The sequence below is a fragment of the Polyodon spathula genome, chromosome 18, assembly GCF_017654505.1.
Source record: "Polyodon spathula isolate WHYD16114869_AA chromosome 18, ASM1765450v1, whole genome shotgun sequence".
NCBI classification, from domain to species: Eukaryota; Metazoa; Chordata; class Actinopteri; order Acipenseriformes; family Polyodontidae; genus Polyodon; species Polyodon spathula.
In genome coordinates, this window is record NC_054551.1 from 32,950,366 (window position 1) to 33,022,454 (window position 72,089).

The 72,089-nt window shown below is 37.8% G+C and overlaps 4 protein-coding genes across 16 annotated transcripts in view; 1 reads left to right on the forward strand and 3 right to left on the reverse strand.

Annotated features, from left to right (window-relative positions):
• The window catches only part of LOC121330734 (relaxin-3-like), a 1,030-nt gene extending 110 nt beyond the window's left edge, over positions 1 to 920 (forward strand). Inside the window, exons 1-2 of the mRNA XM_041277456.1 lie at positions 1 to 62; positions 691 to 920. The exon at positions 1 to 62 is cut by the window's left edge and continues 110 nt beyond it. Of these exons, the coding sequence (XP_041133390.1) occupies positions 1 to 62; positions 691 to 920 (292 nt within the window). The remainder of the gene's footprint in view (positions 63 to 690) is intronic.
• A 1,299-nt stretch (positions 921 to 2,219) lies between these two features.
• LOC121331212 (dynein light chain Tctex-type 5-B-like) lies at positions 2,220 to 7,624 on the reverse strand. The gene is made up of 5 exons (XM_041278443.1): positions 7,573 to 7,624; positions 6,513 to 6,633; positions 4,163 to 4,254; positions 3,626 to 3,750; positions 2,220 to 3,050 (listed from the first exon to the last, which is right to left on the reverse strand). The coding sequence occupies exons 2-5, from the start codon at positions 6,623 to 6,625 to the stop codon at positions 2,847 to 2,849; spliced, it is 534 nt and encodes a 177-aa protein (XP_041134377.1). The 5' UTR covers positions 6,626 to 6,633; positions 7,573 to 7,624; the 3' UTR covers positions 2,220 to 2,846.
• A 5,338-nt stretch (positions 7,625 to 12,962) lies between these two features.
• sgip1a (SH3GL interacting endocytic adaptor 1a) lies at positions 12,963 to 56,629 on the reverse strand. Of its 11 annotated transcripts, none has more exons than XM_041217652.1 (25): positions 56,474 to 56,628; positions 49,810 to 49,854; positions 34,220 to 34,283; positions 33,643 to 33,667; positions 33,482 to 33,538; positions 32,876 to 32,930; positions 32,232 to 32,413; positions 29,923 to 29,934; positions 27,926 to 27,937; positions 26,777 to 26,801; positions 26,254 to 26,317; positions 25,754 to 25,830; positions 25,548 to 25,637; positions 24,956 to 25,030; positions 24,112 to 24,753; positions 23,830 to 23,954; positions 22,652 to 22,778; positions 19,919 to 19,978; positions 18,146 to 18,257; positions 16,794 to 16,949; positions 15,453 to 15,585; positions 15,041 to 15,243; positions 14,137 to 14,198; positions 13,718 to 13,882; positions 12,965 to 13,315 (listed from the first exon to the last, which is right to left on the reverse strand). In XM_041217652.1, exons 1-25 carry the CDS (start codon positions 56,514 to 56,516, stop codon positions 13,293 to 13,295), a joined length of 2,634 nt encoding a protein of 877 aa, XP_041073586.1. In that variant the 5' UTR covers positions 56,517 to 56,628; the 3' UTR covers positions 12,965 to 13,292. The 11 variants fall into 11 exon arrangements, with proteins under 11 accessions (XP_041073583.1, XP_041073591.1, XP_041073592.1 ...); XM_041217648.1 differs by having other exon boundaries at positions 22,625 to 22,778; XM_041217655.1 differs by lacking the exon at positions 56,474 to 56,628 and adding an exon at positions 50,219 to 50,237 and having other exon boundaries at positions 22,625 to 22,778.
• A 12,423-nt stretch (positions 56,630 to 69,052) lies between these two features.
• LOC121330864 (cAMP-specific 3',5'-cyclic phosphodiesterase 4B-like) overlaps positions 69,053 to 72,089 on the reverse strand; it is an 86,544-nt gene continuing 83,507 nt past the window's right edge. For all 3 annotated transcript variants that reach the window (XM_041277741.1, XM_041277742.1, XM_041277740.1), the window contains 4 exons: positions 71,746 to 71,900; positions 71,497 to 71,619; positions 71,029 to 71,211; positions 69,053 to 70,695 (listed from right to left, as the gene is read on the reverse strand). In XM_041277741.1, coding sequence (XP_041133675.1) covers positions 70,327 to 70,695; positions 71,029 to 71,211; positions 71,497 to 71,619; positions 71,746 to 71,900 — 830 coding nt within the window. In that variant the 3' untranslated portion in view covers positions 69,053 to 70,326. The remainder of the gene's footprint in view (positions 70,696 to 71,028; positions 71,212 to 71,496; positions 71,620 to 71,745; positions 71,901 to 72,089) is intronic.

Consider the following 72,089-nt stretch of genomic DNA (forward strand, 5'->3'; position numbering starts at 1 on the left):
TGTTATCTACACCTGTGGAGGCTCTAGGTGGAGAAGACTTCTGGATGAACAAGAGTTGACAGGTAAGGCTTTTTTTTTCAGACTTTACATTTGTAGTATTCCAACTACCCGTCCATGTTGGATATCTGGCGAGACTTAGAGCTACATTTCTGCCAAGAGAGGTTCACATTAACTGTGTCCACAATGCTGAATTGGAGAACTTTTTATTAACAGATGAAGAGGTTGTAATCAAAATGTGAATGTTCTTTTTTTCACCCAGTAAAAAATATAATAGAAAAAGACCTTCTGCTTTATCGAATCAATAGCTTTATGTGTTCAAAATGAAGATATTGAAATAAGGTTTATAATTGTACAGATATACATTAAGTACATCATTAACAGGAGTATAGGAAAGCAGACAATTTAAATACATTATAAACATAAAACTGAACTTGGTTAACAGGTGAAAATGTTTGCAGTGAACTATTTCATGAACTGTGTTTTATGTTGAAACAATTTACGTGTTTTTATGGCTAGTACGTTTCCATGTATGATTACATGTAAAATGAACAAACCTAGCTTGAAACAAACTATTTATATAGATGATCCCCATGAATGATAACCATCTATTAATTAATTTGCTGCAGCCTTACGAACAACAACAAAAAACAATGGGGAAGAAATTGTTTGTTCTTTTTTTGAATTGTCCAGGTGTGGGCAGTGAGGCTCTGCTTCCATCTGCAAATAGAATCCCGGAGTGCAGTGACCCTCAGGCTTATAACACCCAGAGGCAGGGAACAGACAGCGAGGAACCCCTGAACTACAGAACACGGGCTGAGGGGGAGCTTTCCCCCAGAGCCAGGAGGGACTTGAACCAGCTTCTCACCACAGCCTGCTGCCAATGGGGCTGCAACAAGAAAGACTTGAGCTCTCTCTGCTAAGCCAGGATTACTGTATCACAGCAACCCCAGCTGCAGTGATTTACCCACTTCATACCACAAAAATACAATGAAATTAAGTGAGTGAAAATTCTGAATTACACATTTTAATGCGACGGTAATAACATTTGCCACCTCTTAGTTCATCAAAGTAGACCTCAATGTCATCTCAACTCTGGAACATTTCCATTTTGATGAATCCATAAACAATACTGTATATCTTTCATCTATAATTTCACACTCATAGCAAAGGGAAAATGTAAGACATGCTTGAGCTGAATAATGTGTGATTAATATTAATATTAAAGAAATCCTAATAGCTGCACACGACAAAAAAAAACCACACAAAACATTTCTAATATAATTAGTGCATCTGACTCCCATGGTAAACAATCATAACGTATCATAGATGTGTGACATTTTTTACCTAAGATGTATAAAAAAAAGTGACATTTTCATGATTGTTGTAAAAAGAGCTATCAAACCTGCCACAAAAACTGTATTTCTATTGTGAATGACTAATAAATATGATTGCATGTCCTTCATATGTGCATCTTACTTAGAATACATTATTCTTACCAAATGATATATTGTTGCTAGTTCCTATCACAGACTGACTCCAGACAATGGCTGCAGTTGTTCTCATTAGATCTCTCTTTTTAGTTATATGTAGTCACATGCCATGATGTGAAGGCTGTACATTACATGAACTCCTACAGAAATAAACTGATGTACTAAGGGTGTCTAATTTGGGACTAGCTATATTACCTTAGCTCAGGCAAGGCAGTTCACAATCACTTCTATTCAGTAATAGCAATGTCTCCATATTTGCTAACACTTTTTGAAAATTGCGCATAAAATGAAACTGTCTGATATTGCATATACTGTAGAAAACAAAAACATTAAACCAGTAAATATGGCACTGCCCTTGTCTTTAACCTTTAGACGATGTCTTGAGTGCATGTTAGCAAGTGAGAGCTGATTGGTCCATGCCAATCAGTACTTCGAGCTGATTGGTCCATAAAATAAATGATCCAGAAAAAGAACATTTAACGCTCCAAAAAATAACCCGTTACAAAACACAAGTAAAGTAACATGCCGTGAAATATTTGATAGTGACACACCTGAAATGTTTGTTGTATGCGTTTTACAATTGGCAGGGAAAAAAATAAAATACCTGCAATAGATTTACTTCAGTTGTTGTATCCTGCTGTATGTTTCAGAACTACATCCAAAGTTTAGCTACAGATCGTGGCTGCCTTTCAAGATTAAACAGACATAACACAACACACACATCGAAATTATGCTTTATTGTAAAAATATTCATTTTACATTTGGTCCAGTTTTTAAAATGCTGCACTCTCAGATTTTGCCCTGTATGTTCCCATCGGGGAAAACTCCAGGGAAAGTGCCCCCTCCATATTAAATGTAGTAGATGGGCAATTATCTCAGAGTGGAAAATGGGGTCCCTTATGTTTTCGTGATTTTTTTTATGAATGCTTAATTACAAAGGTTATAATAATGCTGAACTAGCAAAGCATTGTTGTTAGCACTTAAAATAATAATCAGGTTATTTTTCTATGGAAATGTTAACAACATGATTCCTCAGCATTGCCGACTAATAAATATGTGAACAATGACCTATTACATAATTATAACTGTATGCAAGCAATAAAGTGTAATTGCATTTCGTGACAGGATCACCTTTCATGCCTTTAATGAGCCTTTAAGCACTTGATGATTCTCTTCAAACGAACAAACGACCAAAGATTTTCATTGACTTGTCTTTTTGTATGATAACTGTGGGGCCAGTTTGTTTAATTACATCATTTCTAATAGGATATAAATGACCGTTTCTAATAAGATATATACAATATACACACAATGTTATTTGCTGTATCTTCTACAATAAGCAGTGCCGGCTGGCTGTTACTCAAAGTAAGCTGCGTAGACATTTGCAACAGCAAACAAAGATGTGTTCTTGAAGGTGTAGGATGAAAATGTGTCATTGGTAGGGTCCCAAAGGCACCTGCTTCCAATACGCATGTTCTGTTCATTCAGCTGCCCGATATTGATCAGAACAATTATTTTATACCGAGGAATCATTAAATCTTTCACCCTGGCTTTTATAACCTAAAAAAAAAAAAAAAAAAAAAAAAAACAAAAGAGTAGTATATATGAAACTGATCTGGTCTTACATCTAGAACCCTGTAGTTAAGGTGCAAGAGATTTGACACTATGCAAAGAAGCATACAGATAAGACAGATAATTCCCACCTGTCATGTTAAATTATACGGCACTGATGGCAAACCAACATTTTTAAATGCATCCCTTTAAAAATAGAATACTAATCCATTTACCACAGATTTCATAGCTAATAAATGCATGAGCTGAGTACTTTGTTCTTCTGCATTGTGCTACCTATACATCTCAAAAGGCTTGAGCTAGTTTTAATGAACTTGTGATTAATTGTTGACAGCATGCTACAGATGGGACCCAAGGCTCATATCAAAATAATACAGCTCCCCATTGACAAAGTGATAGAAGTGCACTTAAACATGAAGGAACACTGAAGTAAGGATGCAGAAATATGAATCATGGGAATCATGGGGAGGAGTAGCATGTAATTGCACACATGTGTTACTGGCTATGCTACTTTAGCTTCAAATGCGAAATGTATTTGATCACTCTGGTAAAGAAAAGCCTACCTCACATATAGTTTTTGTCATCTGCCTACACAGTTCTGCTTCATACTTCTCCTCTTGTAGATAACTGGTTAGCACGTCTTTTAAAATGTTGTTCACTGTGGCCACAGGGAAACGCTTTGCAGGACCTGTTTGAATATAGGAAAAAAGACACTGAGATGTGCGTTATGTATTTACAATATAATTACTGTGCAGTTACTCAAATCACAGTGCAACTACATTGTGGTGACAGACAGTGTTGCTATATTTTTTAAAGAAATAGTATCCTGGGAAATGTACCGCTATGTGTTACAATAACCGTTGTTGCATGTAGTAGTTTTATCAGTTTAGTGGAATCTGGATGCACTAGGTGGCGCTAATTCCCTATAGCCTTACATGACAGCTGCAAGTCAAGTGCTCGGGATGCAACAGAATGTAAGAGTATGCACAATAATTAAGATGCTAGGATCTACTGTTTCCTTGTTTGAATAATATATGCATGCCAGCCAGGTCTGGTAAACTTATAATTTCCACTTCAGTAATATCAGTGTTATTATATACCTAGTTGGTATGTGTTCTCCATTTGAACAGCAGGTCGAGGATTGTCATCTTGCTGGCCAGGCTCATCAATATAAGACACCGTACTCATGGAACTGAAAACATAGGATAGTGCAGTGAGAAGGGCACCAAAGGGATGTTACGTTCTGTTTAATTTCTAAATGATTGCAAACGTTTCAAATTTGAATACAGAGGGAATCTTTGTAAATGATCAGAAAAGTCAGCATGAGAATCCCTCCGTAGTGAATGCAGTAATAAGAGTGGACAGACGTGCAGTAATAAGAGTGGACAGACATGCAGTAATAAGAGTGGACAGACGTGCAGTAATAAGAGTGGACAGACGTGCAGTAATAAGAGTGGACAGACATGCAGTAATAAGAGAGGACAGACATGCAGTAATAAGAGTGGACAGACGTGCAGTAATAAGAGTGGACAGACGTGCAGTAATAAGAGTGGACAGACGTGCAGTAATAAGAGTGGACAGACGTGCAATAATAAGAATGGACAGACGTGCAATAATAAGAATGGACAGACATGCAGTAATAAGAGTGGACAGACTGCTTCTCTTTACCACACTGCCAAAGTTCTGACCATGCAACTTCACTTCTAGGCCTGCAATCTAACCCATTAAGTGCCATTATCCTCATTTTAGGACAGGCTACTTTGTAATTGTTTGGGAGCATTTTTAAACTCTACTGTTATGATAACTTACTCTGATTTTGTTAACCACAACAGTTAAGTCTAAATGTAATGTATCAAATTACAGAAATGCAGATTGTGTTCTGATTACAATTGGTACTCAATGGGTTATTTCTAAGACATTAACACTGTATCTTGAGAGCACATTGTTAGAAAATAAAGTATCTATCATTTGTAATAATAAAAAAGGGTTTTGTCCATGGTTAAACACTATTAGTCCAAAATTCCATTCGTAAAGTATTAATGGAATATTCAGTTTTCCAGTGGTGACAGAGACAAAGTGGTAGCAAAAAAGGGTAGACTGTACAATACAAAATGTGCAAACAATTTCATCTAGGATTTTAAACTTCAATTCAAATGAAATCATTTAGCATGAAGTATAACTAACAGATATTTGGTACATTAAACAGAATGGAGTACTGCTTACAGAACTGTATAACCAATCTGTTGCCATCTAGTGGAAAGAGGCTAGGCAACACATATACTGCAAGTAATATAAAGACTGAAAAGGACAGGCACAGTAAGCTTGTTGATTCAGTCTTTGGTTATAATGAAATAATAATCAATTGATCAATCAGTCATTAACTAACTATGCATCGATCATTGCTGTGAACATAATGTGCTCAAACGAGAACAGTATACACAGCTGGATGTGGGTGTGGCTCTGCTCTATAGAATGCAGAAGTCTCAGATGTCCTTAGAGTCAAGTGGAAGTTCCAAAGCTGAAGTAGCTTGGGCAAAGGTTTGAGATACCAGTGCTTGCAATCTGGCCACATGCCCATAGCAATGTGCAGGGCATCTGGACAACTTGCTACATCTCCCTTTAGACAGCTTCCAACTGTTCTGTGTTAATGCAACTGGAAAAACCTGTTATTTCTAACGGGATCTCTTTTGTCATTTATAAGGAAATAAGATTAGTAATAATTAGTGGTGGTGTGACACACAGGATTTTATCTTGCTTGAATATGGGTTACAAATCTAATATTTGAATGTTAGTAAAACACCTTTTTTTTTTTACAGGGCAACAATTACAATACAGTGTTGGTGAACATGAACATTGTCATTTTTATCTTTAAAAAAAATCTAGAATGGAATATATTTAAATATCTCCTCACAGTATTTGTCAATATGAACCATGCTGTTTAGCTACTTAAAGCACAATCACTCACAGCATATAATAATAAGCTCTGTAGATTCAAACTGTTTTGTTGTGATATCCCATGTCAGTAACTACTTCCTGTAATTAAGCCCCACTCAGCTATGTTGTTTCAGCCTTCACCTCCCCTATTATTAATGATTAAGTTAATATTCAGTTGCACAGGATCTAACAAGATAGCACAGCAATTACTGCCTGCCTCCCTCCATCCTGAGATAGATAACCCAATTAGGTCTTGTGGTCATATTGTTCAACTTCAATTAAACTGATGCGTTAAGCAGTAAGGTAATAAAGCGGGTGTGTGTTCTCATACAAACTAAACTAGCACAGAGTAGACATAATACAATATACCCATATATACTTTCATTGTTTAGCTAGTGCATTACAATGAATGGTGATGCAGAGCGTACACCACACACACACACACACACACACACACACACACACACACTGCATCTTGTTTGCTTGCTCTTTCAGATGAAACCCTGACAAACGTACTCTTTAGTTTTCCCAATTGTTTCCTTTGCTTTGACCTCATGGCTGCTGAGTGAGGAGACGCTGCCTCTCTTCTTCAACAGGCGAGCTGCCTTGTCCTTGGCCACGTCAGACATTGTTGAATCTGTTTCATCAAAATGAAGAGAAATGATCTGTCTATAGGGGCCAGACAAGAAAATTAGAACGCCTGCCATTTTCAGCACATGTTGTGCAGTGGTCTGCCGCTAACACAGAACAGATTCATTTTGCATGCAAACTATAATATGTACAGCATTGTGCATTGTGTAATACATCGGATCTACAGCTCCCTGTTGCTAGTCAGTTTCAGTCAGGACACGACAATAGATTAGACAGCCAGGCTGGCAGGTGTTTCCTTATGCAAGACATATGGCTGATGCTTTGAAAAACAATCTGTGCCCAGAAGGTCTTTCACTGGCTGAGGGCCAGTGGTCTGTAAGGGTGGTCATGGGTTTGAAACCAGTGAAACCATTGTTACTTTTATTTTTATTGTTACCACAAATAAGACAGTTTCCGTGTAGAAATGTTTATTTCCTTTGCATAGTAATTAACATGTCGTGTGTTAAGATTGAGATAACAGCGGGGTTGGGTCATTCAACTGTTTAAAAAACAAACAAATGTAAAGTTATTTTTTACCCTGACTTCTAATTAATGAACATAAGTATTAAAAATATAAAATCTGATACACACAAAATCAAGTTCCTCTTAGTGCAATTTAAGGTCATATTGGCACTACAGCACTGAGCACTTTAGCATATACTAAAACGGTTTTATAACAATGACCACGAACTGTCAACTAAAATGATTCCTTCACACTACTACAGAACAAACACACAATGCTGCTCTCATAAAACAAGCCCGCAACATTTTGTAATGTTACTCTCTATCAAAAACGCTACACTTGTTACCAGACAGCAAAACAAACTAAATGTTGCCGTTAAACCACACTGCATCCAACCATTGCTATTTTATTTAAATATAAATAGTAAACAAAATAGCCCTAATATTAATTAAAGAATTAATGATTTCAGATTAAAACTCTTACCTAACCCAGCAGCAAACAGGAAATCCACAGATGCATAAGCGTTCAACGGGTTGTCCTGACAACACTTGTTACTCAGCAGTCAATGGGAGGAGCTTCTGAGCTTCAGGCAATAAACGTTTTGCAGCTGTGTAGCTGGATGGGCAGAGAGGCCCACCAAGTCAGAGCAAGAGAGCACTTAGTTTAAAAGAAGTTGCTGGCCCATAAACAATTCTGAGGTTCAATATGAAAACCAAGTCAAAGCTCATTGCATGGATATATCCCATTGCCAGCTGTATAGTCAATGTATACTGCACTAGAAGCTTTTAAGGCACACTTTAGAGTCTCTGAGTTTGCATAACATTTTTTTTTTTAGTACCCCATTTATCACTACTTGTATATTTGGCATGTTTCATAAAGTCACCTCATATTTGACTTTATTTCTGCCCCCCGAAACAGGACACTTGCTGACTGCAGAAGGTGCATTATTCACAAACCTATCATGCACATTTCTGGACAAACAACTTTGCATACAAAAAATATACAGATTCAAATCAAGAATGTTAAATAAGGGCATTACTTTTTATTAATACAGTAGAACTAGCTTGCAACAGGGAGATGCAACTTATACATTACAGAAAGAAAGCACATCAGTTTGGACACTTTCACTCCACATTAATTCAGGCATGCGAGATTAAACGCTTGTGAAAACATGCAGCATGGATGTCTGGGGACCTATTATTTGGACGGAAGTAGCAGGAAGTTTGATGTCATCAGCAGGAAGTTTGATGTCATCAGGCCATCAGCAAATGCTTCAGAAAAAAAAAAAAATCAATTTATACTTTTAATCTCCTGAATAAACAAATATTTAAAAAACAAACCTTTCCATACAAGTGGAATCGCTTCTTACAGTGACAGTGAACCAGGTTTGAAGTTGTATTGTTGAATTAATTACACAACATTTGGAAGTGGCTCCACACTCTATTACTTGCACAATATCGTAAACAACTTTAGGTTTGTTTGTATTAAGTTCATTGTAACTTTGCAAGAGTATTATTCTTGTCATCTTTACAATTCAAGGATAAGTGGTCTCAATAATACCTGGTCTTTGTACTTCCTTGGCCAGTGTTGTATGGGATGTTTCTGAAGGACAAGCTTCAGATATAGACATACTTGTCTGTCTTCTATGTATTAGGCCTGTAGTACTGACAATGTCGAACTCTTAACTCATGAGTTAATAAAAGGTGCTTCCATCATGCATGATGCTTTACATTGTTGTTAGCTTATTTAAACACTTTCACGTTCCGTCAATACCGACTTCAAATAATAACAAATGACTGGGAACCTGAGAGCATCAAAAAAGGATATTATGGGATTGCAAGACTGAGAACTTTTCTCCAGTATAGTGGAATAATATTCCTCTGCATTCCCATAAAGAACAACAGCAAAATGACTTCCTGAGAAGTACTTCCTCCAAGCGAAATCAAAAACACACCCAAAACATAAACAAAGCACACTTTGATCATAATTGAGAGCAGAAACAAGCAGTTTCGTTTTTCTTCACTTTATTTTCAAGAAAACTGACATTGATTGACATCTTAAACAGTTATTACATTATGGTCATTGTGTTTATATAGTTTCAAAACTTTGTTCTTAAAAGGGAAATACATATTTTAAGTACATTTACAATAAAACATAATTGCATATTCAGTATTCTGTACAATGGATAACATGGAGACAGAGCTAAATTAAATAACATAACAAATAAATAACAAATTATATACAGATAGGGTTTGATATCCATACATGTTCAACTAATCTATAAGGCAAATAACATTACACAGTTTTTCTCTCATAGATCTTTAAATCACACATTCCCATTACCAGCAGCCAATGCACTTCAGAAACAAATAAATTGTAACTTTCTTCATAGTACAGTAGTTTACCAATAAGTCTATGAAACCAAGCAGAAACAGACGGCTTTACTAGGAGATAGAGAGGTGTCAGCAAATATAAGCTTACGCAATCGCAGTAGCAGGCTGCTGAAATCAACACTTACTGGGATCTATTTCATTAATTGAAATTTTAAATATTTCCTTTGTGGACCTGTGCTATGGAAATCTCTTAACAGTGAAAGCAGCATGTAAAGCATCAGGGAGAGCCCTATCTTAATGATTTGAAATCTCTTAGCAGTGAAAGCAAAATCCCTATTCTGATGTTGTGTCTGGTGTTTACCTGCAATCTTTCTGTGTAGCTCGAGGTTCTGTTGTTCCAATACTGAATTTATTGTTTTTCATCATTAACTGTCTTTAGCTGGCTTTGAGCTGGCCTAAAAATCCTAATGGTTGGCACTGAACAGTGTCATGTGACAAAGTGAACTTTAAACTCTGCTGACCCAATAACTCAACATATTTATCTAGATAGAGAGGGTAGGTGGGGCTCGAGTGAAAGACACGATTTCATCCTTGATACCATTTCAAGAGCTTTACCAAAAACATCTATGACTCCGAATAGCAAAGCACCTTCTAGGAAAGCCACCCCTTTCAGATGACCGGTTCTAAAGAACAGCAAAATAAAAGAAAATCCTAAACAGAGCATGTAGAGACGGCTCCCAAAGCGAAACTCACACGGCCGTCAGGCTTTCATAAACCAAATGCTAAGTGCACTCGGGCCATAGTCTATGTCGTTTAACTGCTTGGTTTGTGTTCATGTTAAGGGTTATTTCTCTATTTTTCAGCTACTGGTAAAATATGTTGTTGTTGCTAAGGAACCTGTTCCCGGTTAGAGACATTTTATTTTTTTTCCTCTGACATTGCGAATTGAAACCCGGCTGCCATGCAGGTAGCCTCTGCTGCAAAACAAAAAGAAAATCTCCATTCAACTGTTATCATAAGACCGCCTGGCATGGCCTGTACTGCTCAGTATTAAAGCTAAAGATATGTAATTGTACACATATAGCATGTGGCTCTGTGACATTAGCTTACAACTGTGAAAATTCAATCAAATCTTGCATTTATCCCTTTACAATGCCCTTCGTAGAGGAAAATTAACTGTAAGTTGATAACATACTGAATGTTTCATATAGACATAGGGAGAGAGAACCCAAAACATACCGGCACAGAAGATTATGGAGATTAAATTACTATCCCAGCTATTAGACCCAGACAGATTCACCTACTTTTTTTTTTTTAATCATGCAAAATATTTTGCTCCCAAAATACATTGTTTTAAGACAGGTGGGATGTTATTATAAAAATACAATGATGTAATGGTGCACCCGTCAGGAGATGCCTTTGCAGGATGCTCCGTAGAGATGTGCTGTAACTTCACAGGCCGATTCTCGAATAACTGTCAGCAGTCACTGGGGAATGTCATTTAGCTGTTCAGCACAATACCGAGTGTGTTCGCTGTTTATCATTTACCTAAACAAAATGCTAAAAATATATAAATGTCAAACAGTTTCACTTCATTTTGTTTCAATGTCACATTGCATTATGTAAACAACACCTTTGTCAAGGAGGAAACTAAAGTTTCTAAACACATATATCCTTTGCATTTCCAGTGCAAAAAGCATTCAAGTACTGTAACTGCTCCATAAGCAGGTACAATATAGGGCATTTTATACCTCAGGTTATTTAGAAGGAAGCCTACAAAATAACAAGAAGCAAACTAATACTCACAGTACAAGTCAAGACCCTAACCCTAATACTCACAGTACAAGTCAAGACCCTAACCCTAATACTCACAGTACAAGTCAAATGATCCCTTTTCTCCTTTGACCCTTAAATCACGGACACACTGATCTGAACTTTCCAGACAATACTTTTTGCAGTACAAATCAGTGGCTGAGTGCAAGCACATTGTATTGTAACTACAAAACCCAAACAATGCGATAGGATTGGCTGTGATGATGCCTTGTGAATCTGAAAACTTGAAAAGCTCCTGCCTCAAAGCTACGATGTTACCATTTGTTGCCAGCGTTCTTGGTCTCAGCCAGTGAGAGTATTTTTGGATTAAAACAGCACAGTACTTTTTAAACAAGTACTGTAGACTTGATCTAACAGATACAATTTTCTATTCAATTTTTCAATTTCAAAACTATTTGTTTTATACAGCGTTAAAAGAGCCCATTTTAGATCGCAAAAATAAAAGTTGTGAATGCTAGCACTGATTTTAATCTGAGTAAGTTTATGCTGTACATGTTAAATATTAGCAGTCAGAAAGGAATTCGGCAAAAACACACATCAACGCCAATAAAAAAGGAACTGTGATTGAAACTGCCACCAACAGTAACTGTTTTATATTACACGCCCACTGTTTAACATGATGCACCCAGTTAGATAGTTCATCTTTTTATTCCATATATACCTTCAATTATCTGCTGCACTTGAGTAAAAAAATGATATCTGAAATAAATTTAAAAAAAAAAGATACCTTAGCATTATACTGTACACAGGATACCCATCTATATACACAGATAACAAAAATAACTCTAATTCTAGGGCTTCTAAATAGTGGTACTATTCAAATTATAATCATAAACAGAATCATATATATATATATTCAACAAATCTGTATTGTCAATAAATAAATTTAGTGCTGGATGGTACTGTGAACTCTAACACTGCTGTCTGTGTCTCAACAATACAAGGAGACCCTTCAGGATATATAGTACTGATTTCAAATGACCTGTTTTTTTGGTTTGTTTTTACATTCTTACGGGAAAACATTTGAAACATTGCCACTACAAAACATACAGTTATCATTGAAGCCACCTTCGTACTGCACTATTCACATCATCAAATTAAAACGCTAAATGACTTTAAAAGAGACCATATGAATTTTCAGTTTCACATCTTGTTGGACATGTCATGATTGATTTAATCATAAATAAGTAACAATGTCCTAAATGTAGGCCTGTCTAACTAATTCTCAAGTAGAGGCGACCCCACTGGCTTCAGTGAGTCTGCTGCTTCATCACCAGGTACACTGGTGAACAGAGCTCAAGTTCTCAACACAGAAAAATGAGTTTATCTGAACTCTGACTGACCTCCAAACAGCCCTCTGTTATGTAACGTGGAGGGCAATGGAAATGCTCTTGCTAACAGAAAGAAAATGCACGACCCACCTTCAGCCCTCTGGTAATTACAGTAAAGTATATATTAACGTACATGTTGGTATTGGGATGGTGTCTGGAAAGTGGGTCTCAAATTAACAATAGTATACAGCAAAAATGTTTTGCAAATTCAGCTTAGTTTGGATGGTGGACTGGATAAGCACCAAGAAGATCATTCATGGTGATTCATTGGTTCTAATCATGCAGAAGAATAAGTATTAGGGTATATTATTATTTCCATGTATATATATATTATTTATATATATATATATATATATATATATATATATATATATATATATATATATATATATATATATATACACACACACACACACACACACACCAAGTCTAACCTAGATGGCAATACAGATGTAAAATGCTGCAACACAGATGTGAAATGAATCCATTTTACAAATACAATAATTACACTTTAAAACTGTTGACAATTCTATATATAAGTTCTAATACTGCTGGATTGGTCACCTTGCATTACTTGTAGAATATGAAGTGTTAAAAGTTGTTGCTGTTTTCTTCCTTATATTTTTCTTACTTTAACGATTAAAGTCCTTTATTATTTCATCCAATCCAACGAGTAGATTTTTTCTGCATTGCAGTTAGTCATTGTTTAGTTATCAGCCAGGTACTTTCCTGTAAAAAAGAATTAAGAAATGCCAATTATTTCATACACTGTTACAGCTTTATAATCACAATCATTCCAACAGCCCTGCAGTGCTCTTCCACCCCGTTGATAAAGAACTAGCCCTCTACTTCTTGAATCCACAGTACACTACTTACAGGAGTTACAGTGCAATTACTTAGCAAGTTTTACAGTAACATGATAACCCCCAAAAATGTGATTTACAATTACTTGGATTTTGGGTTTCCCTTTTTACTTTAGCAGACAGTAAGTCTTTATGCACAGCTGATTAAACAAATATTCAGGGATTCACCAGAGTGGTTACCATGGACCTTTAATACATGTCTTTATTCTAGGTTTGACTGTAAACATGCTGTAATTAATCTTCTTTATTGTATATTGGTATGACATACCTGCAGCAAATCTCTTTTTAATTAGCGAAAATCTGTAGCCTGGACCGACAAGCTCAATATCGCAGCCTGACAATGTACTTCCTTCGCTTGTGAATTGCACTGCCAATGGAGATGGCTTACTGGGGCCCTCGGATAACTGGAACCTTGCGAGCAGAGACCCCACTCCTAAAAGAGAATGGAGAGAGCAGACATTACAACAAACTCAAGAGGCTAACCATCTATAACCGCCTGGGCCAGATCTTCACAGCGTTTACTCTTTAATTACCTTCTATGACTGAAAGTAGTCAAGAATTAAATGTGATGTGAAGCAGCTGGAGTGTCTTACTTGGGTTTGTTTTGTGTTTTTTCTTCCATCTAACAAAAATTTGAAAAACATCTAGCATTAGAAATTATTTATCTGGTGCGCAGTTGAAACTTACCTCCATTTTCAGACTTCTGAGAGATGTCAGGGATCTTCCACAGAATCCTTTGTTCAGAGTTCCTTAAAAAGTCAACAGACAAATACATTAGCTTGCTGGGGCATGTTTTCTTTACTGCCCCATTGACAAACTTTTCTGCAAAGGAAGATAAAACTGTGAATGCTGCGAATTAAGTAACAGCTTTTACTAACCACCTTGGACCTCTGGTACTAGTCTTTCCAATATTAACCAGTCACATAAAATGGTGCAACCTTATTCAGGATTACACTAATTCCCTATAATCACCACACGATGGCACTGTCGTACACTTGTGCTGCTCTGCTATAATTCTCTAGCTTTCTATACCTATTCGAAAACATTTTTTAAAGAACTAAGAAAATGTGTTTCAGTCTCTGTAAAGTAAAATAAAAATAATTAAATTAAATTAAAAATAGAATGCAAGCTTCCTTTATATTGTTAATTATGAGAGTATACCACACTCAACCAGTATGAATTCCAGACAGTAAAACACACTTAAATACTGCCTCTGTAAAGAGACTTCAAACCACAGGTTCACAGCAAGAAAATGCATGAATGCCCTTAGACGTTTATCAAAGAGATGGGTTCACAGCTGTGCCTTTGTACTGTGATTAACCAGGTAGTTTAATGTGAACATATTGCTCAAACTTGAGGGTTTATTTCTATACAAAACAAAGATCCATCGATGAAATATTCCCTGCCTGAGGAGACAAATCTTAAATTGTCTCACTTGCATAACAACGTTGACCACAAGTGTGTAGAAGATTGCCTGGAAGACAACTCATACCGGACTTCCATGCAGTAACCCCATTTCACTCTTACAATGCCTCCTTTGTTGAAATGTACATTGCTCTTCCAACTCTGGGATTATTTGTAGTTTTCTTACCAGGCAGCAGGGGGCAGCACGGCCTGTAGTTTGGTCACCCCTCCATCTACTGGGACTAGAAACTGGACATTGTTCAGAGCGACAGGTGTTGTCATGGCGTCTGCGTTGTACTTGTAGTCTATTCGGAGGTCAGTGCTGGCAGGCTCACATCGCCAACTCACTGCCAGATTCAGGGGGGTGGACTGAATACTCTGTGCAGATACCTGGGAGACAATGAACCATGAGGAACACATCTTCATACACTGCATTACTATGATAATGCAAGTTTACTATTGTAAAAGCATAGAGAGCTGTAATAAAGCACTAAATATATATATATATATATATATATATATATATATATATATATATATATATATATATATATATATTAGTCCGACGATCCAGCTGGCTTTGATTGAAGTATCCATACCTGATATTTTAACATATCCACATTGTAATATGTTGCTTGTGGTTTCTGCTCGGCCACTTTCTTTAAATGTGTCATCAGGCTTGGCATGTTAACCCAGAATTCCTTTGAGTTGGCATCTGATTGTGTGGCATCACTGTGCAGAGAACAAACAAGACATGGATCACTGAGACTGGTAGAGCTTTGCTTTCATATTATACTGCAGTCTAGATTTTACTAAACATACTGTAACAAGCAGAACATTGGCATCGGCAAAAACAAACAGCTCTGCTTCAGCCGTGATACTGAATATTGTTAAGAAAAGCTGAAAGGGTCGGCTTAGTAATTAGATTACTTTGGTGTTTTTGAGACGAGACACACCTATGATAGAAACACATTTTATTGTGGCACAAAAAAGCCATTACAGAGCCATTTATTTTTGGCACATATGGTTCCATCTGTTTCTTCCACAGCTGGAAATTTTCAAACAAATGCTACTGTCTCACAGTGATACAGTATATCTGACTTAAAACATGATTTCAGATCTACAGTCATGAAACTGCAAAGCTCGAGAATCACCAGAATATACCCAGGGCTGGAATGTGTCAGTATTCTGATTCCAGAATCTCTAGCATATACCCAGGGCTGGAATGTGTCAGTATTCTGATTCCAGAATCTCTAGCATATACCCAGGGCTGGAATGTGTCAGGCCACTGCTTCCACAAGTACTAGCAGCGCCATTCATATTTGACTCATAGACTTACATGCAAGCAGGTGGAAGGGTAAAGAAAGAGACCCTATAGCTAAGCACTGTTACTATAAACAATCTGGACTACAGTTGATGCTCAATTTTCAGATAAATCTCAGATAACCAAACTATGGAAACAGCCATTCAGAAATATATTTCAATGTGTAATTGAACATGGTTGTTGGATGTACTGAAAATCACTCAGCCATCTAACACTGTAGATTGCATTCCCTAATTTCACTCACAAAGTTCAATGTGGAGATAACCTGGGCATCTATCACTTCCTATCCCCCAGCTTGTGTGGAAGCACTGAACCTATTCATTTTTTCTTACTCTAACATTCGTTGCCCTTTTTAACCCTTTCCAAACTGCAGAAGGATGTATAGTGGCCTCATCAAATTCCCACAAGATACTTCTTTTCTTCCCTTGTACGGGGGTACAATCCACTCCTGAAAGTGCAAACAAGCCTGGATGCATGAATGCCTTCAAGTAGATCTGCAGTCAATTTCCTTCTTACACCTGAACGTATTTATATGGATTAGCAGAGTCACAAACACACAGCTCATCTTTGTTAATACATTCAGCCATTCTGAGATGATAAAGGGCATGCTATTTACCAGCAGAGAAGCTGGGGGTTAGGCAGGACGTGCTCCAGCCTGCTGTAGTTTGTTATACTGAATCTTAGAACAGCTGGGGAGGTATTATTGGCAAAGTGCCTGGTGATTCCAGCTGGAAACGAAAGCACCATCTCTCCCGTAATCTTCACAACACACCTTGAAAACAAAAGGCAAACAGTGGTTAAAAACACAAGGAACAGAGCATCCAGTGTCACTGAAGAGGACCGGGGGGGTGGGGGTGGGGGGTCTGTCCCTGCCGTCTTTATGGCACTTTAGAGAAGCCAAATCAATGGGACAGGATGATTAACATGGAAACTGGGTCAATAAATTGCTCTGTCTTTTATCAACAATAGAACAATTCATGGATCCCTTTTGATTATTCCAGAGTCTAAATCCAGTTTTAAAAAACAGTGACCTAGATCTTAATTGGCTCCTTTTGAAAATCCTGTCACCAGTTTGGAATAAAAAATTTTAAAAAATAAAAAATAACTTTTACTTTAGACTGCATACAGTACTGCATGAAAAATATACAGCAAGGGGAATTTAAATATTTATAATTTGATTCCAGACATTCATATTGCTGTATATTCTATTATAACTCTTTAAGAGAGATTACTTTATAAGTTGAATTCTAAAAAAACATTTACAGCAGGCAAAAATATGACCTGTTATAAAAAAAGAAAATGCTTCTGCATTTTCCTATTATCTTATTATGGAGAACAGTTATTCGTCAATTAGTACTGAAGTCTACAAATACACGTGATATTGTAAGGAAAACAATTTGATGTCTGTAAATGAGTGCACACAATACCAGCTGCTATATTAGTATGTTTCCATTTATTGATTCCAATATTCAAAAGTTCCACACATAGTTCAAACACTATTGTTAGACACAACAATGTAGCACCTAGTTATAAACAGAAATTAGATAGTGATCATTCACCTCATTTTCTGGGAGCTAGGTCAGGTAAGGCGATGGTCTCTCATCAGAAGAGGATTCAGGTAGTTTGTCTCACTCGCACTCTCAAGTGACTGTCATATATACCCTACCTAACTGTGTGTGTGTGTGTGAAGCTTTGTGAACTCTGCTTACACTCAGTTTTCCTAACACTGTCAACTTCATGGTGTGAGTTACAATGTTTCAGACACAGAACATACATCTCTACCCAGGTTCAAATGTACCTGACTTTATCACTTCCTTGCCCCGAGTTGGAAAACATCCTCCCACCTTGCAGCTGATCTTCAGCAGTGTTCTCAAGTGTGCTCACAATATTTGTTTAACCTTCGTTAACCCCTACAAAACAACAAAAGTGAAAAGGCATGGCTATTCCAGTCATGCATGCAGTGCTTACTTGCTGGGATCAGCTCCTTTGAAGTATGCGTTTACAGTTTCTGTGAAAGCTGCAGCCACTGGAAGAGTGTCCTGTGCACCCATGGTCAGAGGACTGGGCCCTCTGGAAGAGCCTGCAACACATCACAAAGTCATCTAAATGAGAAGGGCCTGGAGTTGCAGAACATGCAACATACCCACTATTAACCAGGCAAACCACAGGCTCTGAACGCTTTTGCTTTTAAGATTTATTATAGATCATTAAGAATTCATTTAATTAAACTGTTTTCATTTTGAACCCACTTACTCATTCCATGTATTTCCATGAAAACGTAAATGGAGAACTCAAGAAAACATACAGTGCAATGGGGATGCTTCTTGATGGCATTCAGTTGTCTTTGCAGAAAGCGATATTCTCAAAACAGCAAGCTTGAGATTCCAAGACATATGGCTTTAAAAGGCATGGACAGAGATTCCAATTCTCAACAATGAGTGCGGCTTCTGCAAAACCTCTTCTTGAGATTTGGGTGGAAAATTAGGTAGTGGAAATTACGCATGTAAAACACTATCCAACTAATACTATTATTTTAGGAATATGTTTTTTTATACTACAGTCGTCTCCGGCTAAGGGAATACCCCTCGGGAAGCAAGCAAAGTGTTCTTATAGCCGAAGTGTTCTCTAAGATGGCGTTAGCCACCAGACGCAATATGAATCAATAAATAAATATGTATCACTTGTCATGACGGATGTGCATCAACATATGAAATGAACTGAATAAGTAAAAGAAAGACAAACATTAACAAACTGTTGAACTAAATGAATACAGCATCCCTACACACGTTAAAAAATGGAGCAGCAATATACAAAACATGCATATTATTTAACAGAATGGTGAAGCAACTCACCAGAACAGGAAACACCAAATTGCTCGGTGGCTTGTGTCTGATTCAGGTTTGTTTTCAAGAGCTCGAACAATTTCCAGTGCATTTCACCATTTGTTTACATGTAATTTTGTAGTGATGTGGTGCACTTGTGGAAATCAGAATAAAAAACGATTCAATGATAGGACGGTGGTTCTGGAAAGATTTAATAAACCAAATCAGTGTGCCTCAAGACACACTCACGATGAGAAGCAACTCACAAGTCGCTTTGAAAAGACTTAATACACCATTTGAATTTAAGTTTGATGATGATGCGTTATCAGGTTACACAACAGTACTGCATCCGTTGTGAATGAATCGCTATCAGTGCTAAGAAGGTGTTCTTTTAAGTGAAGTTCCTGTTCCTTTAGCCACAAGGGTGTTCCCTTAGGCGAAGTGTTCTCACGAGGTTTTCCTACACGTGGAGACGACTGTATCTCTATCTTACGACAAGGAGCTGTTAACTAACCCTTGAGGTACATTTGGACAACATGCTCACTAAACCATTTTAAACGATATTCCCCATTTGGGTCTGGTTTTATTCCTCCATAAATATTGACTTGAAAACACGTTAGCTCAAAGGACATTGTAAAGAGTGTGTTGTTAGTTTACTAATATAGGTTAACTAGAAGCTGTCCAAACCAGGGGGGGGGGGGGGGGGGGGGGGTCGAGCAGAATCTACACATGCAATTAATATGCAGAAATCATACAGAAATAAGCAGTGTGATGAAGAAAAAAAAAGGCAGATTGTCACTGCATGGAGGAGAATAGTTCTCAAGGACAGGAGGGAGACAGGAGGGAAAATGCAGAACATGAAGGGGTTAGGGCAGAAGAAATGAAACTCAAGGTGTGCGACACACTGTACATGACTTACCTTCAAAGGTTAAATAAAACTTTCCTCTGTCAAACCATACCAAGGAAGGCTGGTCATTCTCTGTGTGGACGGGAATTGAAGTGGGGTGGGAAGGGAAGGGAGAGAGAAGGACAATAGCGTGAGTCACACGGCAGGTCTAGCACACGTCACAGTGGGTGGGAACACAAGGCACTGCAAGCCATTAATGTGAAGGGGGGGGGGGGGGGGTGCTCTTTTTATTATTCCAAACTTTGACAAGGTGCTCGCAAATATCACTGAGAAAAAGGGCTCTCTTGTGCAGATATACAAAAAGCGAGGCCATGGCCGCATAAAAAGCATTTGTCTTGAAGCAGGAACTTAAGGGTGCTGAAGATAAAGACCATGGCTGTTGCATTTATTTGAAAGTATTATACGCATTCAAATGTTTCATGTTAATTTAGAGTGTATATAGATACAGATTTCAATATTACTCAAATGGGCTTTTTCTCTTCTTTTATCAATGGTAGAATAATTGAAACATTTTGAAATATAATAATATACTGAGTGTAGTACTATAGTGAGAATCAGGGTATCAGTTTTCTGTGGGTAACACTTTGTTTTAAGTTCAATTAAAGCATTTGTTCCTAGCAGCAGTACTTCAGAGAACCTGAAATCGATTGTGACCTTGAGTGAAGTCCAGCATATTCATATTTGTTTCACAAGTATTGTTAGACTATCATCTAATTTTTGCAATTCATTCATCTTAAAATAAAGTGTTGCCACAAGCTTATTAGCAATGCAGCTGTCTTGCACAAGACTTTGCTCCAACGTGTAACAATGGCAAGGGTGTCTGTGAGAGAGAGTTGGGGGCCAACAGGAAAGCAGCAGGGAGTACTGACTCACTGTTTGAAAAGGGACAGGAGAAATAGGAGAGGGAGGAGGACTGAGGAGGGGAGGATGATGGGAGGGAAGAGAGTAGACAACGAGGCAAAAATGAAACAAACCCCAGAGAGGAAAGGAAAGAGCTGTAGTAGCAGCAGGATAAACCGAGGACTCGATAGAGAATTGAGAGAAACACGAAGGCTGGTGCTGGAGAATGAGTTGCCTGATCAAATACAGATAGCGTGGGGTTTTATTGTATGTGAGGCGCCTACCAGACCTTCATTGTTTTGGCAAATTGTTCTTGTGTGTCTTCAAGGAAAGTTAAGAAGTTATGCAGTGATATATCATTTTAAAGGCTCAACTTCAAAGCTAACTAGTGTATTTTGTTTAACTCTTACTATGCTGTGAAATAAAAAAAAAAAAATATATATATATATATATATATATATAATATATATATATATATATATATATATATACACACACACACACACACAGAGTACTGTGCAAAAGTTTTAGGCAGGTGTGAAAAAATGCTGTAAAGTAAGAATGCTTTCAAAAATAGACATGTTAATAGTTTATATTTATCAATTAACTAAATGCAAAGTGAGTGAACAGAAGAAAAATCTACATCAAATCCATATATATATATATATATATATATATATATATATATATATATATATATATATATATATAATATTTCGCCTGACGTACAGTAAATGGTCTTATTTAAAAACAATTATATTGCAATTCATGTCTTGTTTTCATTTAGTCAGTACCCTAATACATTATCACAATAATTTTGAAGCATAAAAATTTAAAAGAAAGTGTATGCTTGTCTGAAACATGAATATGAAATGGTTATGTTTCTGTATTATTACTATAATTACATAGAGTATCAATTTAGCTGTAGCGTTTGGGTTGACTGGTGTGAAAATAGGGCATTATTGATGCAATTTTAGATTTGCAAAAACAAAAAAAATCTGTTTTATAAAATGGGAATTGTCATGCAAAGTGACACCTGCCATTCTCATCACTGACATTTTGATGCTTATACGATATATATTTTTATGAATGGTATATGCTCTTATATGCAGCATGCATACACATTACAGATGCCACAGATACATAACTCTGCAGGCATAATAGCTTGTGCTGTACATTTCAATACGCCTTTGACCCAGGAGGCTGATGTAATACCTGCAGGTGTATGACAATGCCTGTCAAATGTGGGCAGTTTGTCAACAAAAGCATCATCTTCTGACATCATTGACAAAAAGGTACATAAAAGAAAAGGAAGCAAGCATAAAAAAAAAAAAAATGTAAATCAAGAATAAATGACAGCAGGAACAAAACAAACAATGACACATCTTTACAATACACAGTTATATACAAAAACATATACAAAGCGAACGATGCAAAGAAATGAACTATGAATGGAATAGAAGATTAATTAAAATGGTATACAATTAAACAAGCAGTTTAGAAAGTTTAAAAAACCCATAGATGTAATTTCACTTAACTGATTTTTTAAATAAGCTGTGGTATGTAAATTAAAAATGGCCAAATAGATTCTCAGCCCAGCCAAATACATGCTAAGTGCATAGTATTACAACAAATACAAATTCGTTGAACATGCTAGTGAAGGCTTGACACTACGATGACAAAGTATTTTTATATCAAACTACAGCAACTCTTGTTTGGAATTGTGTATATATATTTTGAATGGGTTTTTTTTTTGTTTGTTTTGTTTTGTTTTTTTTAATATCATCAGTTCTGTTGATGTACAGAAAAATATTACTGTTAAAATGTCAGGCTGAGAAAACACCCGGCTTTTCCAGCTAACTGTGAAAGAACTCCGACCTGAAACGCAAACGGAGAGTTCTTTACCGACAGTGGGCGTTGTGGCCGCGCTCAGGGAGTTAGTCGATGAGATGGAGGACGTGCTTTCAGCCCGAGCCAGAGGCGCCACCGGGGGCGGGCTGAAGGAGTGGACGGGAGGGCTGAATGGCCGGGGCTGGAGGACAAAAAAAACAACACTCACTCACTGAGCACACGGCTCTACTTCACACAGTCTCCACTTCCTGTACGATGATCCCTTCACATCAGCAGTAGAGTTACCACCACTCAGGTACAATACACAGCAACTCCGAACGGAAGGGAGGTTAAAAGTGTTAGACATCCATTGATATTGTGCGTCTATTGCAGTAATGTTGTATCCTGATTTATCTAACTTGTGTTCAATCTATGGTACTGGTGGCATTTAGTGTCCTGCGAAGGCATACTGAATTTCCAGGACACCTTCCTCAAAAGTGGGACGATCCAGGGAAAACAGGGACAGGTGGCAACCCTAAAATTCACCAGGAACAAACCTTTCTCGTGTAAGGGTAGCCTTTTAATGCAGCAGTGTCCATCTGTGTGGCGATAGTGAGGTAAGTGTGCCAGAAAATGATTCAGAAAGATGTTGAGATCTAGACACAACAATTAAAAAAAAAACAAAATTGCCCTCAATGAGTCATCCTAGCGAGACTGGAGTGTGAAATTTGTTTATCAAACAGTCATATTGCATAGAATAAGTCAGCAATAAAGTAATAAACTTTATCCCTGGCTGAAAAAAAAACAAACAACAATGTAATAATATAAATGCAAAATGGGTGGAATTTTAAGAATTATTTTTATGCCACATGTTTTCTCCTTTTCGATAACAGCAGCTGCATTTTCTTGCATAGCACTAGACAGGTTTTTCAATAACCATCACAGTCAGCTGCAGTATCACAACAGCCATCTCTGCACTGCAAGATCTATGCCGATGTCAATGCAGCCAGTGGCCTTTCTTACTGGGATCTGTGGTTCTGTTGGCTTAATACCAGCTGCATCAGTTTTATGTGCATTTAATATGTGGCCACAAGGTGGCACTGTTTATAGTGCTTCCATTAACTGTTTAGCATATTAATCCTGTGCAAATCCACCATGGTTGTCTTTTGCTCAGCAGTCTCTAACTTTTTTTTACCTGGGATGTTAATGAAGTATTCTTTCTAGTTGAATTATATGAATGGCGCGACACGTACCACGTCTCCGGCACCGGGCTTCCCAGGAGGCAGTTTGGGTCGGGAGGGCGGCCGCGGAGGAGGAGGGGGCGGGGTTGGGCTGCTGCTAGCCAATGGGGTGGTAGGACGAGCAGGGGAAGAAGAACCTATAAACAAACAGCGGGAGATCAGAAGGAGAAAACCTGAATTTGACCGGCAACCTCCACAGGATTATGATTATTTGTATTATTTACATGTAAAATGGCACACAGCAGAATATGTGGTGGCAGCCCCCTATTAAAATAAACTGTATGGCACACATACCACTGCCAGTGCTCGTCCCCGAGCAGGGTCCCGGGGAGGACACCACCGTCCTGTAGGTGGGGGGCGGAGGCGGAGGGGGCGTGGCTCTCGGACCCTGCCCAAACTCTTTGGGAGATGCTGTTGATTCGACGGCATGGTCTTTTCCTGGAGGCAAGTCGGAACTCCTCTTCCCATTTAAGTTCAGGGGAGGAGGGATATTGCGTGTGGGCTCAGCGGGGGGAGAAGCTGCTTTGGTCTCAGATGGCATGGGTGGGATCAGGGGGACAGGCAGTGGGGACACAGGTTTGTCTTTGGGGTACACCACTGGAGGAGCTGGGGCAGGAGCAGGAGCAAGAGCAGAGGCAGAGGCTGGGGCTGGGATAGGGGCAGGGGTTGTAGGAGGAGCAGTGGCAGAAGCAGCAGCAGCAGCATCATTGTGTTCTGGGGACTCATCCGAAAAATGGACCCACTGGCTCTCTGTGCTCTCTGCCTGGGGTTTTGGGCATTCTACTGGTCCAAAGATGTTGTCCAAGTCGCTGATAGATGGCAGTTTGCGATCTCTGCCTGCTTTCACCGAAGGATCCTCGAGTGAATTTGAAGTCGGCTGCCATGTAACGACGTCAGTGTCAGGCTCAGTCTTGGGACTTTTTGAAACAGCTCCATCTTTATGTTACAGATGATTACAAAACAAAAAAATGTGTTATAGAGATCAAACACAATGTAATTCAAGAAAAGAGTATTTCACACAATTATAATAACACACAAACATCAATATACTGCACAATACACTGTACTGGTCGATTGACGCTACCAGCAGGGTCAAGGTTAAAGATAATGAACCTGAACGAATGTAACTTGTTCTTACCTGTGACATCTGTTGAAGGTGAACCGGTCTGAGGCGGTGTTGCTGGAACATTCTTAGGTGGAAGTGGAGGCGGAGCTAAAATGAAAAAATAGGACATTTCTTTCTTACAGATGAGATGAACTTTAGTGGAGGAGGTGAAAAGGAATAGCATGCCCCAATAATGACGGGTGGTGGAGAGTGAGCGTCTGTAAACGAAGGTACTAACCAACGCAGGAGGTTTTAAAATGAGCCAGGGATATAACTGTGATACAGCTTTATTTTAACAATTGGGGTCCTAAAACGTTCTGATGTGGACGCTTTTTCTTCAGTGTCTTATGCGTTTCTTGCATGTTAGCATGATGTGAGCACTGCATCTGCAATGCAGTTCCATTTCGCCGCAGCAAATAGCCAGGTTTTAAAGCTCTTCAGCTGCACATGAGGCCTTTAACATTTTATCAGTCCAGACTTCTTAATCAGTGCACAGAGATAATGAATATTCACATCTGTTAGAGAGGTTTGAGTGATCACATTACTCATGGCTGAAGACTAATGATATGAAACAGTTGACAGTTTCCCAGCTTTGGGAATGCGCATTCAAACAAATAAGACTTACTTCCAGTTGGAAATGGCCTTGATAATGGGGCCTCCTGATTTTGCTCACTTGGTCTAGGGACACCCCACACTTCAGACTCGTCTATTACAGCTACATTGAAAAGGAAGATAATACATATCTATAGCAATATTAATGGCCCCTCCAATTCAACACTAGTAACATTGCTGCATGCAGTTTTAGTTTCTTAAGCTTATTAAATGAAGTACCTTCAGTTTTCTGTGCCTCAAAGGCTGTTTCCAGAGGTGGGCCGAACAGAGCTGTATGATCCTCTAGTGCTTTCTTACTGTAAAGAGAAGGAATGATCCAAATGAGCCACGAGGCCAACATAACAGAAAACATTCAAACAGGAAAAACGAAAAACACACGCAAGAGATCTCACCATAGTTAAATTTGGGCCCTATTCACAACTCTGTAACTTATTAGTTAGGGACTTAGGGTCTGTTGTTTTTATATGTATCTATATATAAAATAAAGTTGAGTTTCATGAAACTGTTCTAGACAGTCTTTAACAACAGCTTAGAACGGTTTTATGAATATTGCATTTTATTAGACTATTCAACAAAACATCTTTCAAAATAAAGCTTTGTGAACAGTGCCCATAGCAACACGTTTAGTCTGAAGTGGTTATAGAGGTGCTGCAATGCTAATTTACACCGAGGTGTTAAAACAAGGTGCAGTGTAACTGAACAGTGCAGAGAGTACGCACCTGACTGGCTCTGCAATGGGGGTGGGTGTTGCTGTGGATCGCCTGGGTCGTGCTATTTCTTCCCCTAGGAGAAGATGAATCAGTGTAATATTGCTGGTACTGTATATAGACCAGTCTTACTACTATTATCCACCTAGCAGCACACACTGACTTAAAAATTAACATGATACAAACTCACAGCTAGATCCTGAAGTTATTCCTGAAGATATAATAAAATCTCAATAAACTGCTGTGGGCTTCCCAGCATGTTTAACACACCTGTACATCTAGACAAAATCATCTTAAAGGGTAACTGTATATGGTAACAGGTGCCTGCTAAATGTACTTTGGTGCATTAAGGTAATTTTTCTTGGGCTATGTATTGCCCACAAGGGTAATATATTATTCACAACCATTGTTATAGTAATGTGATCGCTACAGAGATATGTATTAGTAAAGCGATTGCTACATGTAAATAGTATCATATTTTACTTACAAAGTCAATATCAACTTCTACTGCTGTATATCAGATCACAAAACTTACTTGACAAGTGTCTTTTTATCAGGCCCTGTAAATTGAAAAAAAGGCATCTTAAAAAAAAAAAAAAAAATAGTGTACATTTTTTTTCATTAGAGCAAAAGCTTAATAAATCTGTCCCATTCATTATTCGGGTACAGCCAATAGCATATCATTTTTATCACAGCTGTCAAAGCAGTGCTACAAATCAAGAAGGAATTTCAATATACTGTAAAATATTGAGTTAGAAAAAGTCTGTGTACCCAAGGCATTCCACCCACACTGCAGGCAGATTTGAGCTGGGTGTTCAGATTGGCATTTATTAGTAATTACTTCATCCAGCACCACTGGCTTAGCTATGAACAAAATTATGTTTATTAGCTTGTGCTGTGGCTGCTAAATCATTTTCCTGAAGTAAAATATACAGTATATCAACAATAGCTGTTCCACAAAGAAAGGTGGGTCTACCATACCATACCACACCATACTGTACCAATTAAGTCTATATAGCACCCTTCCCAGGGCAGCTTGCAAAAATATAACAAACTAAAAATCAGCTTTAATCTGCTTGCTGGTATAAGGCTAAATATGTTTTAAGTTTATATTTTAAAATACCTGTATGGATTTACTCAGCATTCCTAATATTATAGCAAACGTGCGTTTAAAAAATTAGACAAAGGTTTTGTAGAAATGTCTCCATTTCTTAATAAAACAAATTACTTGCTGGGAAGCTCCTTTTTTTAATCCAAGTTCCTTTTACTTCATTTATTGTACAATGATAATTGTGTTAACTTGTAAACTTCATGGGTGTAATGATGAAACTGCAGTTCATACAATAAAGCGTAGTGTACAGCAGTATATTATTATACAGTGAAACCTCTATTTTCCAATCTAACTGGGACCAATTTGAATAAATTACAATACAACCTCATACATTGAAGTATACAGTATACTCTAGCCTACTGTAATCACTCGAGGTGGAGGGCTGATTAGTACGCTGTCTCCGTGAAAACAGGGCAGATAAGAATTACACTCAACAGGTTAATAAGAGGGGGCAGTTTGAGGAACAGAGGCGTTCGTAGAATTGACTTTGTATAATCAAGGTTTCACTGTAAATGATGTAATGGCACTGAAAGCACCGAGTTGTCTTTTATGATCAAAATCTTGACAACTTACTGGGCTATGCTTCTGTGACCAGCAAAAGGGAAGAGAGAAGAGACACCTGATCAGAGAGTGACAAGTCAGTAACAACGAACAGCTGCAACAATGGAGGGTCCCAGGGTAAATACAGGCCATTTAATTACTAAACAAAAACTAAAATCAGACTGTACTAAAAGACACATGTTACCGCACACATGTTTGTTCACTTAAACACGTTTGTTACAGAAAATTCTCTGTTTAATTGCGTTACTGTCAAGGGTGGCATGTTAGAATTGCACTTCCTGTAACTTTTCACCTGAGCAGTTTCTTCAGGGTCAAAGTGGCAGACTGACAGCATTCTTTAACCTAGAATGGTCCCAGATGTCATTTTGTACAATGAAGACAGATGTTTGAAATAATGCATAGTACATTGAAATGCATGAAACTATTTCATTAGCCATAGCCCCATTAAAGTAGAATGCTATTTAACAGTACTTATATTTTGTGTATTATCTCACCAGTTATGCTGAACAAAATTAATTTAGTTTAAAAGTTACTTATAAAGCTCCTCTCATTGTCATTTTAGTTTTACGCTAGTAAATCTGTGTATGTGTGAAAAAACACTAAGGAGTTGTCAAAGAAACTACAGTAGCCAATGACATTTTTCTTATCTATAAGTCAATACCTTTTCAATACTAACATGGTTTAAGAAGTGCTGGAAATCAAGGAAATTTCATAATTTGTCAATGACAAACAGTGGATTATTTTACAAATTCACCATGTATGTGGTTTATTCCATACATACATACATATTGCTCAGCAATAAGTGGCTTATGTCATCTCTGACTGTATCTGGCCCCACCTGGGTTATTTACTGATGTCATTTCCAAGCATGACCCGGTTCTTTTAGTCCAGGCTGCCCCGCGTTAATGCAATACTCTCGTACTTTATACCTGTACTTCGAATTTACAAAGGGCACTGAAAGGATGAATAAGTGCATTTCTCAATAGTAAACTATTCATCAAGAAACAGAACAGTATTTCAAGTTCAGACTGTTCCTGATTTAATTAAAACAAGATTACACAAATCTAGTTACAGTACAAACCCCCTCCTGCCCAAAAAAAACTTTACATGTTATTAAACAAATAATCCTTTGAGCTGTAATATAAATGAGGGAGAATAGCGGCATGCTGAGTTGACACTGGTGAAAACAAATAAATGTACTTAATCCAACAAAAAACGTGTTCACACTTCAAAGTTTTGAAGCAAAATCTCAACAAATTATTACATTAAAAAAGCAAGAGTTACTGATTCTAGCAATTTCTTTTAAACCCCTCCTATGTAAGCACATAGTAGTTTCTGGGACGACAAGATGCGAAAGTTTGAAAATGATCAGACAACTGCAGTCTGATTTGAACTAGAAGCTTAGGTCATCCAACTAAAGACCATGACAACCTGAAAATGAACCTTGACATTTGAATCACAAATAAATAAATATATAAATAAATAAACTTTCAGAACAAGTCATCTTACTAGAGGCATTGATCTGAACAGTTTTATAGGGTAAACAAAGAAGTAGTTATGTGTTCTCAAATTATTTATCAGGCCTATTATTATTTACTGCTCAATATTAACTGCTTATTTAAGTGTGAGCTCATATACAGCATTGACTCATGGAACAGCACTGCTAAAAGTGCTATAAATGCCTGGGCACAGTTTTGACTGTATTAAAGGAATTATGAAGTACCATGCTTTTCAGTTCTTCTACATACTGTGTGTCAGTATAAAAATACTTTTTATAAGACAACCAATTTACATTTCTAAACACCCAGGACTGTTAGTGTGATTTACATCTATGATCCCCTTAATTCCAAAGATAAATGCCTAATATAGGGCTTTATTACACCATTTTTATTTTTGTTGTTGTTTTTTTTTATAGAGTACATATATTTTTGAATGACAAACGCATGCACACATGCAGTTAAAGCACATGCAGAGAGCTGTGTGAAACCTGGCAAGGAACAGAATCTTACCGAACTTCTCTTCTGTACAATGAAGCCAGAGTTTGAAAGAGAGGAAATACTGCGTTAGGAAGGATAAAGGGGACGATGGACTTAGCGAAAACGAGGTGTGAAGTGAGTCATTACTTATGACCAAGTCAGAAACAATGTATCACATGAAATAAAACAATGCTATTGCACAACATGTTGGAAGTGAGCTCAGCCATTGGCCAGGCACATGGGAATTCTGGGATTCCATTTAGCTAGCAGATTGTCCAGACGTTCAGGGGGCTGTCCTAATGTAGTCTTGAAAATCATCAATGCTTGTTTTGTTTTTTTATATTGTGATTTGTTTATGATTTACTCAACATTTGGGGGTTATTTAATCTTTCAAGCTAACAAATGTTCTTGGTCATTCCCGCCCCAGTGGTTTAAAAGCATTGGGCAAAAAACAGCCCAAATGGTAGAGCCTATTCAAAAGACCAAAAGATCTTCAATACTTTAAGTAAGAAGTACCACCAAATTAAAAGTCACTATAGACTGCATGAGTAGCTACATTCACATACAGGCCAACACTCCATTATCATTTGGAATGCTCAATATTAGAATAAAGATTACATTCTCATAAACTGCGTGTTCAGAAAATGGTAGGATGCTTCTTAATATCCATAACTATGAATAGCATTTACTTTTAAATACATATTCAAGTAAACACTGTATTCCAATTAAATAACATATTTAATGATATGTAACTTCCATGCTGGAATTCTCTTTTGTATTTCAAATGCATCCTAATCTCGTGTTGTTGAGAACCCTATTAACCTTTGCCCAGCCTTCCATTCTTTCAAATAGATTTCATGGTCAATCTGTAACCATGGTTACCTCTTGGCAGACACAGGTCGCCGTAGCAAGGTTCCATAGTGGTATGGCATGTTCTCATGTATAATTCATACAGGTAATTGCATAAGGTTTGTTATTAAGTTAATGGAAACTAAAATGTTTATATGTCTGGGTAGGCTATACAGTAGTACCCATTTGGCATCACTGTTAGGTGTATCTATTAATTATAAATTAAATAGCCAATTCATGTACTTGTCAAAGAGTGATTGATAAAATCACAATGCCAACGCTTTAAAGTCACCAGAAACTCAATATACTGTAAATCCTAACATTATATGGGCAAATGTTGAATCAATAACCTGTTTAAAAAACCTAAAAGAATCAGCAATGTAGCCACTTTTTAACACCATCCACTCAAAATTCAGGAACCATGCAAACTTCATGTCTAAAGACTGAAAGGTCAGGTTAATGACTTTGCTTTGGAGAAAGAGAAATGAATAAAGCAAGTTAATCATCTACATTTCAAACAGAATGAAAATTGTTACTTTGCCACTTAAAAAAAAAAAAAAAAAAAAAAAATTACTTGTGTATGCCATCCCAACAGCTGTTAAACAATGCATGCATCATTATTCAAAACAGAAATAAAATAATAACAATAAGAAGGACGTACTGATGCATGTTTTCCAGTGGGAACCCCTTTAAAGAATGTGTGTACACCAGTCTGGCTGTGTGATTGTACTGTCCCTTGCAAAGGACTGGTGTTCCAATGTGTGTGTGTTTAAGGGGAGTAGTTCTACCAGATATAATGTGGTAGCACACCACTTCAATCTTCCATCTTTATACCTTCCTAAGCAATGCAAGACCTTGAACAAGACAGACGAACTGTTATAACAATCCCGGACAGAACCTCCTGAAACCACAACACCACTTCCTGTGTTATATATCACAGGTATGGTGATAACGGGTGGGAAGGAAATCGCTACAAGACTTTGAAATAAACCGGGACTGTTTTACAGGAACACTTTATTGAATCTTGCATTTTTAAAGGCCATTAACTTTCAACAGCTCGACACAATGAATGGTGCCTCTTCTGCATGGCTTTTCTTGTACCATTACATTATAAAAGTTACACCACAGTATTTTTGCACGGAATCTCTGCTGTTTTCCTATCCATTTCCCTTGGCTATACTACACTTTGCCATGCTTTTACTATGGTACGTTTTATAAGGGTAGCTCCAGCTTGAAAATGTATGTCCTTTCAAATGACAAGAACCGATAAATAACCCCTGGGGCATGCTCATGTAAATAATCCAGAGCTTTTACACAATCTCCAGGTAGAACATATCACATTGCTATTTTATAATTAGCACAAAAACCATAGATCACTACAGGCACAGAACAATACATGCTTTGACTGAACAGTGCTTGTACTGCTGTGTCATAAATGAACAGTCTTTCCATAAATAATAACACGGCAAGTTTGTGTTCGAAGCAAAACTCACCACAGGGGATGGAGTCAGGGCGATGTTGCCTATGGATGCTTTTAGTACATCTACAGACGCTGCTGTACAGTTTAAGGCGTCTTTAGCTTGTAAAGGTTTAATCTTAATTTTAAACTTTTTCCGATGGTCTTCCTCCTCTTCTGATTCGCTGGATGAAAAAAAGTGCTTTGCTTTGGGGGAGGGTGGATTTTAGTTAGAGAAGACAACGTTCTTTCTACACGTAAAGAAGAGCTCCCGTCTATATTACAACAAAGACAACGTTCTTTCTACACGTAAAGAAGAGCTCCCGTCTATATTACAACAAAGACAATGTTCTTTCTACAAGTAAAGAAGAGCTCTCTTCTATATTACAACAGACAGCGATCTTTCTACATGTAAAGAAGAGCTCCCATCTTTATTACAACACAAGCTTTTTATTCCTGTCAAAACTTCTCACAGTTTCAAAATATGTTATAGGAATGCAATTTTGACGTGTGTGTGTGTGTGTGGGGGGGTATGTGAGGGGATGATCTTAAAGTGTACCATAAAGTTACATCCACCTTTCTGTGTTTTGCAACAGTTTTTCATTCCTTTCAATATGTTCAATTTTAAAGGCTGTGTTTCAAAACTGTTCTAAAGTGTGCACGTTTATACAATAAGGATATAGGATGAATCCTCCGGCCTGATGCTGTAGCCTTCGTCATCAATCTCTGGAGAATTCTAGAAGAACAAAAAAGGCATACAGCTTAAAGTATATTGCTTGAGGGCGTTCTTGTGCAATCACAGAGATGTACTGGGTGTTGTAGCTGGTTTTTTGATGTATGGTCTTGGTTTTTGTATACTTGCAATGCGAAAGGAAAGATGTCAATGAAGCATGCAGCATTTCAGGAAGTATTATTGGTGAATAAGTGATGGAATACACAAAATACAAAAATAGCATGCATTATCAACTGTGCCTCAGGCCTCAGCTTCTGTTTAAAATGATATAATTACTGTAAGAGACTGGTTTATAACTTTGCAGGGATGGAGCTACGACTTCCATGGTCTACTAGGATCCATTCCAGCTTTACTGTAAGATTAGTTAGAACCACCTGAGGTAACACATTTATGGTTTGTGTAACTTCAGTTATCACATCCTCTAGGCGCTGGCTGCAGTTACAGATAATAAAGGTTCTTTTCAAACGTGAAACCCCCCATTTATTGATTCAACTAATGCAATGGTGTGACCCATGCGACGGGTTACACTGCCTACATAGTAGATCAGTACTTACATATCGCTCCCAGTCAATCTCTGCATAAAATCCATTTGCAGCGCCATTTGTCTTTTTCTTTAGAAAGAAAGTTCAAAATGGGTAGATGAAAATATCAGTGAGTGGTACATACAGCAGCTCTACTAAATATAAATGATGGTAGTTTTAAGAGGAATACTTACATTACCATCTCTGTCTGGTGATCCCCTGTAAGAAAACAGAACATAACTGTCACAACAATAATAATAATAATAATAATAATAATAATAATAAATAATAATACTATCAAACGATATGTATTTTGCAAAGTTACGTTTTTTATATAGAATAATATAGCTGTTTATCGTAAACTGCTGACCAACTAAGCACCTGTTTTTAAAGAGCAAATTACAAAATGCAATGCTGTAGGAATGGCTGCAAAGGTATCTCTTTGTTAAAATAAGTAAGTTGGAGATGGGCTATTCTGTTTGTTTGTTCTTTATTCGATGGAACTTCATTCAAAATTATGCAGGTTAATGGATGTATACTCTTTGAAACATAAAATTAATATTCTTGAAGCATACCTTTCTACCAAGCATACTCTGAAACACTTAAATTCAGGGATAAATAACAAAGGCTTCTTTAATAAACATTTTGATTATTTTTTTTTGCAGTGAGCTGCTGCTACTGGGAAGGTGTTTGACCTTTACAGCTAAGCTTTCAGCATCTAAACTATCAGTATAAAAACCAAACCTCGATAAATATGGCCCACAAACTCACGTGGAGTCGGTGTCCTTTTCTTTCTTGCGTATGCCAAAGGCCTTTCTTGTGCGTTTTTTCAATCCTATAGGGAAAAAAAAAGGCAACCCATTTAAATTTTAATCTGATGATCAATGGTATGCATCAGCTGACTTTAATAATAGTCTGCTGGAATGCAACGGATCCCAGATCTGGTCATTTTTTGTCTGACAGGAGAGAATTTGCACCATTACTAGTTTTTTAAACTTCAATCTAGTGCTCTTAACAACAGTGTCATCACTGGTATTGTTCAAACCTGAAGATTATGTTAAAAGCATGGCTAGGCAAAGATCGGCATACAGCTACAGACACCAACAATAAGACATGAATCCCTGATCTACAAGCAGATGAGATAATGAATACAGTAGGACATATGTGATAAAATCATAGAGTGCAAATACATCTTAGCAGCAGTAGTAGGTAAACAGTTTTGAATGTATCTAAAATTGAGCAGGTTAAATTTCACAGTTTTCATTACTTTTTTATGTGTTTCTTAAAGGCAAGGTGTGAATCTAGTATAATACCTAAATACTTAAATTCTGAGATAGTGCTAATCATCTCCCCCTTTACAAAAATGGTGAACTGATTCTGTGTTATATTTTATCTAATAGAAAAACGCATTCCCTCTGTTTTACTCACATTCAAACTCAAGCCAATTTGACACCTCTATCACAACAGCTGTTAATTTTGTAGCTGCTTCTTGACTAGTTTTAGCACTTACATACACCACTGTATCATCAGCATACATTTGGATATTGGCTTCTGGAAAGATCAAAGGCAGATCTTAAATAATAAAGGCCCTAATATAGATCCCTGTGGGACCCCCAAAGTACAGTTCTTAAACGTTGATTGACTATTGCTTATTTTAACACTTGTTTTCTATCCGACAAATAAGACTCCATCCATTTCAATGCCTGACCAGACAGGTTAAATTTAGTAAAACAGTATGATTAACATGGAGCATATACACAGGAGCTACTGTAAATCAAGGTCAGTACATTAGATAAACAAACAAAAACACTATCTCTATTCCTAATTATGACATCTGGTACCTTTTTAATTTACAAATGAACCCCAAGTGCCACCAACACAGCCCCCTGCATGCACATTTACAAATACAGTGAACTGCACTCCCAGGGATACAAGCTGGTTTTCTAACTCATGCATACATTTTTAAGTCTGCTGTTTTACAAGGCACTCCCAAGGGGCTGCAGTCCTGGTTTAGTCTCATCATTTAATTGTTCTTTTTGTGGTGAAACACAACTCATTCCCTGCAGTACCTTTTAGGTATTTCTGTAGAAGATCATTAGATTGTAGCCCATTTGAAACAAAAAGAGGACAGCTTTATAATACTATACTGCTACCCATAAGAAACCTTAGTGGAACCATTTACATTGCAGAATTGCCAGCAACAATTGCACGAAAATAAATGACCTTGACATTGGATACCAATTCTCTCAAAGTATATTGCAAGCCTAGTCAATGATGATTTTCATTTTTCTGTCCAGCCATTGGTTCAAGTTTGAAGCAATATGGATTTTAAGAATGAGCTGGTTTAGTTCATAAGATAATGATGGCTTTGCACTTCTAATGATCAGGCTGTTCTTCTGTACAAGATCATATTATATGAATAATGTAAAAACAAACAATGTGTATTTGTTAATAGGCGTGTTCTACACTCACCACAGGCTGCTCTCGAGTAATTTTACTTCCTTGACATTTTTCTCCATTTGTTTAAGACTAATTTGTGTAAATTAAGTTACAGGCTCTGCTATTTCTCAACCAAAACTGCATTTCTAATGACATAATTTGTTTGGTTTTAGAATGACTGCAGAAAGGCTAACACAATTAGGGGTATTCTTGACTCCTGATTAATTAATAGGAATCTGCAACAGGAACTAAAACAGTCACTATTCTAGAACAACTCTATCCAGAGAAAAACTGGAAGGCAAACAACATGGAGCCCAGCTAAGGATGTTAAACAGTATGCTGGGTGGCATCTGGAAGAGCCAATCATGTCATTGATGCCAGTGGTGTCATAGGCTGGATGCTTCCACAAGTGACCCCTCTCCTAATGGTGTCACCTAAGTTTTGTGGGATCTGCTGATATTGTTCTCCTTGTTACAAAATGACACATTTTATCTGATAGAGATCATTGATATTTGTATATTATTTTGTCAAAACATAAACCAGTAAAAAAAATCATCCATTGCATTCATATAACATAATGGATAATAATAGGACACAACAGCCTAAATGCTTATCTTGGCTTAGCCCAATGTTTTATGCGTTTTCCTCATGTAATCTAAATGGCAGAAGACCATGCTGTTTTCTTTTGTATCATGACTGCATGGACGGCCACTATATTAAACAGTTGGTCACTAATACGAAATACACAATCCGGTTTATGATTCCACTCAACATAACTCAGTAGTTGTTCAGCTATTTTCTCCAAGGGTTTAAAATGGCTCCAGAACAGATTGGTATGACAGCCTGGCTCCTGTTACCTGAGGTAGATCAAAAAGCCCCCCTTGACAACAGAGCTAATATACTGCCTGTGAAATATGGAGGCAGAGTCCTCAAGAGCAGTCGAGTGCAGTCTTGCTAACAAGACTTGTAACGTGGTAGACTGCTAACAACACAAGGGAGGCAGCTATGAGGATTCTAGTGCTTTATTATATTTTTATGGCAAACAATGAACAGCTTCAGCTTCATATTTACTGCACACAGCAGATTTTAAGGCATTGTTATAGCAGATACATTCTATTGATTTCAAGTTCTATTGAGGTCATCATGAGTGAGCCTAATACTAAGGTATTGTTAGCTTTGAATTTGCTCATCACTCCAATGCCTTAATTACAGACTGCCTGCACTGACCCAAGAAAAGCAACAGCTGAACTGAATCTGCTTTCGCCACATATTGTATATAGCACCTATATTATTACCTAAATATTACACAAAATACAATTTTAACAAGCATAGTCTTTCTGCCTATTCGAAGCATCTGGCAGCTATGTTTCTTTGCTTCCCGGAATTGAGAAATTATGTGATGCTGTAACCTTTCAACTCTGTGGTCTCAACCTGCTTTTGCTGTACATTTTTCCATGAATCAACAAAGGCCACACTATCACATTATTTCTCAAGTCGCACAGGAAGTTACACAGCCCTGCAAGCAAGATTGCCGCAAGTTTGATTCAGTCCGATTGCAAACATCTTAAGAAGGAAAGAGATGGGTAAAGAAATATATTGAAATAAAATGAGCACAGTGGCATGTACTTTAGGACCATACAAACTGTATACTCCAGAGTATATCTGGAAATAAGCTTCTACGCTAGGACACAAAGTCAATACAGTGAATGTAAATGCATAACTGTTTGTATGTCAGGATTCAGTATGCCTGTATTTCAATTATTGTTATTTTCCTTTGGCACGAAAGGTGTTGCTCACCTCAGTAATATACAACATTTTTCAAATCTATCAGCAAAACTGTTGAACACACACAGAGGTGCTGCGAGTGCTGTTAATGGAAGACTAGGTGCTTTAGAAAGACATTGGAGCGTCTGAGCCATTCTACACCCAGCCTCTGATGTATGTCTGTTTAACTGCAGCCCAGAGAACCATGGGCTGCATGTCAAAATGTATTACTTTCAACTCCATTCTCCTTACTCATAAAATCTGAATTTATCCTTAATATCAGGAATACATAAATACCCTTTTGATGTGTACTCCTGGGGAATAACTTAAAGTGACTACCATTGAAATGAAAAAAAGATTAAGAGGATTGCTGCAAAGTGTGAGATATTACATAAGATGCAATTATATAAATCTTTTGCTCGCTGCTCATGTTGAGACAGCACAGCTAACCAGTCAGCACTATGAATATGAATCGAGGCTGAAATAAAACGACTACAGACTGGCTGTTGTAACAGCATTGCATAAACAAGATCAGGATGTTCTTAATAGTGGTTTTGCAGACATAATGATAAGCAAGGTCATATCAACATAGGAGATAGTTTACTTAAAGCACAACATGTTCAGCATTGCAGGTATGAATCACAAGTGTTGAGAACACTGGTGGGGAAAGGCGCTGGCCTGATACAAACTGATGTGAACTGGAGTCCGGAGATGGAAAGATTATGTGGCTTTGGTTGTGCTCTATAGTATTCCAAATAGAAAAAAAAAAACAACAGCTTTTCCCAATGGCATTGACAGCTGCAATTGAAACACTTTCTACAAACATGATCAGAGAGGACTCTCTCACAAGTCAAACGCAGGGGGGTTCCCTGCAAATTGAAAACATAAAGTGGATTCATTAGATTGAAGAAAACATGTTTACCTGTAGCGTTGATGCTGTATGGAAGTGCACCATTTCAAAGCCAGAACTAGGTTTCCCCTTCAGCTACTGACAAATGCAAGCAGAAATCAGCTCACTGAAGGAAAATCAACCATCTTTATGAAATAATATGGGAACCACAGATGTCTGCAGACTTCAGCTGGCACCTCAACAGGCAGAGTATGCTTTCACGACTGGCTGGGACCTTGTTTCTTTAATTAGGCTGCATTCCCTAGCTGGACTGTTTTTATGATTATTGTTTTATTTTACTGCCGCTGAGGAATTGGACAGCTCAGCAGTAAATAGGCCAGAGTTGGGTTCCAGTACATCAGTGCAGGTCAGAACAGACAGGGTATCATAACAGTGTAGAGAGGCTGCGGAGGGTTAGTTTGTGTGCAAGCAACAAAAACAACAAGCTCCACCGGGACAGCAGTGTAGACACCCAGGCTCTTATTGTTTAGGGACAGTCAGGCTGCTCCTGCCCAGTTGCTCTAGGCTAATTGCTTAATAGAGCGTTTTTTAATCCATGCGAGGGAGATGGGGCATTTTGATTCAGACCAGTTCTTTAAAAGCATTGTTAACCTGGTGAATAATTATAAATGCATATTGTAAGGATGGTCAACTGCATGGTAAACTGCTTGGCCATTTGTTGTTTTTTTTCTAACATCACAGTTTAGGAATGCAAAAGCTTTAAGATAGTAATAATGATGTTAAAATATACATGTGTGACTGTCAACACATTGGATTATAATATAACATATCTCGTGCTGTTTCCTAGCCTGCTTGCTCCCAAACTGACATCAATGGTATGATAAAGCACTAGACAGAGTGCACAAGATCAAAATGCTTGTGAGTATATATTATTTAGCAATGCAGCTGTGAGTCACACAAGCAGAAGCAGCAAAGAGTCTACGGACAGTCCGAACAAAAAAACCACAGAAACATCAAAACAGAAACATACACTATGCATGTCCAGTCTACGCTTCACCCAAGTCACAGCATAACAACGAAAAGAAGATTACATTTCTTCCTCTCAGAACACTGACTTTAAAATGCTGCTAAAATAGGGCCCTGGCTGCTTTGTCAAAGGCAAAGGAGCAGTTTGAACAACAATGCATGTTCATTAGCCTAATTTCTAAGAGGGAGTGGGTTTGCAGGTTTCACTCAAATAAAAATGTACCCAGTAATTAAAAAAAAAAAAAAAAGAAAATGCTATTAAAAATATGAGATACGGCAGTTAACGCAAAAGCTGAATCCATTAACATAGTAAAATAAAAATAAAAAAAAGTTTGAAAATGGCGGTTGAAATCTTCCAGATTCACATTGCGTATTAGCATGTAATTATAGAAGGATGACTCAGAGAAATCTGTCTGTAGAACATTTTATGATATCACTGCTACCGAAGCATTCATTTCAGTTAGAAACGACAACGTCGTTCTCCATCTCTCTAATGAACCAAGCTGTAGATCCTTGAGGCAAGGAGGAAATGGCAGCTCCTTGCTGGGGGCCTGGTAGCACCTCCCATCCAAAACAAACTGACTTCACAGGCATTCAAGCAGGGAAAACACTGAAACCTGCAGTCAGGAGCCATGGGTAAGAGTCCACAAGATGTGTTCCAATTCTTACTTAGAAGGACTCATGCAAGTAGCCTTCTTACCAGTTCTTCACCATAAAGGGTACAGTTTAAAAAAGGAATACTGTAGGACCTCCACAATAGACATGTTTTAATATGAATGATACTTTCTCTATTTAGAGGGCACAAGATAAGAAGTGTCCAGTTTGAGCCTAATTTACATCCCGGGATAGTGCATGATATACACCCAATACAGACTGATAGCCCTATGTTGTAATGAGACATTTAATGAAAGATATTGGCTAGAAATGATTCACTATGCTAAATAGACCATGTGGGTGGGCAGGAAAAAAACAGAGATACAGGGCTATGGAAGCACAGATACACTCTAAAGTCTGCTAATCCTTCTAATGACCTGAGCTGGGCAAATACTAATTCACAAGACTTGAAAATGAAGCTCAGACCCAACCGAGCACAGGGTTAAAACGCAGTGCTGTAACAGGAACATCTTAGTCTTGTTACTTGACTTTTGTTAATTGAACAAATGAAACGTGTGATGCCTGATCACTTTCATCAACAGTAAATAGGGTTGTTGTCACACATTTAAAAAGTGTATTAGGTCTATCGAGAGGATGCACAAGGATAGCTTGTCAGTGCATTGTAGTGAGCGACACACCGCTTTCAGATAATAATTGAAATTAAAGCAATTAAAATTAAATAACTTTTAAGTTATTATTCAGAAAAAGGTTATGCATTTTTATATTCATTTCATGTCTTTTGTAATTGGCTTTTAATCTGTTCAGGATATCTCCTGTTTGTTTAGGTCATTTGTTAAGTTGCTGTTGAAATCGACTCAGCACTTCACTGATGTTTCTTGGCATGAGGCAGGTAAAGCCTGTGACCGACCTCATTCTTTCTGCTGGTCTTAATCAAGGAATTTTTGATCAACAGTTTCAAAGAGATGCTTTAATGAAACATGCGCGGTGGATCCATTAATATTTAACAACATTCACTGACAAGACTGATAGCTAATGTCACGCAGCAGGAAAAACGAGGATAAACACCAAGTGCCACGCCGTCGAAGGGAATTAAAAAGAGATCACAGGTAATGATCCTTAAATCAGAAAGCACCGATGGCTAGTGGTGAAAAAGTCCCTGCTACAACCTTCCATGTGATCTGCAATGGGAGCAGAAGTAACATCTTCATTGCCAATATTCAAAACCAACTGCATCCATCAGTCACAGTGCATTCAATTGAAAATGCATGGTTAGATGACTTTAGTTTTAAACGGATTATAATGGCCAAGGCTATAAAAAGCATTTTCTTTACAGATAATAAGTCTCCTTATAAAATTAGATTGTTTAGATTTTCAAACGTTGTTCACTTTTGATGTTGTTGAAATGCATTTAACCCGCCAACCTTAAATAAGTGATGTCAGCTAGGATCCTAATTATTTCCACACAGACAGTAAATCTACAGCAAGTGAATTACCCTCAAATTAAATTAAGTAATTAAGTACAGATGAAACCAAGACTATTCCAGAAAATAATATGGAGTATCCCAAGTGATTGTATTATTCCAAATGTTATTTATGATTAAACAAATAAATATTTTAACACTAAACAAAAGCTTTTAGTACAGTAATCCGTGTTATTGAAAAACGAAATCAGAAAAAATATATATTATGAATTCAAAAACAGTATTCACAGACAGAAAGAAGGAAAAGAAAAACATCACATGACAGAACATGCAAGGATCGAATTAAGAGAATTCAAGGCGAACAGATGGCTCAAAATGGGCAGCATGTATGGTTCACTGTCATCCATTAAGGACAAAGCCCTGCATTATAGTTCCACTCTCAGCACATATACTCTTAGAACATATGCGAATAGTGCTTTAAAGAGACTGGGGAGTGGCATGGAAATAGACATATTATAAACTGCACTGCATGACAGAATAATGTACGAGCAAAAAGGATAAAAAAACGTCCTCAAGTGTTTTTGCAGCATTGAAAATAAAAGCATTGCCATGCCTTCATATATCAGAGACCAGAGCGCCTCTCACAAAAATGGTTCTGCACAGAAACTTGAGTTCTAACCACGTCTAGCTTTGAAAACAGACAAAACGAACCACTATTTTAATGGCACGGTCTCATTCTTCTATAATCTAATATATAGTATTTGACTATATGGGTGTAATGTGTTTATCCCGTAGAAAATATTTAGGGAATGTTCAAACCTCTACATCTGTGTATTGCGTTATTCATATAAAACCCCTTCAATAAAACCCTGTGTGTTTACAGCATGAGGGTTATTATCCCCTAATGTTTGATATTAAGAGAAAATAAATGTGTTTCTCATCCTCTCAAACTTACATCAGGACACGATGCAAACCAGTTGCTGAATTTTGGTGCTTGAAGAGAGCTCAGCACAATTCATTTTAAGAGTCATTTTAATTGCATTTCATTAAATGCACCCTTGAAAAGGGAAGCAGCAGATGGTATCTTTAGCGGGGCTGTCTGACAGTACAGTACAGCATTCTATTTCAGAGAGCAAGACCATGCACGTGTGTGATTATCATTACAAAGGCTGGACCCCCCTGGTGAACCCCCCGCAATCAGTGTTATGGGCACAGAGCAGCAGAATCACACTGGTCTTGATCGCTTGTGAAGAAGACGAGTCCCCATTCAGTTATACATTCCTGAGACGTATTAGGATTGTCTTCATGCTAAGTTAATTAAAAAAGTTAATTAAACTGAACTGGAAAGGAAAATCCTCAATGCGAGTTCAGGGAAAAGAATTGCAAATTCCAAAGTAATGGACTGAGGAAGCTGTGACTATTATTACAGTCATGAATGTACACTTACAGGCCCTATCTCAAGCCTATCTTTATACCTCAGCTTTTCTCCTTTAATATAATACAAAGAGCTACACGCGTGGGAATTGCAATGAAAATAACAGAAAACTACTAGATTCATAAAGCTCCCTAAACACCTATTATTGTAGATAGGTCTAAATGTGACAGATAGACACAGCAATGTACTGAGAGACCTGGAAATCAAGATCAAGATAAGGATCAACTTTGTTTAACATTTTCCATTTCAGAAATGAATAACTGTTCAGTGCCCCATTCACTGCTCCTTTGGTCTTTCTTCACTTCAGCTTTCATTTAAACTCCTGATGGTTTATTACTTTTTCTGTTGCAAGCTGTAACAAAAAGAGGTGAGATATGAAGTAATATGCGAGTGTTATCAATGATCACAGTGTCTCCCTGTTTTAATTGGTCCAGGAGAAACTTCCACTAAGGCACACAGTCTCAGGTGGCAGCACAGTAACAGGGTACCTGTCTTTCCTCAAGCTGGTTTACATATCTAATTAAACCGTGCAGATATGAACTTATATATATGTATGCACACACACACACACATTATATATATCAGCAAAAAGTAATTTATTTTAATTAAATATAAAATGCATTACACTATATTACTGAATACATGGCAATGTAAGTTTCTGTAAGCACCAATGCAAGAGAACAGCATCTATCCAGAGCTGTTATTAATCGAAGCATATTTTCATAAGTGCAGCATCCTCACACATGCTTTAGTGCCTAAATCCTCTGCATTGAATGACTGACGTTCCCTCTTGGATCTTCAATCACAACTCACACTGAAGACGAAGTCTGAGTCAATCACTGCCAGTCAAAGCTGGAGCACATCCACTTTAAACCATGATCATAAACATAGCAATCATATTTTGATAAATGTTCATGCATCATCTTTATTTATCCTTCACCTTTCCCTATTGCAGCACCAGGTACAGATGACACAGGCTTTGATATTGTGTTCCTCAATAGTCAATCATTTCACACATTTTGGATCAGCAAAGTGGGCTAATAAAGCTCATATGGACATGAGTCAGCCCTCCACATAAAGTATTTAAAAATAACTGCAATAATTCTCACAAAAAAAGCACACCTTTTAAGAATGTCTGCAATTTTTGTGATGATTTGGAACTTAAAGATACCTTCTTAAGTTTTACAGACACACTTTTTTTTGCACTGTAAGGTCAATATTTTAAAGCGTTTACTCCAGTCTTGAATACACTCTTATTTTTTTAAAGATGTAAAACCTGTTAATTTTTCAAAACTGAACCCAAACAACATTAAGTAAGTTTTTGCAATATGTTTTGTATTACATTTGGTAACATTAACATGATTTTTCCCCCCCCTCTTTAAAAAAAAAAAAAAAGTTAAACGATGGTGGAAATGCTATGAAAATAGGCCCCAACCCTTAGTGACATTATATGGAGAGTTATTAATATTGTACTTGGGTTTAGGGTCAGAAACAGCAGGGCTTGGAATCTACCTGTCAACCTGTTCTATTATTATATTATGTCAAGACGTCAAGGAACGGTTTCTCCCAACACGTGTCCCTGCTCTTGTGGTATGTTATTATGTCTGATATGTACGGTTCTCTATATGTGTTTCTTCTTAGATCAACTATTGCACCACTGCCCAATAAACAGGGAAGACGTGAAGTATTACAAACATAAGGGTGACATAAAGTAGGTATGGACAGCTCCGGTCCTGAAAGATGGTCCATTCCATAAGGAAGACCAGCTTTAACAGAAAATATTTTAAAAGTATTGTTCATTGTTAATAAGCCTTCCCGGTAAATAATTACATACATAAATACTGTAACGGAGCCTTACGGCTCAGGTTCGTTTTCGCCCTTTACGCACCAGACACTGACACATAACTGTATTTTTAATACGCACTTGCGTGCACTTTTACTATTTACAGTAACTAAAAGAGAAAAAATCTAAACAAAAGCCTAACTCCTCCTCGGTGTACAAACTGGAGCTTTCTTCTTCGTTCCTAACTACGTGCTCGACGGCTAAGACGTTTACCACCAAATCAAAACACTTTGTCACAAACAGAAGGTTCACACAGTACCTTTTAAATTAGACCACTCACGGGTCTCTTCTTTGCTGAGCTTATACTCCGTCAGCCTGACACACACAGATATCTACCTCAGCAGCCCTGACCACAGGGTTTCTCCTGCTTTATGCAGGGCTTAATTGGCCTCAGGTGTTTGCTCTCCTGTAGTCCAGTGGTATTCTGGGGGTTGTAGTTCTGCTACTCCTTCCTTGGACTACAAATGTTCGCCTTTCCTTCCCTACTCTGGCACAATACATAAATAAATCTTCTGTGACAGACCAACCCTGAATAAGGGAACATTCGCATGCAAGCTGTTCCACGTTAATGGATAACATCTGTTCTTGCCAGCCTTCTGTATCTGCAATAAAAACGGATATCTGAACGCCAGGCGGCTTTGCTGATTGGCTATGCTTGAAACCGCATGCATTACCGAAATTAAAGATTAGCTATTGCTTCCAAACACAACATTGTGATGTCCTTCAGCGTTTTAAGTTTAGTGACATGTATTTTGATGACTGCTGTGGACTAATTCACCAGTCAAGACTTCATAGAGGTTGTGTCCTGAATGGAGGAGTATAGCACAAATGATCCGGTTATAGTTCTGGGTATTTAATTATGCTAAATTTTTCATTAGCTACCGAGAATTATGCGGCGTACTTTAACAGTGGAATTCCTCAGTCGTAGTTTAAAGCTTAATATTAAAGCTTTTAAAACTCAATTTGACCACCTTTTACTGTTCCATCTTTCATCCTTTTTTGTTACCAACATATAGATCCTATGTTTCCCTATATTCTGGATCTTACATTAGCTCTCTACTTTATGAGAAAAGCAGACGTGTGCGTTTTCTTTACAAGGTCGTTACAACTTTGTGCACCAACTTTGGTGTATGAAAAACAGTGGTATCTTACACAGGAGGCACAATGTTATACCATTGCAGGTACACCTATTCCTCTTATGTTGTCTTGCACAGTCTCCCCATAGCCAAACAGCAGTAGCAATGTCCTGGACTTACATACCCTCAGGTATGGCTGCAGGCAGATTAGCAATGCATTCTATAAAGGTGACTTTCTCTTGTTCATTGTTTACTGTAACTATAAACTGCAGTTTTAAAATGGGTGGTAAACTCCAGCAACATGTCAGAAATGTTTGGTTTTTATAAATATAATACAGCCTTTCAATCAAGCTCAGTGGTGAGTGACCTGGCACTGATGTTTGAATAGCCCTTACCAAAACATGCTGCCATGGTTTCAGTCAAGGCCAGGCTGGTGACATTCTGAGCCAATATTTCACACAGTCCATTGGGTTTTCATTTTTATTTTTATTTTCCCTAGTTTTTCTGGGAAGTTAAAACTCGCTCAGTCCTATTTTGACTTATGTGGCTCTTAATCAAAGTCATGAGCATGTGCAGCACACACAGTGATACATGTTCTCAAGATTCTTACATAAGCAGACTTATCGGTCTTCCTGCACTTATTCCGATGCAGCCCCCCCCCTCCCCCCAAAAAAACAAAACATGTATGGTTTGCATCACCATAGTAACACCCAAGAACGAAGAAGGACAACCAGTAAGCTGGTTTGCACAGTACAAAATGGGACAAAAAAATGGAATGGCTTTCAGTAAGTATTGTCTCAAATTGCAAAGATAACCGGGGGAAAAAAATGATTAGGACAATCATTTTTTATTTTGAATGTCATGCAACTTCCAGGGTATTTCTGCTAGGAAAAAAAAAAAATACAAATGTGTTTAATAAAACTCTATTATATGGTGCATGATGAGAGCCCAGTCTGAAGCCTGAGTGTTTAACATCCTCATTCCAACCTGGAACTTTAGTTTATTTTTTCCTAGAGCATTTAATGATCTGAGATGAAAGCCAGCATTGACAAATGTGGTCTGGGATAAAATGACTGTTGTCTCTGAAGAATCTGGGCTGTGGATGCCAGAAGCTATTTCACTTGGACCCCATGTGGTAAGCAAGAAGAATGGGCGTGCAGTGCAGTGTAATATCTGGTCCCAATAGACTGTCCGTCTCATAAGTCAAAGTGCTTCAAGTAGAAACAAAAATTACTGGGTAAGGGTTATAAGTCCATTATGATGTGCTACTGGTTACATTGGAATTTCAGCAATGTTGAAGTAGTAATTTTATTATATTTATATCATTCATATTTTATTGCCTTTTAATATACAATATAATAACAATACATTTTTTTATGCATATTACAGTATATGACAACGTTTCACAAATGTCACAATAAGTAGATACAGTATTTAACTCTGATATGTTCCTGGTGTTAAATAAGTTGGAACGAGGGAAAAGTGGTTGCAGTAAAAGGATATGATCACTTCAGGTAGCTCATATATAAATACATATAGGTGTAGTATATTGATTTCATTTAGTGGAGTTCCTAACTCTATCTCCCACTTTGACTTTCAACTAATATTACTGTATGACAAATGCTCTTTAAATAATTTGTATAACTTGGATACAAAACCATGGGAATTCAACACATTTAATACACACATCTCCAGAATAGGACAGCAAAGTTAAGGGACTAGGCTGGCTAAATGTTTTTTTGATATGATTGTAAATTATAGTTTTTTCCAATTGGAATATGGCAGCTACCCTTTAGAGATCTCAAAGAAGGGACTATTCTTCAAGCAAATCGCCCACCTTATTGATTTGTGCATTAATCCAAGCGTGGTTAAATAAAGGTTTCATATTACACAAAATAGTTTTTGGTTCAGAGTCCTGAACTGGAATAAATGAAGGGCTGATCTTTTGAAAATGTTGTGTGCAAATGTAAAGAAAAAGTTATTCTTCAGAGCGGGTGGAGGACCATGTAACATTAAGTCTTTTAAACTATATGGGGAGGCAATATTTTCAACAATTTAACCCAAGGTGTGGGATTGCTTGATTTTACAAACCAATCTCTAAGAGGTCTAAATTGAAATAATGCCAGTAGGGATTGAGAATATTCACACCTCCTCTATTAGGACTGTTATATAGCTTACTGATCTTAAGCCTGGCTTTCTTATATCCCCATATACATTTACTGAAAAGTACATTGATATGTTTAAAATAGGAGACGGGAATAATAGTATTTTTATTTATAATAATTAGAAGAAGGATGCAACACACTAAACCATTCCTTAAAGGGGAAGAAGCTATGGCGACACTGGCAATCAGAACTGGGAAACACAGAATTCATTGTTTCCTCTACCTGTTCTGTACCATCTTCTACACCTTTGTGTGATGAAGGTTTTAAACGTTATGTATTTCATTGTTCCTGCCACTATTAACCTCCAACTGAAAGTAGCACAACATCTTCCCTTATCTGTATTCACCGTCACAATACAAATATACAATATTCTCTCCAAGCACCAGGGTTTCTTTTGGGATCATTGCACTATATAACAAGCTCTGAGTGTGATTACTGTCAAATGCTTTCTTAATTAAAAAGCCTCCATTTTATGTAAAAAAAAAAAAAGAAAAAAGAGCATGCTCTCAAATATGCCCTAATTGTTTCAAAAGCTTAACAAATTCAATGATATATCAGCAAGCATATCCATTATCTTCCTCTTGTTGTTGTGTTCTCATAAAACCACTATTAAAAGGGATACTTCAGTAGGGTTATTAACTACCTTGGGCTTACTTCCTCTCCTTTGCATGCAGATTAGGTCACCACTTGGGATTGTCATGTAAAACTCATTTGGAGAAAGAAAAAAAAATGCACTTAACAAAGCTACTGCTTAAATCACCCAAATTCATATTTATTATTCTTTTATATTGTTATTATAATAGCTTCTTTGCTGACATAACAGCCCCCAACTAAAAGAGGAAAGAGAACAATCAACCTTTACAAAACAAACAGGCACACACAGATGGAGACCCGGATTAATATTGAATGTGTAAATACAGGTATGTGTATATGTAAATGATGGTGACAGCTCATTCTGCTGCTATCCACATGACCAGAGCTGTGTGTCAAAATAGTACAAAAGCAATGGAAAAAATAACAAACTTTCCCTTGGACATGTTCTCTTCTTGCCTTGTTGAAAAGAGACCTTTTCCAATGTACTAGTTCACTGTGCATAAAATAACTAGTTATGAATAATCGTGTTACTCCACCAGCAATCCCGATCAATTGCAAAAAGGTTGCAAAGCATTTGCGACAGCCAAAATAATTAACAAAGTGAAGATTACAATTAAGCACAAACAAAAGAAAAAGCCATGAGAAATATGAGACTACTGAAATACCAGCTTGACATGAAAATATAGTACTCGAGTCTAACGCAGACATCCTCAAAGTGGCCATTTCATTTTCGTCTTTCAGTAGTCTCCAAGGGTCACAGTTTGAAATCACCTGGTGCCATCAATTCCTGCACTATAGAGATTGTCATATACATCAACTACTGAAAGCAGCTCATGTGGCTTCAAAACGCAATGCTTATTGAACTGTAGGGCATTTCTACAAGGAGAATGCACAGTGGAGCAGAACCACAGCTAACCCCACAGCACAGGAAATCCAAATTATCCTTTAAGAAAATTGAAATAAAATCATTAGCACCTCTGCTGTATTTGTGCATTAGACAGGAACAATTGCCTGTCCTTTGTTGATATCTAAGTCATAGGAATGTGTGCACTTCAAATAGCTAGGCGGCTTATGGTATTAACAACAGCTAAACAAACCGCAGCAAGAGAGGAAGAGAGAAAAAAATAGCCTACCTTCCATCATGATGGCAGAAGTGCATTCCTCAATCTCCAAGGAGCCTGAAAAGATAGCAGGCAAAAAGAGAAACCTAATTACCAGGTGCTGAGGAAGAATGAACCGAGTCGATCCACTGGTACCACCCCCCCCACCCCCACCCCCCCCTAAGGTCCAGATACGTTACTGTACTGTATATACAGCAGTACGAGTAAAATGGTGCTGCTGTAGCCTGAAACGGCTGGAGCTGTGATTTAGGCCATTGACGCTGCTGCAGTTGTAACCTACAGGATCACAGAAGGATGCTGAGAGAAAAAAAACAAGCAAAAAGAGAGAGAAAGGGAGGGGGAGAGAGTGAGGGGAGAGAGAGAGAGACTTTCTGAGCTCTCGCATTAGCTAGTTCTCTAGCCAATCCCTCCAGCTCTTTACCTCGTCACATGGTTTTCTAGCCTGTGCCTTCTGAAACCATACCCCTTGAGAATACTAGACAAGCCTCCCCTTGCAACCAACCTTTGCCTGATTTCACTGAACATGTAACCCTTTTCATACCTTGTGACGCACTTCCCTGCTCTGCAATCCTATTGGAGCACAGAGATGAAAAAGATAAATTACCAGGCAGTGTCAGATAAGTAAGAGGCCTGCACTAGGAGATGGTCAGTGCGGAACTGTTACGCCCACACAAGCTCTGTAGTGCTTTTTTGGTGTGAGTGTGTGAGTGTGTGTGTGTGTGTGTAGCCTGTGCTCCACCTGTTTCTTTCTAATTCAAAATCTTAATCTCTGAAAGACAGGCTGTCTATCTGGTCCTCTGATGAGGGCTTTTCAGGAGCTCAGCTGCTTTCTGCTTTCTGCTGCTGTGCCTGCTCCAGTCAGCACCCTTCCCCAGCCATTTGGGATCAAATCAATAAGGGGTGACGTCACATTAGAAACAATTAGCACCAGAGCAAGGATGATGCAGGAAGAGACGCTGCTGTTGTGCCCATGCAGCATGCCTTGCAAAAAAATCTAATAGAAAAGATGAATTTCGCATTAGGCAGTGCACCAAAGTCAGAGGGCAAGGGATGATCACTAATAGGAGAGAAACAAAGAGAAATGAGTGGCTGAGGGTGGATCCACATAGAAGAGGCAGCAAATAATATCAACATATAATAATAATAATAATAATAATAATAATAATAATAATAATAATAATCTGGCATGGCATAACCCATAAAATACTTGTGTGCTAGAATTCAAGATATAGGAGGGTAGGCTGGCTATGGTTCCCCTTTTTAACTCTTAATATTGGGGTCTTTTGATTTTTTTAGGAACAAAGTATTTTTGATTAAAAGGTTTTGTGGTTTGGAAATGCTATTATGTCACAAGGGTTTATATAAGTGCTTTAGATAAGTGTAAATAGCAAATTACTGTTTTTCATTTTGAAAGAACTCAGATTCTCAGAAATAACAGTAATTACATATTGTATGAATAAAACGCTTCTAATGTGCTGAATTTTTTTATGTAACTGTTCTCTCTGTCAGTCCTTTGATTTAAATAATTATAAGTGACTTTTTTTCCCTACAATATGTTTATTTTTTTTGTCAGGACACCTTAGCCCATCTTAATGCTTTTACTGGGAAAACTGTATCTGAAAGATCTTCTGTTCTAAATCTTTTACAGCACTATCAGCCCAGTCATAATAGCTCTGAATTCCCGTAGTGAGTCTGTCCAATGAATCAAGCAGTGTAATAAGAATAGAGACAACAAATAACCTGCCTATCTGGATCATGAAAGCAGGCTGTAAAACTCAATCTCATTCCAATATAAAAACTCGAAACCTGGATGAAAAAACACCTCTGTCAAAAAAGAAGCTATAATTTAAAAAAAAAAAAAAAAAAAAAAGCGTCAGTATATGAATTTTGGCAGAGCTGTCCTGTACTCTTGTAGCTGTTGTTGTATTGTTGTATGAGAAAAGCTCTGGGAACATCCATTGATCCTTCAACTTCTGTACACAAACCAATCACACCAGTGACTGAACTTCATTACTCCAAGATCGACAGTGAAAGCCCAGGACACTACCCCTTTGCGCCATTCAAAGGCTTACAGGAACAGTGGAAGACCAACCTAAACATTAAACGTATGAGCTACCCCCTCAGCGATGTAAAGTCTGTGTAGATTCTCCTGGAGCCTGGAACATTTTTACCAGACAAATCATCAACCTGTGTATTAGTAAGGGTTACCATGAGACTCCATGCACTTGGACAGTTTGGGACAGTTCAGGCTTTTCAACTTGCATCGCAATGCATTCTGGTACGTTTTACCTGCCCCTGGTACCTTTCACGCAGGACTACGCTTACCAGAATGCATTGCAATGTGAGTTGGAAAGTCTGAGCTGTCCCAAACTGTCCTAGTGTACATAGAGTCATCTGGTAGCCCTAGTATATTCGTACAATAGTAACAGGCAAGTAATTTAATTCCAACTCACTACTCCCACACATAGATCTATGAACAAGCAAGGACGCTGCTGGAAAACAAATGAACCACAAATAAGACATTGTTTATTTACAGACATCTATAGACGTAATTCATAGAAGAACTGGCAGTCATTTGAAAACATCACTTAAAAAGTCTTGTGGCATCACAACAGGTGGATCATAATTCTTAGGTACTCAACATTAATCTAGCAAAGGAGATAATATGGACAAATGCATAAACTCAATATCAGAACAATAAAACTCATTACCACTGCAAACATGGTAAAAAAAAATTGGCATTTATAGCAATTATATCTTGATGACAGTCAAACTGAGGTTGTTGCTGGGAGAAAAATAGAAAGTAAATGAAGGTGCTGGACCTGAGAAGACTGTATGTAGCAAACTACAGGCGTGTTTGATCAGCAAGAATCAATGGAAAAATGAGATACAAACATGCATTCTCAATGGTATACTAACATAATTAACTGGCACTATAATTCACTGCAATTCAAAGGCAGCCCTTATTTCAGATTCTGTAAAGCTGACATCTACACAGCCCCTATGTCCTGCTGATGATCGCTTTTCCCATACACATGCATATGACTCCAAGAGCTAGTCTCAACAGTCATGCTTCCAATCCTTGTGAGAAGCCCTTCTGTAGCAAATGTTGTCACTGGCTCCTCCCCCTCTGCCCGTTGCCAGTTCCCAGCATGCTTTGCCTCTACAAGAGCTGTACAGACAAGGTGCATTCTGGAGTGTGGCTATCCAGTTTAGGGAAATTTTGAAAACTGAATGGGGGGGAGGATTTGCTAAATAAACCCTAATGCCCTAATCCTCCATCTTCAGTTAGGATGTGCTGCGGATACAGTCACAGCAGTACAGGGCAGGAGCGGTGGTGGAGAGTTTTCAAAAATAGAAATATGGTTCAACAAACATAAACACAGACCATTCACAGAGAAAGACAGATATGATACAAGAGCAGCCTGTTTGTCCAGGGATACAACCGGTTTGGAAAATTATAATTGTTATGTAATGTTGGAGCCATGGTCTCTTATCTGATCAATTCTAAACGCATTGCTACAGACACGAAACATGACTTAGCACTTTACTTTGCATGTAAAATTCAAACAAATACGTTTGTGATAACAAACCTACAAATAAACTGCATGCATGCATTTCTATTGCTGAGGTCTCAAACCAGCTAGTTGTGTAAGTGTGCATAACTGAGTAAAATTAAAGAAAGTTATTTCAATGTTTTGAAGTCCAATGCAATAAGAATTTTTATTTTTTTATTTTTTACCCATGGGCCCAGTTCACAAAACCATAACCTTTGTTATAGCACTGTATACTGCTACAACTGTCTTTAGCTAGTACAAATTATGATGACTGAATATTGAAACAAAACCCCAAAACACATTAAAATAGTAAATACAATAAAAAAAAACTAAGATATTTGAAGTGACTTTCTCTGCCAATCAGGGTTTGCCAAAATTGGTCCTACCATTGCCTTTGTTCTAACCTTGTTCTAAACTGTGTAATTGAATCAATTAACCCTGAAGTAGTTCCTGTTAACCCTGGAATGTAATGGCCCTCCAGGGCTGGGATTGGACTGCCCTGCTGCAATGCGGATCTGAGTTCTGTTTTGTTTGTGGTTAAGATACAGACAAGGTCCCAGGTGCTTGGTTCAGCACTCTGACTCTTTAAATCCTCAAAAACATTCAGCTCCCAGGCTGCATTGACGAGACTGATAACACAAGGATCAGATCATACACTGCTGCACACATTGTGGCAGTCTGGCTTGTTTAAAGTAATAGGTGCCTGTCCCTTTAATTGAACATTTGCACACAGGTCCTGCTGTGCTGCGTCTGAACTAATTCATCAGTTATCAGGTGCACTGCTCGGTTACATGGCTGAACAAGAAAGAAAAGCATACCAAGGTAGCCAGCCCTGTGTGCCGTGGAAGGGCGTTTGTGAAGGATTGCTTTTCAAACCTGCAGGAGTTAAGGAGCTGTTTTTCTTGGACTGTAATGAAGGAGAAGTTTGCATAGCAGGGAAGTTGATTTCTTGTTTCTTTATGTATCTTGCTTTCTGTTGAAATATGGCCAGGTGAGGTAAGACTGAGACTGGAGGAGAAGCACATAACTTTAATAAGCATGCTCACTGGAATTCAATATTCATTCTGACTTGTTTTACGGCTCCTTGCCTGCTTCTTGTTTAGAGCCTCAGACTTTGATTTTTCTATGTTTCAGAACACTTCAAAGTACAAATTAACATTGTTTTACTATGCTTTGCTGGCTATGCCCAGCTTTAGAATTGTGGGTGCTGTACCAGCAGTTATTGCTTGAAGGCTGGGGTACCTAAACTTGCATGTACTCTTAAATGTACACAGTCCTGACAGCAGGATCGTTACAGTCGGAGTGTCCATCCACCACAGGTATTTGTTTTTAAGCAGTTTTAATAAGTAGCAAGTGGTTACGAAACCTCTTTGGTTTCAGTTTTTGGTACAAGAGGTTTGCAGGTTCAATCCCAACTACCTGTGCTCATCCTTGTTATGTTAGTTGTTTTTTAATAACTTCTATGATTCTGGTTTAAATGGTGTATACCACTTTCAGTGATAGGTCTAAGCAGTCATGTGTTGTAAAGCAGTTTGCGTGTATAATAACAGTTAACTCACAGCTGCTTTACACTGTTGTACATCCTAGTCAGAAGACTTTTTTTTTTTTTTTTAAATGTTGAAATAAGCGATTGTTACACTGTACATAGCACCATCTGGTGGCTATTTGTATGAACATATTTTGATTCCAAATTTATTGTACCTGCAAACCCTAGAGCCTGCAGTTCTCTCCTTGTTAATAGTGCCTTTGACATGTCTGTGATGTAACCCTCTCAAAGAAGCTCCTGATACCTGCTGCTGAGCAGAGGGACATGAAGTCTCTATACTGGAGAAGGTTATGAAACTGTAACCCTGCTTTCACCAAGTTGGCTCAGCCGCTCCTTTGTTTACTATGCGATGCTGAACATTGTCTGAACCACAATGGTGTCAGTTGCATATGGCATTAGGTTTCAAAGGCCCTGGGACCTTTGACATGCATAGAAATGAACTCAAATGTCCATTGCATGTCTACATTTTAAAATGGCAGACAATGCCTACATTCCTTTCTTTCTGGTTCACTCAGGTTGTAGTTCAGTAAACCTTTGCTAAAGATTTCAAATTCCTAATTACAAAATCCCTTATCGGCTTCTAGTTTCCTGTTGCTATAGCGGATACTAAGATGAAAGTACCAGGAAAAGCAATCCTTTGCCTTGATCCTGTATACACAGTACACCCTTCCCCTTGAGGTGTTACTGTTTACTTTTAAGTGCAATGGGAATGTTATTTGATTGTGTGTGCATGCAGCGGTTTACTCCTCAAAACTAAAACAAACACTGTAGGACATTCAGTTGGAATCAGTAACTGTTGGTGGTGCCGTATTTAAAAGTGTGCACTTGCTTTGGGTCAGTTTTGCTTTCATTTTGAATATATTCTGACTCCGTAGATAGTCAAACAAAATACATTTTGAAACATAAATCGATGTGCGTGGATTTGCCACGTCTTACTGTAGATGCTGTTGTTGTTGTTGTTGTTGTCGTTGTTGTTTTCATTGGATTTTCAATTGCAACTGATGTGAACTGAGTGGGTGTTTCTCAGGGGACAGTACAACTGGTTGAAAAATAGCTGACCCATGTGAGAAGAACATGACCTTTTTTACCCATAAACAAGATTATATATATATATATATATATATATATATATATATATATATATATATATATATATATATATATATTCAAAGAGCCAGCTTCCCTATACACACACACACACACACACACACACACGTTACGCAATTTTCCTCACCCACAATACAGCATTCACCAAACTCCTACAGTACAAGGTGCGGAGCATCCTTACAAATATGATGCTTTATACAAACTACTGTAGGCCTCAATTAACAAAGGGAACTGATACAGCACTGACAGAACTATTACAGATCTAGAGCAAGCCTTTTACTAAAGTGTACTTTAAAAACACAGCTGTCCTTTTAAGCAGGCTGTATATTGTAATGTGACCCCTCCTACATAGAGGAGTTGTTTTAGTGCCTCATCCCACTTTCTTTCTTCAGTACTGCCAATGCTGCTTTAAAAATAAATAATTAAATGCATGATGAAGAAACCGAAAGATACTGTCTTCCCTTACCTGCAACGATGTGTAGCCAACCAGTACAGAGTTGTTCAGCCATTTACAATAACATCCATTGATTCCGGGAGCATTTCCGAGGCTGAAGCTCGTGCAAATACAAACAGACACCAAGAAACTAGGAATACCACATTCAGAAAAACTACTGCAAACCTACAAAAAACCTACCCCCACCCCCCACCCCACCCCTGAAACCCTGGGATGCAATGCAGCGCTCTGCTTCCCTTTGTGCTGTACAGCCAGATCACAAAGACTGAAAGAAGCGACAATCAGGGGAATGTGCAAAGCAGTGCCTCTGAAGGTGACTCTACCCCCTTCCCTGCTACTGACTCAATGGAAACAACAAGGAGCAGGACGGCTGTCTCCTGGGGCTAAGCTGAGCAGGCAAATGGGACATTAAGATAACCCTTTCTTTCTTGCAGCAAGTCAACAGGAACCAGCCACTCTTAAAGGTCTGTCACACTGATAGGCTGTGACTAAAGCAATACGTATTGTACTTGCTTAACTGTTCAAGACAGACTTGGTGCCTCTGGATCTTCACTAAAATTGTATTTTTATGTTTTTGAATTCTTTTTTCACACTTAGTGTGGGTGTGTGTGTGTGTGTGTGTGTGTGTGTGTGTGTGTGTGTGTGTGTGTGGATTTCAAGATCTTCTAAAATAAGAGGTTGGGTCCAAGCTGACAGCAGTTGAGCAGTCTTACACTGAAGGGAACCCCGCCTGTCCTATCTCATGAATAATTTATCAGACAGCTGAGACCACATTCTAATTGACAGTGATGTGGATTTGTAAGATTGTCATTCAGTTTACAATGCAACTGGAAGAACACATACTCTACCATTTTGTATGGGTTTAACATGCCTGTTTGAGCAAAGCACTAGCAAAATGAATTTGTGAATGAATTAATATATCCCAGGTTGAATACTTTCCTATTGCTTCTTCAGTCTGCTGATTTCCTATCAGAATCTATTTAAAAGTGACACGCTTTGTTCTGGGGATATGAGATGTAATGTTTCCAGAGGGTATATACTTTTCTCTTTTTAAGGAAGCTCAGAGTCTGCTTGATCATTTTATTCTCTATATGAGAGGAAGAGAAGTTTTAATAAAGGCTGAGATCGGTTGCCCCACCCACGCCTGCTTTCCCATCTTCCAAGTATTGCTGTCACGCCTCTGACGAACTTCCCCACAAAGCAGCAGAGCACTGCCTGTGCAGCCAGTGGAATGAATACAGTTTGTGTTTGCTTAACCATTTTCATGCAATGGCCCTGGAGGTCCATTGGATCCAATTCCATGTGTGAGTGTGACCCTTCTTGGTGAGATCAGGTTAAAAGTTATTTACCCATTCCTGGATCTTTTTATTTGAGCAGTGGATAAGCTTGCTTGCAGTGTGCATGGTCCCCAAGTTCCAACATCACTGTGCGAGTCTTACTATACAAGAAACTCTTTTCAATGTGCAACTCTCAAGCAGAGGTGCTCCTGAAACCAGGTCTATACAGTGAGGGCTACCCCATAGCCCTAATAATAATAATAATAATAATAATAATAATATACTGGGGAAATAGAAAATTTAAATTGTCTTTACGGTTTTATGAAGTATTAAAATTAAAAAAAAAAAAAAAACAAAAAAAAAACAATTAGCCGCCGTAGAATCGGTAAACTTTCCAATCCCCGGGGGGCCCCCAAAATTTTACAATGTCATAAAAAATTTTCTAAGAAAAGATTCCGTTTTTTTTAGTTTTATCCGCATCGTAAAAAAATTAGTAACCGTTGTGGTGCTTATTCTGTATAGTACTGTACCTTAAGCAAACTAGTATATTTTATATGAGGGCATTTAGTTGACACAGATTGGACCAGATATGTGCATACCTTTCTCTGATATTTCTAGCGTACAGTAATAGTCATTCAGTTCGCATATATACAATGTGTATAATTCTATACAGTACTAAATTAATATATTAATTAATATAAATTAATATAGTACTAATATAATAAATTTGGGATTTGAGAATGATTGGATTTATTTTACTCTTATCTTAACCTGTTTAGATTTTCAATATTGCTACTCAGATCAAAACCAACGTAAGATTAGCTACAGCGCCCTTTCTTGGGACTACGACGACGATTTTTTCTGTGTGGTTTTTGATGTCCTGCGTGTTGCAGGATGACTATTTGGTTTTTTGCCCAAAGCGCCTACCTGAAGAGCAAGCATGTCTAATGACTAATCCAGATCGGGATATAAAAAACATCTCCTAATAGTTCCAACCATCGCATCTCATGTATTGGCTAACGCGCAGGGAAGAAACTGGCTTCTGAAACGTCTCTCCTATAGAGCAGCTCCCACGATAAAGCTATTGTGTATCAATGACGAGAATGCCAGTGAAAGCAAATACTGAGGCTTGAACAACTTTGTCAAAGCTTTCGATTTTCATTATATTTGTGGTCTCCTATTAGGCAGCCGAATGGAGTTCTGATATTAATGGAAGACTATTCCGCGTAATATAGTATATATAATATATACACTATATTCTACTCTCTGCTGTCGATTATATATATATATATATATATATATATATATATATATATATATATATATACCTGCATCATCAAAGGGCGTGGCGCTGCAGTATTACATTTCAAAGAGAAGAGAGATTCTTGAGCAGCTCTGTGCTCATCAACATTCTGAATCGTGACTCGCTCCCTGTTCGTTTGAACTAAGCTAAACCACAGTCTTAATACGTGGGCTTTTAAGGAAAGTGTAATTTCCTTGAACCAGGGATATAGTGGAGACAGCTGTACGTCACCCTTTTTTTCCTATGAATCTGGAAAAAACGCCTACACAACTGTAATGGAACTTGGTATTAATGTTATTTAGCAGAAGTCAGTAAGAGTTTTCGATTCTGGGTAGAGAATATGTGACACTGTCTGTCCATACTTTTGCCCATCTGTATTGCACGTCACACTTCATACTGTAAATCAGTCATTTCATACATTACCATGTCTAACCTGCCTTACTTACTGAAATCTAGGTCTTAAATACCACTATGCAATTCATTGCCATTGCCATTCTGTACATACTGCACTGTGATGTACACAATGGTCATCTACTTGGATGTCATACTGATCGCTCTCAGTATGAACAGCCATGGCAAGGGATGTGTGTACCTGACATGCTTGTTAATCTAAAGTATAAAAAGTACCAGAGAATAAGGCCTTTTGTAAAAAGCTGTGACACTATCGAGAGCGGGCAGCCGGTGTCCTTTTTCATGTACACTTGGGGCATTGCACAGAATGGCTGTCACAAATGTGAAAGACCTTTATTTCTGCCTCTCTTTATCAACAAAGAACTGTTTTCCTTTGTGAAGGCCTCTTTGAGATCGGAGTGTATTTACAAGCCAAATTCAGGGCAAGTTTCAACAAGTACTGTGTTCAGAGAACACTCGTCCCTGGGACTGCTCTTTTCTACAGGAACCCCAGAACGAGTGAATTCTCCGGATCACCATGCTCCCAATGCATTCCATGTCTACTGACAGTGCTGTGCGAAAGCATCGCTAGCCATTGCAACTTCAGTCTGGGGTGGAGTTTGTAATTACCGTAAAACAACAGAATCTCATTTTGCTAAAATAATATAACAATCTAGACAATAAATAACTTGCCTCTCTGACTCTTCATCCACACTCCAACATGCACGTATGCCCTCTAATTCAGACACAACTATAGTTATCAGATAAATCTTAAGGGAAGCATTTGTTTGACAAGTCATAACAAACATTAATTTCTTGAAACCTATCCAGGGAGTTGCACTTAGTTGGGGCGAGTGCACTTAGTTGGTGGCGGGGGGGGGGGGGGGGGGGGGGGGGGGGGGGGGCGGTATTGAAAAACATTAGGAGGATCTTTAAAGATTTGGTGTGATAAGCAACGTGATTTGTATGAGTTTGTATGGTTGACTGGGTAAGGCAGGGAGATCGTGTCACACTGGGTTCTGTTGACTGGTTGAGAGGACATGTTGTATTAACTGCTGTTGATAGGGTTGTATTCTGTTACTGTATGTTTACCACATTAAATTGTGCTGTTACTGTGCTTGTTCATGCAGTAATTATCCTGCATGGCTGCTTTTACATTGGTTTACTACACCTGGCAATCCTCTTACCATGGCATTCCACAGTATCACTGTGTAGAACTGTGCATGTTATAGTGGATGTGTCTGTCTTGTAAAATATAGGTCAGATACCCTGAAATAAAACCTGTAGTCATAGAAACAATATGGGCTGCTGCATCCTTTATTGTTGAAGCAGTGATTAATGTCTCCTCTGTCTCTTGTTAAATTACTGTGTTCAGCTTTGTTTTAGGTTTTTTTAGTGCTTAAGGGAGCATTATATAATAGGGCTGTGCTTTGTGTTTGAGCAAATGGTTTTAATGCACTTGAAAATGAGAACGATGGGCAAGTACATCTTCTGCAAACCAAAGTCAGGCCTTTCCTAGCTAGGTTTTATACTGTATACTGTAATAGAATTAGTATGTATACTCTATAATATAATTACTGTATATGCTGTGGAATAACCTAAAGAAGCCGATATTTAGTTTCTAGATCTCCTCCTCCTCCATCTCAGTGGTTTGAATCTGAAGTTTTGTCTCTTCCAGGAATTGCACTGAATGTTGGGCCCTCCCTCACTTCCATTTCAAACTAATGGCTGGCAATATGCTTCCCCCAAGCAGACTTGAAAATGGGATAAACAATTTGAGTGGTCTTGTTACTTTAACCAGAAATAGCCATTGCATATCTCATTCCAAGATTTTACTATTTGATGATATATATATATTTATAGATATATCTAGATGATAAGTATATATATATCATCCTATATCGTATAATAGCATACCATATAGGATCACTATATGTATTTAGGTGCCCACGTATCGACTATACCACACAATAACTCTGTCTTAGAGTTATATTAACTTGGAACTTACACATGTGCTACTGTATAGATTCTAGGCATTTATGTTAGGCTCCTTATAACACTGATAATACTACTCGACTTTTTAATATATAAAGGACCAGATGAGACTTACTCATGTATTTACCTTGTCTTTAGAAATCTAACTTGAAATACTGTGCTACTGTATGGTTTAAGGCAGACTTTTTTATATCATTTTGTTAACATGATGTTACATAAAATATCTAAATTCTGTTCATGTGTCTTTTTTTTGTCTAAATTAATCCTAGGTGATGCAAAACCTTTGACCATAGTTATAGATGAGAATAATATTTAAAATATACAGGCACATATTTTGGGGTCAGCATGAATGGTGCCAGCAATCTTCTAGTCTGTTGATAGACTATGAAGGCTGTGTCTAGCTTCTTCAGTAGCGCGTGCAATTCAATGCAGGCTGCATGTTTGTATGATCCAGCATGCCCTGCACACATGCATTGTGATTTGCTCCCCCTCCCTCTGGTGACTAATACACTGAAGAAGCCAGTCCGAAAAATTATCCAAACTGATTTCCATGTTAATGACTTCTCTGAATTTGTAAATTGGATTTCTCAAACCTCTCATTAAAAGCACACATGGGGCCCTAAAAGTGGGTATTAAAATGATATTACTTCATTAATATATTGCTATGTATTTAAGGTTTTTTTTATGCTGGGTAGACTTGACTGATTTCAATCCAATCCATCTGTACCTCAGCACATAAAATCCAGATTATTTCCGTGGGCAATACAGCTCAAGGAGCCCTGTAATAAACTTTAACCAGCTGCTAGGTTTCTTTCTTTTCTGGTGAATGGTGTTTGCCAGCCTCACTTCTTTTATATCACGTGGCTCCCTGCATGGAACACTGGCAGCTCCTGCCAGGAAAGCGCCAAGATTGGTCTTTCAGATTTAAGTTTCCTTCTCTAGATTGAACAAAGAAAAAAGGCTGTGAGTTTATTACAGATAACAGCAGGAGAAATAACTGTTCTACTAATATCTGTAATATGAATGTTATATTATGCTAAAGCACACATTTTGAGTAACACATTGATTACTGTACATAGATCAATTAATAATACAAGTATGTACATGTTTTCATATGTAAATATACAGCTACATGCACATTAATTTTAATATATAGATCCATATATTATGGAGTAAAAGACATACACACATTAGTTCCCACATATGCATGTTTGTATAGATGCCACACTGCTATATAGCCAATATGTTTCCATCGGTCACATTCACAAAGGGGGGCCGTTAATTCATTTCCAAGTTTTAAAACTATTCATGACAGATATGTTATATGGCAAAGCGTAACATCATTTTTATTACAGTCAAGTCATTAGATTATTTGTTTTGCGCTGGCTCTTGTGGGAAGATGGATGGTCCCCACTTAGTTTTCCACCTTTTCTCCCCAGGACTCCTTATTGTTCTCATTGTGCTCCTGTGTGAAGTCTTTGTCTGCACACAGGTTTCGAAAGCGGTTCTGCTGTACCTCCGGGCAGCCTGTCATGAAGATGTACACGATTTTCAACTAAATGTTTCTATTATTATTCAATAACTGAATCATCCGAAGACCAGTTTCAGATCTGCACCTAATTCATCACTAGCTGGTTTATCTGCTTTCTCATATGCTCTATTACTGTGGTTTGTATTATTATTTCTGTATTACCGTTTGCTTTTTAGAATCGCGATGACGATGCATGCTGCACCATGAACTAATCAGTCAGTAATAAATAATTTGGTGAGCAATAATTCTGGGTGTGGAAACTTCTGGTTTTCGTAATTGGTACAGGAGTACAATAATAACAGTACACACCACAATGACACTGGTAACTGAAATGCTGTACACTTTCCTTTAGGTTGTGTTTAAATGAGTGTGCATGAGCATTGGTGCACTTCCTTTCTCTCTCCCATTCTATTTGCTTAGACCAACTTTTACATTTTCTAATTTGGTAATTTATTTATTTATTAATTTATTAAACAGCAGCTTGTTGATTTGATTCACTTTCACAGGCACACTGTTGGAAGCTTCCCTGTGAACTCTGCAATAATGCAATTGTTTTGGATCATTCTATTGATTTAAGCTATTAGCACAAGTAGCAATTGTCTTTTTAGCTTCCTTGGGGCTCGGTCTCCGTCTGTATGTTTGTCTTTCGCTCCATCTAACCTCTCTCAACTCCGTCAGTAAAAGCTGCTGGTTTTTACAGTCGTCAAGGAATTAACAGGCTGTCAATTACAGCCAATTTGTCAATAAATTATTAGCTGCGGACCACGCATTCTCAAGGGATGGAATTTGGCAGAGAAGAGACGCAAACATGCCAACTACGTTTAACAAAAATAAACACACGTAAGTTTCAATGCAACTTATTAATTTATTTATATTGTTTATGTGGGTGTGTGTCCCCCCCACCAATATATGGACAGTCACGTCAAATACACACACAGGGGTGGGGTGTATACCGTCGCACCTTATAAGAAATAAAATGGTGCAATTTTTGCATTGGACAAAAGGTGTAGTTAATGTTCTAAATCTATTGTTTGTTAGAAGTTTCTTGCAGTGTGATATACATTGGATAATCTTAACTTCTTTTATGCATTGAGCCCAATCAAATACTTCAATTTTTTTGTATCTGTGAACCGACCAGTCATTCCAAGCACATGATGCTGTGGAAGCAAATGCATGTTTACCAAATCCTTTTTGATTGCAGGGAGAGTCGGGGAAGGATGTTTAACATCTCTAACACCATTGCCAGTGTGACCAGGTGATCAGTAAAGCAGCAGTCAGGGATTTTTTAGCACAATCTTTTGCAAATGTACTGGACACCTCATGCTCAGAATAGTTTTACATGTTGCAGCATAACACAATGTGCACCAAAAAGACAGCCAATCACAATGCGGGCTGATCTAGATAATTTAGCAAATAGATGAATGTGTTCATTTTTGCATGAAGAAACAACTTTTGCAGGGTGTCATGGTCCGTAGTGAGATATTTATTCGAATTAGTATACTGGGGGGAAAAACACATTGAGAGAAATCTATTTGCATTGTTCTGGGGCATTACAAAGTCAACCGCAACATTAATGTGCCCACTTGATATAAAGCATTGCATTGAAATGAATTATTGTAACATCCAAGTTCATTCCCACAAGTACAATAACAAATGAAGCTTTAGATACAAAGGGACGTCGCCTCATTCCCGGCTCTTTGACAATTTAAATAAATCAGAAATATAATAGTAATCATGAATTCTAAATCGGAGACATGATACCGGGTGTTACTGAAGATTATAATTATACAGTTATCAGAAGGCAGCTTTTGTGTATCTGAAATAAAAGTAGCTTTTTATGCATCTCCTTCTGATAAATGCAGATTCAATTTAGAGCCTTGGTATGGTTGTCATGCCAACGCTTTGTTGGAATTGGCCCAAGCTTTCAGGGAGAAACACAGCATGTACCCTGCACAGAGGTGCTGGCAATGGCTGTTTAGAAATGACACACAATTCCTTTTTAATACAGTAGAAGTTTGTATGTATTACTTGTTGGTATAGAGTATTATAATTTTAAGCAATTAAGCAGCAATGCATCAACGGCTGTTGTGGATTTTCTCTTCTAAAACAGAGAAGCCTTTCCATTTTTCTTTTGTGAAGCACACAGCACACACTGTGAAGGAATGCCACTGCGTTCTCTATTGTCTTCATATCTCTGCATTTCAGTGACAGACTGCACCGAGTTTCAGCTTCAAGCATGCTGACAAGAAAGTGATTTCTATTGTGGGCATGCAGCTGCCAGGTCCAAATGTCACAAATCATTTCAGTTCATCAAATAAGCCAGTGGCATTGCCTGAGTCCCTGATTAACTGAAAACTCATTTATTCAAAAAGAATCCAATTCCTCCAGTTAACCTTTTCTACTACCAGGACCTATTATTTAGGAAGCAGAGATGAAAAAAATGACTCCTACTTGCACAGCAGTTTCACCCATTCCAGGTTTAATATGTGCTTGATTAGTCCCAGTGTATAGGTAAGAAACTCATATGTGTCTTATTAAACTTTTTGTAAAACAAGACATAGATCAAATTGCTATGCAATGGGAGTCTTATTTCCATCCCTGTGAAGTGTGTTTTTTTTTTTTTTCTTTTTAACCATGCTTAGTACACATGAGAACAATCCAGATTAGCATTGCTGGTGTGAATTTTTCTATTCTTTGCTGTGACTCTTTGCACACACATTCCATAGACTGGGAATGGTGATTATTGTATTCCACTATATTTTGTGGTTGGATAACACCAATAAATATAAACATTGCATGTGTAAATGTTTTGATTCCTCACTCTGTTGGAGATACCATATAAAAGTACCCGAAAGGCAAAACATATTACACATCAACGTCCTTCACCAGGAAGGGCTTGAGACAGACAGGCTAGTTCGTCTGCCTCCACTCAGCAGAGAGGAAGCCAACCCCTGACCTGTCTCCCTGGCATGGTATCTCTGATGATGCTCACACTCTTCTATTGTAGTTGGACGCTGTTCAGGTTAACAATTGGTTTGTCTCTCTGCAGTTTTCAACTTTAAAAACACAGAAGTGAAGAACTGTAAACGCTTTGGAACTGGTTTGAGGAGACATGAGGTTTCAGGCCACTGCACGGCACACCAGGGGAGACATGGGTTTTAACACAGCAAAGTTGCTTCAAACTAGGTTTACTTGAAGAAGGTTTTAAGCCGCTCTTCCTGAAAAAGTGGCTTTGTGTTCCCTCAGCTGAATTCATAGGTTTTTGTCTTTTTACACTCTGCAAGTATCCATGTTGGTTGGACAAAAACTAGAAAAGCCTGCCCTAACACTGTCACTCATCACTGACAGCTGTGACCGCTTTGCCTTCACCAGTAGTCACATCTGCTGTCCATCATGACTAAAAAAGGCTCACAACACACTCCAAGCCTCTGGGCTTGTTCCTGTATACAGTACAGTGGCTTCCAATATGCTTTCCATGCTATGTAATAGTACTGCCCATGCTAGATGCTTTAAGGGAACTTCTGCTCAACCAACTCAAGTCCTTATCTGGCTGGTTTACTACTTTTATTTCCAAGGTTAATGCAGTGCCTGAATGAGCTTTTCTTTTCAGGTTACTACTGTAGGAGGACATTGCCTACTACAACAACCATTTGAAACTCCAGCCAGCACTGATATACTTGGAGAACCTTAAAAGTATTGCTGGTATGCAAAATGTTTCGGTTGTTTCACACGTTTAGGATGTAAGTTGCTCCTACTGTCTTTGTAGACATTTCAGTAACGATCAGGGAATATGTTGTGTGTGTGTGTGTATACATATTTCATGATAAGTTTTAGTTTGTACTTCTGCCCTTTTAAACTTAAGCAAGGGGGAAACCGACCACACAATCTTTCGTTGTTTAGTAAACAAACTCTTGCCATCTCCTAGCAACGAGCTGCTATAGTGGGGAAAAAAATGTCAAGTGTCAGCATATTGAAGCCCAAACTCTCTGAACTCTGGAAGAAGGAATGAAACACTGTGGCGAATGGAAAGAGCTGAAAGTGTACCTCTCGTAACCTAAACAAACTGCTCCACTCAACTGCGTGCATTGCTCTGCAATTATTCAAATGTCATCTTTATTTCTGAATCAAGCACTGGGTACTCTCTTATTGCCATATACAGTATGCTGCATACTGTTTAAAAAGGAAACCTCAGCCTTTGTGTAGTCCAAACTTTTGTTTATGACATAGCTTTGATTGAATTAACATTTTAATTATTGATGATTGAGACCCATAGAAATGAACTGTTTAATTTTAGGAAACTGTAATAATCAATGGGAAACAATATTCACTATAATGTACACATGGTGGCATAAGGATATTTCTCTATCGCATTTATCACCAAATGTGTTATTGGTAAAATATTAGTAATCGACCCAGATTACTGTGTGTTTTAGAAATACAAATTGGAAACAGATATTGTATAACTCTTAACACACCTACATGTATGTAGTGGACAGCTAGGCTAGAAATTCTCCAAAATCCCCACGAGCTGTTTGCATCAGTCTACAGTACCCCTGCGTTGCAGCAATGTTTTCCAAAAGATCTTTCAGCAAAGCCACCCCATTGCATTTGAAACTGAATCTCTTCAAAACCACCAGCACTTCAGTTAAATAAACAGACACAAATCAAGTATACTCATGCTTTCATTTAATCACGTCATAGAAAAGTATTTGAAGATTTTTTTTAACACAATATACAATACTATACCATACATTGTGTGAAACGTCTGAAAAACATTACAATTACACCTGGAACAACGCAGTGTTCAACAGACATACAAACCCGTTGGTCATGCAGATAATAGTGCTATCCTGGCTAACCATTTGGACACAAGTTGGACCAGAAGCTTTAACATAGATTACAATGTTATACTGACAATTACAATTTCAAAACTGCTAACAAGTTTGGTCAGAGAATAATTGACATTAGCACAATAATTACATAATATCACATTTTGTATTCCATATCAATTCACATTTGGTGTTGAGAAATTGTAACATGCCATAAATATCTCCTTTTAATCTTATTAACATAGTGTTCAATGCAGACTTTCAATCTTTCTTTCTTGAGCCGGTTAACATTTGTCAGCATTATGAGCAATCTGCATTCAAAACGCTGTATAATTTGAGTTAAGTTACTACAAGCATTAAATAGGTCTAATACAATGTCTGAATACACAAGAAACTTGATTTTCAGTCAGTTTTCATTTGAAAAAAAGCTTGGGTTGCGTATGTCTCTTTAGTTACTGTTCAGGCTCCTTAATATTGTGTGTTTAAAAAACAAAACAAAAAACAACCCTGAAAATAGACGACTCTCCTCCAGAGTCTTCTATACGTTAACACGTCCAACTTCCAGGCAATGCTAATGCATATAAATACAAATTAATTTACAATTAGCATACTATTATTTACACAAAGTAATAAATACACTGTTATAAACAGCAATGGACAAACACAAATTTGGGTTGCGGTGCTAAACAAAAGGATGACACAACTAAGGTGTCCGCTCCCAAACTCAAACATACTTCAAACACAATTGAAGGAAAAAAAAAAAAACAGACCCGAATATTAATGCCTTGTGATGTTTTCAATACATATAAATCCACATTTGCTTTTGACATTGCCGTTCCCACCCAGGCTGGTCAGATTACTCCAAATGCCTGTGAAAATGGCACCATATGCCATTTCAATATCAATACATTTTTAACTGGTGTAGAATTACCAGATTTTTACTTTGTGTGTGTGTGTGTGTGTGTGTGTGTGTGTGTGTGTAACAGAACATAAAATACTAGATAGTGTTTTTTAATAAAACCCTTGTAATGCCTCATCACTGGAATTCAAATTGTAAGATTGACCCAAAGGGGCAATACATTTGTTACATATTCTGTGTAAAAACTAATACAGGCTTCCACACAACAATCTCAGTATACAGCTATGGCTAAAAGTTTTGCATCACCCTATAGAATTAACACATTTTGCTTCATGAAGTTGAATAACATTCATGAAGTTCATAACCTGCTGAATAATGTTACGTTAATATATTGAATTACATACCGCTTTGTAGTTTTCCATTTATTTAATGAAAAACTGACAAATTAAAAAAGTGTGACATTTTGAAATCTAACATGAAATCCTGTACTACTAGTACGGCTTCCAGTAGCCTTTTGTAGTTTCTTTGATTACACAACGTTAAATAAACAATCTAAATTGTGTTGTGTTTTTATTTGCTTGTTTTAATTTTATTTTATATAATAATTGTCTCAATCCCCAAATTGTAGGTGAAGCAAAACGTTTGGCCCTAGCTGGGTATATCCAATACCTTTTGTGTTTTTAGTTAAGGATCAGCTTCAGTTGGATCTACATAATCTGAATGGCACAGGGCTGTCACTGGCTAAACCCAGGACTTTTAGTCTGTAGGTTTAATATTGACATTGTGCCTTGATTTAAAAATATACAATAAAACAATATGCTTAAAAATGGCAAACAGACGTAGTAACGTCTCTATATGGTAGAATTAATCAGTTGCAGTTTAATATACAGTGGAGTGCGTCCATGTACAAGACTGATGCTGGGGAGTGTATTAGGGTATACTAAATACCTGTTGAGAATAACTATGTTTTTTATATATATATATATATTTTTTTAAATGGGAGTAAATGGTAATTTGTGAAAAGTCTGTGTTGATCAATGCTCAGATATTGCCCAATGTGAGAAAAAAGGAAGACTTTGCATTATCTCTTAATTTGAGAAATAATAACATCTGATTCTCTTCTTGAACCTTTTTTTTGTTTTTACAAAAACATTTAATTTCTTATACTAAAATTGTGTTTTAACAATAAATAAATAAAAATTTAAAAGACAAATTCGTAAAAAAAGGCACACAAGTCCTCAGACAGATGTTACAGAAAAGTAAACTATTTTCTTTACAAATACCTGTATGTCCGTAGCTCATACTCCTACCTGTTGACATTCCATTACAAAAACACCTGTCCTTTTAGTACAAAATCTCTCAGTAGTGTCAGCAATTCCATGCTGGTCCAGTAAACATTTCTACTTGGCCCCCCTGTTCTTGATTACCAAAATTGTTTAAAAAAACAAAACAAAAGAATAACAAACATTGCTTGATAATCAGGTCCATTTTTCTGCAGAAAATTCCTGAGAGCTCCTTCATCTTGTCCCTTCCCTGCTTAACTCTGACTCCAAACGCATGTACGAGGAAACCTCTGCTTGCCAAAGTTAGCCCCAGGCATTACAACCTGGATTGCAGGATTACTCCTTTTAAACAACCTGTGAAAACAACAACAGCCCCTTAAATGGGCCGCCAGCTGTCATTATGTGTCCACGGGCGATGCGTCCTGTGTGATGATCTGGATGTGCGTCGCTTCTGTCTGATCCTCCATGTCCTCGTTCTCGAAGGGGGAGATTGCTTCACTCGTGCTGTCCTCCCCCTGACTGTTCTCTCGCTCGGTCCCCTCTGAATCACCCTCCTCCTCCAGCGTGAGTTCAAACTGGAACTTCTCCGTGGTGCTGTGATGGTCTTGGCCCTGCTCATAAAAAGGAGGGGACGGGCTCTGAGGGATCATGCTCTGATACCAGTTCCTATTGTCCTCTAACGTGTCCAGGATGTCTTGTGCGTCCGGGTGGACTAGATCAGCCCACGTCTCCCACAGAGGATGGACAATGTAGTCAATGAATCCGACCTGCGAAGGCAAGGGAAGGAGAATATGAGCATTTGTTAAATCCAAATAAGAGAAGTCCATTTAAATCTCTAGTTTCTTTGCTAAACTAATGGCAAAAATAAATAAACAAATAAATAAATACTCAAGTATCTATTAGATATGCTTTATAAATCTGAACTGATTTCCATTACAAACAGCTTCTGGGTAGTCCTGTGGTTGGTTCATGTGTACAGGATTCCTGGCACATTTAAAACAGAATCTTTAGGATCCAGTTGGATCAAAATCCCTGTTGGGCTTTATGCACAGGACTAAACTGATCCCTCTTTGTTTAATATGCTTTCACGAAGTTCCTACCTGTGACTTTTCGACAGAGGCTGTGTGTTTATCACACATGGGGCTGATCTCCATGCCTCTCTCCCTCTCTCTGTCTCCCTGGTGGAAGAATTCATCCATGATTCTGTCAGTCCACTGCCTGTACAGCTCCAGAGACTTGGTGGGATTGCTCAGGTCTGCACAATGCACCATGTTACGAAGAACCTAAAATATTTCAAGCAGATTAGTCACTGCAGCATACACTTTTATCCCTAAGAAAAGATGATTGCAATTGAATGGCTTTATATTAAAAAATGTCGATTAAATGGGAAATCACAGTAACCATAGGAATTAGATTAAAATCGAGCAATACTAAAATAATTTTTTTGTAAAATTGAATGTCGAGTTTTGAATTAAAGCCTTCCTCAATGTTGCCATGAAGACATTAAGAAAGACCTATAGACCCAAGGGTTAGGTCTGAATCAAGCAGCTGTAGACTCCGTCCCGTACCTGTATTCTGTCTGTGTAATTGTCTAGGAGGAGAACCCCTGAACTTGTTACTTTCTTGGTCTCCACCATGGTTTTCAAATCCGCCAGCAAGCTCATGTGTTTGGACATGTCAGTCGCCAAAACCTAGAAATAAACGTTACAGAACACTTCAGAAAAAGGGGCATAAACTGAAGGGGTCTTTGTTTTAATGGGCTCTGAAGGGCCTCGCATTGCAGTACATCGAGGGGGTTGATTCATGTTCACTCTTACCATATCAATGACCATTTTTCTCAGACTCTGCCGCTGCTTCTTGCTGAGGTTCTGGAAGATGTCGCAGTGCTCTTCCTGCAGCAGCTTGAAGCCCACTGCGAGATGGTGGTTTTCTAACACCGATTCGTCATTGTACATCAGTGCCAGCTCTGAGTCTGAAACCAAGCAGAACCGATCGATTCAGAAATCAGGATGAGACAGCTTACTCTTTCAAGACAAACATGTCGCTGTAAAATGAATGATTCTCGGAAAAGAAATAACGCGACTGTACGTACAGTAGTAAAACAAAATTAAAAAGATCCAGCACAATAATCTTCAAAAGAGAAGGCTGCAGATACTGCAGC

Coding starts and splice junctions, on each gene's coding strand:
- LOC121331212 (XM_041278443.1), bottom strand. CDS start 6,625: ATGTCTGACGTGGCCAAGGACAAGGCAGCTCGCCTGTTGAAGAAGAGA. Junction 4,255..6,512: donor ACAATTGGGAAAACTAAAGA/GTACGTTTGTCA, acceptor CTATGTTTTCAG/TTCCATGAGTACGGTGTCTT. Junction 3,751..4,162: donor GGAGAACACATACCAACTAG/GTATATAATAAC, acceptor ATATTCAAACAG/GTCCTGCAAAGCGTTTCCCT.
- sgip1a (XM_041217648.1), bottom strand. CDS start 56,516: ATGGCTGAACAACTCTGTACTGGTTGGCTACACATCGTTGCAG. Junction 49,855..56,473: donor TTGGCTACACATCGTTGCAG/GTAAGGGAAGAC, acceptor CTATCTTTTCAG/GCTCCTTGGAGATTGAGGAA. Junction 34,284..49,809: donor TTCTGCCATCATGATGGAAG/GTAGGCTATTTT, acceptor TTTTCCCTATAG/GATTGAAAAAACGCACAAGA.